This window comes from Tachypleus tridentatus, chromosome 13, assembly GCF_004210375.1.
Source record: "Tachypleus tridentatus isolate NWPU-2018 chromosome 13, ASM421037v1, whole genome shotgun sequence".
NCBI classification, from domain to species: Eukaryota; Metazoa; Arthropoda; class Merostomata; order Xiphosura; family Limulidae; genus Tachypleus; species Tachypleus tridentatus.
This window is the reverse complement of record NC_134837.1, coordinates 217,036,516-217,108,604: the sequence shown is the minus strand read 5'-3', so window position 1 is coordinate 217,108,604 and position 72,089 is coordinate 217,036,516. Positions and strand designations below refer to the sequence as shown.

The following is a 72,089-nucleotide window of genomic DNA, read 5'->3' as shown; positions in this document are numbered from 1 at the left end:
ATATTGATATCTTTTAGAATTTCACACTAACTACACCTTGTTAAAATATTGTACTAAATGAAAAACAGCAGAATTGTCGAGCATTATCGAATATTATTCATTTGGGCGTTAAACAAAGCTGTTACGTAGTTGGTACTGTTGGCTTTTCAGCACAAAACTACCATTACACTATCTCTATCATATCCACGACCAGAAATCGAATCCCAAATTTTACCTTTGTGAATCTATAAACCCACCGATGAACAGACATATTGTAAATATTATTTGAATTAAAAATCCTGTATTTGCACGAACCTATTGTCATTCACTGTGTCGTGAGCTTGTATTAGCGATGTAATTCTAGCTGTAGCAATTTGGTCAGTACTTTATTCCAGCCAAGGTGTTTCTAGTGTCGTGACTGAAACCATGCTACGATTTTAAATTATAGTAGATTGCTCAGTGGCATGATTCCGCCTCTGGTTCTCTGGTTAAATGACCAGAGGAGTATAAGTGGAATCATGCCATTAATCAAATGGACAGAGAAGTAGAAATAGAATCATGCCACTAATCAAATGACCAGAACGTTGTAATCACGACACTCGCATTTTATACTTTTCTAGTCATATGATCAGTGACAGGATTCCGTTTATTCTCTTCTGGTCATCTGATCAGTGACATGATTCCATTTATTCTCTTCTGGTCAGCTGATCAGTGACATGATTCCGTTTATTCTCTTCTGGTCATCTGATCAGTGACATGATTCCATTTATTCTCTTCTGGTCAGCTGATCAGTGACATGATTCCGTTTATTCTCTTCTGGTCATCTGATCAGTGACATGATTCCATTTATTCTCTTCTGGTCAACTGATCAGTGACATGATTCCGTTTATTCTCTTCTGGTCATCTGATCAGTGGCAGGATTCCATTTATTCTCTTCTGGTCAGCTGATCAGTGACATGATTCCGTTTATTCTCTTCTGGTCATCTGATCAGTGACATGATTCCATTTATTCTCTTCTGGTCATCTGATCAGTGACATGATTCCATTTATTCTCTTCTGGTCAGCTGATCAGTGACATGATTCCGTTTATTCTCTTCTGGTCATCTGATCAGTGACATGATTCCATTTATTCTCTTCTGGTCAGCTGATCAGTGACATGATTCCGTTTATTCTCTTCTGGTCATCTGATCAGTGACATGATTCCGTTTATTCTCTTCTGGTCATCTGATCAGTGGCAGGATTTCATTTATTCTCTTCTGGTCAGCTGATCAGTGACATGATTCCGTTTATTCTCTTCTGGTCATCTGATCAGTGACATGATTCCATTTATTCTCTTCTGGTCAGCTGATCAGTGACATGATTCCATTTATTCTCTTCTGGTCAGCTGATCAGTGACAGAATTCCATTTATTCTCTTCTGGTCAGCTGATCAGTGACATGGTTCCGTTTATTCTCTTCTGGTCATCTGATCAGTGGCAGGATTCCATTTATTCTCTTCTGGTCATCTGATCAGTGGCATGATACCATTTGTGCTGCTTTTGGTAATTTGATCAGTGGCATGATCACACGTATGCTGCTCTTGCCATCTGCACATTGTTGTGACCACAGCCCAGAAGTTCTGGTCATTTGATCAGTGATGTTATTCCATTTATGCTCATCTAGTCGTATGATCAATAGCGTTATTTCAAACTCGTTTCTCGGACCGGGGGCGTGGTTTCAGTTAAAGTTGAAACTTATAGTGTTAAGGAGAGATCCTATAATGTACAAATGGTATCAGGATTCAATGAAATTTAAGTTTCCATGGTTTCGACCAATAGCAGATGAAAAGAGCTACATCATATCTACTACTGAATAAAAACACAAGAGCCGAGTCATTTGAAAAATTTTTATGCAAGACTAGATTAAATTAATCCACGATACTTTTTAAACTTTTATTAACTATATTTTTATGCACCAGCAATACCAATCGTAAAGCGCCCGTGTATCCGATTTGATTTTATTACTCATCAGGAGGCCCGCATGGCCAAGTTGGTTAAGGCGTTCGACTCGTAATCCAAGGGTCGCGGGTTCGAATCCCGGTCGCACCAAACATGTTCGTCCTTTCAGCCGTGGGGGCGTTATAATGTGACGCTCAATTCCACTATTCGTTGGTAAAAGAGTAGCCCAAGAGTTGGCGGTGGGTGGTGATGACTAGCTGTCTTCCCTCTAGTCTTACACTGCTAAATTTGGGACAGCTAGCGCAGATAGCCCTCAAGTAGCTTTACGAGAAATTCAAAAACAAACATACTCATCAGGATCTCTACAAGCCTACCCTCAAACTGAAATTCTTTTACGCAGGATTAGAATAAATTAATCTATGAGATCTTGAACGTGGTCAAAATATGTCAATCGAAAGGGTTTAACATCCTGAGTCCAAAACTGCAATTAGATCTCAAATCGCTCAAGAGACGACGTAGCTATGAGTTAAACGTTTGTACTTTTTTTATTCTATAAGCTGTTATGCCGCGGCTAAAAAAACATTTTACTACTAACCTAAGAACGAAAATATTAGAAACATAAATAATGACAAACACATTAATTACATAAATCTACATTATAAAACTGGTCTGACATACTGCACAAGTTCACTAATAACCGAAATTCCTCTATTCATTTGTTACCATTGTCATAGTAGAAGACATGTTTGTTAAATTCTCTTTCATTTGGGTGCTCGTTAGAAAAATAGTTTTTAAAGTCTAAAAAGATTAAAAGTTTTTAAAGTTGGCTACACCATTTACACGAGGAGAAGTCGTGAAATATGTTTTGATATTAATATGAGGATGCTTCCCATACTTTGACGACAGCTAGACGTGGTGTCTCCCACAGCTGTTAGAAGCACTTTGAAAATTGTTTGTACATTTCGAGAACAAATACCTTGAACGTACTAAGAGACAGTTTGAAATTTAAATGGTAATGTCAGAAGTATATGACAGCACGCGCACATACAGACACGCACGCCCAAACACACACAATAAAAATTCATACACACTGCTCTATGCTGGAATACAGCTTTAACTACAGTAATAGATTAACTGTCTTATAGATTTAATGTAGGGTTCCAAGGAGAGCGAGAAGATACGCTACACAAGTAAGTAAAAAATTCAACAGACAAAAAAAAATCTGAAGCTATGTTGATTGTATGGGTCGTTTGTCAGTGCGCAGGAGCACCTGTTGTCACGATATCACGTGTACTACACTGGAATACAAATGACCCTTCGTCACTGAGTAGGTGAAACTTTTAAGGGTCTTTGTTGAAAAATGTGACATTTTTTTAGGTTCGTGCTAAAGGCTGGCGGCCTTATCTGTCAGCTCTTTTCCTTATACTGAAACAATTCCAGTCCCGAAAAAGATATGTATACACGCATCTAGTCATTTAAGGAACTAGTAAATAAATAAAATTGTTTTACTGAAAACAAACGATTTTGAAGACGAAGAGTCCCGAATTCAATTGAGTAAATAGAGTGAGATAAAAATTCTTTGATACATTGTTTAGGCAGAGTATTCATGATGTAGAATGGACGGCAACTGCCTGTTAGGGAGTGTAGAGGACGACGTTTCGAAAGTCTTTCTCCTTACAAAGTTTCATCAGAGGTAAAAATTATTGGTACGACAGTAAACCAAAGGATTAGAGCAGCCAGTTAAGTTACAGGAAATAGCTTCAAGCTGCGAAAGGAACCAAAATAAAAAAAAAACAATATATTCCAATGTTTCTGTCAGCTTTCGGTGTCTGTGAAACACTTTATATAAAGCTAATTTTGTTATGTTGATAAAATAACACTGAAACTTGCTTTTTTTGTATAAGATATGGTATTTGACATGCTAAATGTACGACTTACTTTTGTATAAGATATAGTTTTTACATGCTAAATGTACGATTAAGTTCTACAAATATGCAACCTGTAGTATTTAGAAAAGAAACATGTAATAAACAACTTAAAGATATTTCGTGTTTTGTAAAATAATAATATTGTTAGTATCTTACGAAAACATAATCAATCAATTTAAAATATTTCATGGACTTTAAAAAGCTACTTATATCGCCCACCACGAAAATTAATTGTTGAGCGTTACAGTCATGCTAAGAGCAACTCAATACTAACACATGTAAATCTACATTTTTATTCTTTAAATTGCACCACATTTTGAAATATGAATCATACTCTGATTAATTCCTAACAATTTAGTGTAAAATATCCTGTTTGTGAAATAAAGTTCAGTATTAATATTATTCATACCTGTTCTCCCGTCATCTCAAAAGTTTTGTCTGCGTGCGCAGCTTTTCAAGTTCAGCACAGGAAGCGGCCACCGTAAACGAGAAACAGACGATCACTCGGACAGACACCAAGGTTTGCAGTATGTACAAGACACATCTTGTCCAAAGACTAATTTTGACGTTCCAGAAGAGCTAATCTTTTCATATCACGTACAAACGTATCCTCGTAACACCTAAGAAAAAAATCATTGTATCTAGTGATGGGTAGTTTCTGTATTGTATTTAAAACCTAGTATTTGAGTTTCGAGAAAATAATCTTAAAATACTCTAAACAAGAATCCTCACACCTTAGAGAAGATAGTTTTTGTACCATGTTATAGTTAATTTTCTAAACAATTATTCTAATACTTATCTATAATTACTATTTCTTTCTTTTTTATTCCTATTTATTGTTAATAATTTAAAAACTAATTACCTAACTTGAGGTTAGGCTTAGATGATTGCATGAATTGCTAACAATCATGACAGTGATATCCGATCGCCACAACTTTACTTTAAGTATCTCGTCCTTATATTATGTCAAAAATGTTCATCCTTACATACTGCAGAATATCAATCCTTGTCATGTGAGAAATTAATCTTTGTATTCTATATTCTATATAGATACCTCATGCTTCAAAGGAGAAAATGACGTTGATGCGCATCTTGTAATAAACCTTATATTCGAGACAAAAATTAGTCTTAACGTATCATGGAATACTGGTTCTGACACCACATAAAAATTACACCTTCTTGCTTATAAAAGCAATTCAGGTTTATTTTAAAAACTAATAATTTTTTACCGTGAAAAACGCTAAATATTTCTATCCTGGTAACATATATGTATGTATTCTGTAGAGAAATAAAACTAATACTTAAATATTGTAAAATATTATATTAGACTCTATATCATGTTAAACTAACCTTTGTATCCTATAAAAGTAACTTCTCTATCGTATGAAAAGTTAATCTTTGTAGCCTAAAAGACAATTCCTGTATCATATGAAGAGTAAACTCCTGTATCCTGTGAAGGTGACCCTTTATCACAAGGAGAGTTAATTCTTGTCTTATAAAGGTAACACATGTATCGTGTGAAAAGTTCATTCTTGTGCCCTATAAGGGCAACTTCTATAATATATTAAGAGTTAATTCTTCTGTCTTATAAAATGGTTCCTGTATCTTATGAGGAGTTAATTTTTCTATCCTGTAATGTTAGCTTCTGCATCATGCTAAGAGTTACTTCTTGTGTCCTATAAAGGTCTCTACTGTACCGTACGAGGAGTTAATTCTTGTGTCCTATAAAGGTCTCTACTGTACCGTACGAGGAGTTAATTCTTGTGTCCTATAAAGGTAACTCCTCTAACATACGAAGAGTTAATTCTTTTACTTAGTGCAGTTGTGAACCTCCTTCATTCACCATCAGGGTAAACTAGGCGTATAGATTAATGAAGTGATAGGACCGGTTGAATGGTTTTCTAGATCTTCAGATCTGACACCTATGTATCACTTCTTGTGAGGCCATCATTTCTTTAGGCAGCGTGTAAGCGTTACTTGTTTCAAAATCAGATTTGAAATCCTTCACGAAGGATAACGCGAAAGGAAAGAAAAATTGGAACATTACATTTTATCCTAAGGGCATACATAATTCGAAATGCTTAGCTGGAATAAATTTATCATAGTGACGTAACCATGTCCGGTTTATGTTGTATTTTGTATATGGATTTTCTGACCTCTTATGACACAGTGTGAAGTACATATGCTTACTGCATTTTCAGTTTTCTATATATATGAATACAGTTATTAAAAAGCGCCCGGGGGCATAACAATAAGTCTAAAGATTTATTACGATAAAAATGGGTTTACTTAACCACAAACAAATAGTTATTAAAGATGATTGTATAATTCAGTAAAATACAATATAAAAAAAACACTGCCAGTGTCGGTGTTCAAAATATTCTATGTTATAAAGCTGTGATGTTTTGCGTTCGCCTTGAGAACGAATTGGCAAGTTGAGATCCACTATCAGCAAACAATCTTTGTGTTTTGAACTATCATTAAAACAATTGATTTACGAAAGTTTGTGCTGGAGTTATAAATTTATAAGAACTGATCTATATATTTTTTCCTTATTTTCAGAGTGGTTTTATTTCTATTTATAATTAAATATATTTATAACGGTGTTTGGACCTGCAAATGTTTTTAAACTGATTTTCCTTAAAGTTTTGCAGAATCTTTCCTTTGTTCCATACCTCACAAAGATATTTTGCCTATTTCAATACCTATGAATCAATCTATGTGTGCTATACATGCGCCAGTACATTAAACCAAGCGCATTTGGTCTAATACACAGCATTTAGAAATCTGTTTTTATTTATTTCAAAATAAGCTTGTATCGGGTTTGATTAACGTGTCCCGTCAGCGAATATCAAATGGGACGTGTAACATAGAGTTCGGTTGCAGCCTTACCCCCCTGTCAAGTAGAACTTGGAACAAATGCTAGCTTTGACAAGTGAGCCCATTACGTTTGCCAGTGACAAGCATGAAGAATGTATCGTCTTATATCCAACCAAACATGGCTTCGAACGAAGAAGAAGTCATTTCTTTAACAGCTTTTATGGCTGTACATTTCCCAGCTTGAAGAGAAAATAATACTGGTACCTTTTAGACTCTTTAAATAATAGAAACAGATAAATAAAATGTAGTTTCGACTCCACAAAAAAGCGTATTTAGAACCTTACATATTGTAAATATAACAGTGACTACAACGACACTTTATCTTTCATAAGAAATGAATCAAATAAGAAACTGAAGATTCTTACAACAGTAGTTTAGCACTATTTACAAAACTTTATATTACAACTTTCTACGTCAACTAACCGTTTGAACAAATCTTTAGGAACATACCATCGAACATTTTATTAAGAAGTTCCAAATTTTGTCCACAACTCGTACTCATGTCATTTTTTTTGTTCTTTGTAGATATATTACAACATTATCACTCGCAAGATGATTTATTACAGCTTAATCATTTGGAAAGTTTCAGATCTGACTTCATTATTTGCAAAGCGTGTTACATCAGCACTTGATCATACACTGAACATTAAATGTGACTTGATTATAAATGAGGCGTTATATCATAGCTTGAACTCCTAAAACACATTATTTTAGACCTTGATCGTTTTCAAAACTCCATATTTCACTTAATCATTCTGAAAATGCGACATCATTCGGCAGGTGTTATATAAAGATTCGACCTTTTGATAAATACGTACTTATAAAATTTAACATTGACATATCATTTGGTCAGATTTGTAATCTAATAGATTTGATAAATGCTTTCAGTGTTCGACAGATGTGGTTAAACGAATCTCTAAAATGCGCAAGTCCTATGAGAAACTTAATATTGGTTAATTCATTCAAATCGTACACCCACGCATTCCTCACGTGAAGGCATGACATGTGCAACAGGAGGTAAGAAATATATGTAATAATTATTGTTTAAGTTTCGAATATATCCACAGTAAGGTAATTTTCACCCAAAGGTTCTAGACTCGTAATATGTGGATCATGAGTTCGAATCCCCGTCACACCAAATATGCTTCCCCTTTCAGACGTAGGGGCTATAATGTGACGGTCAATCCCGCTATTCGTTGGTAAAGGAGTAACCAAAGAGTTGGCGGTGGGTGGTGATGATTAGATGTCTTTCCTCTAGTCTTACACTGCTAAATTAGGGAAGGCTAGCGCAGATAGTCCTCATGTAGCTTTGCGCGAAATTCAAAAATAAACAAGCAAACAAACTATTAAAAGTGAAAGCCAACAATATGTTTCGTATGGGATAAGTAGCTATATCTGAAGACTTAATAAAGTAAGTATATCTTACTTTATCTAAACAGAAACTACTTGGTTACATCGCTGAACCACAGAATCTGAGAGTCCATACTTTCAGCTAAGAATGTGTCATAAGAGTGGCAGTTAAAGTTAAAGTTCAAACAAAGTCCGTCTTTTCCCTATCATCAGTTCAAAAGAAGAAACAGTTATCCTTGAGTCCTCTAGATCATTTAAAAGAAACAGTGAAGCTCATGTTGGAAATACGGATACTAAATAGCTCAGGTTTTGACACGTTCTTGTTGAATGGTAGTACTTGGTTAAAGCGTACACTATCTTAACAAACGGTTCGATTATGTAAGGAGTAAAATGAGTGCCTCATTCAAAACGACTAATCCTCTCGAGGCTTTGGTAACCCTAATTTTAATATCTAGAATAGTATTCCTTGTTGTCCTGTCAAAAGTGGTGAGTGTTGCACTGAGATTGAAATGAAGGGTTTGTTTCAGTTTAGCTGTGAGAAATTGAAGTGGTTTTCGTCGAAAATGAAACAATTCTTTGCTTTGGGTACACATAGCGTACAAAGATATTTCCATAATATGTAGATAGAAAGATATGAAGAGAACCGTGTTTACCGTCTATTACAAAATGGTCAATAGTTTATGTATTTGTTTATGAAAAGTAAAAACATAAGCTCGCAAAGTTAACCTGTAGTACAGAGTATAGTAAAAAGTAAAACGTTAACATATTGTGCTATTAGGTAGCCAATATAAATTGCTGGTTCTCTTTAGTTGCACATAAATGACCATTAAAAATTTTATGTTCTGTTATTTTTCTTAACTATTTTATGAATAATTTAAAAGAATTTTCGTAAGTCAGACAAAGATACATCCAATTTACTGTTTCAAACACCCCAAGAATTTTATTATTATGGTCATTCCGTGTATACATTGCAAGTACAATTTGTTATAAATACAAGCCCAAACAAAAATCAAAAGCGCACCAATGGAAACGATCTACTTGTTACAAGCTATAGTGTGGAATATAAAATGTATCCTGGTTTTGGAGGTGACTGATAAAGTAGGACCAACATTGCAGTGGGGATACAAGTGTTCTGTTAGAAGCGTAAATGAAACCGAGTAAATAAATACTTCCAACGTTACAGTTACATATACATATACTCACTGGGATTTTTGACATTACGTAAAAAAATTGACTTAGGGAATAACGTTCTTAAAATACAGGCACTACTGTAGAACACTAGAACTTTGAATCTGAACGTACAGTTTGAGAATGTAATCGCCCGCCGCTAGTACAGCGTTATGTCTTCGGATTTACAACGCTAAAATCGGGGGTTCGATTACCCTCAGTGGGCTTAGCAGATAGCCCGATGTGGCTTTGCTATAAGAAAACACAACACAAACACAAGAATGTAATTAGTTTTATTTTTGGCAATTTAATTTTTTTTGATAAAGTGTTAAAGTTATCAGTTCAAATTTCATTTTTTTAATATCAATAAAATTTTCTTTTGAATATTCTTCATCTCAACCTTATGCGATAAGTGGCCCAAAGTATTATGTCACATATCTTTTTTTTTTAATTTCGAGCAAAGCTACTCGAGAGCTATCTGCGCTAGCCGTCTCTAATTTTGCAGTGTAACACTAGAAGGAAGACAGCCAGACATCATCACCCACCACCAACTCTTGGGCTTCTCTTTTACCAACGAATAGTGGGATTGATAGTAACATTATAACGCCCTCACGGCTGAAAGGGCGAGCATATTTGGTGCGATCGAGATTCGAACCCGTGAAACTCGGATTACGAATCGAACGCCTTAACACACTTGGCCATGCCGGGCCAACGAATAGTGGGATTGACAGTCACATTATAACGCCCTCACGGCTGAAAGGGCGAGCATGTTTGGTACGACCGGGATTCGAACCCGCAACCCTCGGATTACGATTCGAACGCCTTAACACACTTGGCCATGCCGGGCCATATTATTATTAAAATATCCCCATTAATAACTTAGAACAGATGACCGGGATTCACTATACTCGGTATTTTAAACTTAATAATTGGATTGGTTATCACAGTAATGACAGCTTTTTCAACTGATAAACTGAAGCGTGTAGAGTGACATATCGCGTCTTGAACCTCGAACCTTGTAGTCTTACAACTGATAACGGTAATCATATCTGTCCCATTTTGTAAGTTATGTTTATGGATTCTTAAATTTCGAATACAATTACATTGATTTCTCAATTTAGCTTTGCACGTGTTTTAAACTAGTGTCTTGAATTTTTGTCATACACAGCCCACACTGAAAAGTCGCCAAATACGTCACGAGGCTGTTACGTGATTTTACCTGATTGTATCATGCAACAATGAAGATAAAATAAAACTTCACCCCCTCAACGGGTGTAATTTTGTGTTTTCTTTCTAATGGAAACCATGCATGCATGATATAAGTTTTCAAAAATCCACCTTCTCTCTACCCTCTGACAGTAAATGAAACCTTCCAGTGACATCTATTTTTCTTATGCATATCAACCAGTTACGTGGCGCCAGAACATCTTAAGATTTACGAGCATTTCACTTTTAAGCGAGCTAGTAAGTGCACTAATACTTAGATTATGTGTAAAAAATTTTAAACGTTTGATGATCCATCAGCGAAATATTTACTTCGAATGAACCTGGTGAGAGTTGCTTGACTTAATGTGATTTTCTTTATAACATTCTGAAGGAAGTTTCAATAAACTAGTCAAAAGATTAGAGCCATTTTTTTTACTAGATTCTTTCCTGCCCTTTGGTTCTTTTCGATTGTCTATTTGATGAAATATAATCATGTATTTCCTGTGTTCTTGTTATACGCCTTTGAAGATTGTTAATTAACGATCAGAAGTGATTACATTTCTACATTATATGTTTACCTAATCTTGATATTAATGGCAGTTGATGCTTTCTATTCTTCTGAGACTCCTTTTCCTTAACCATCAGGGTTCCTTCATTAACAACGAAAACTGATCATGGTTAACTTTTCACTGGACGTTGCTTGTTTATTCGACTGCAATAAGAGCAAAGCTGCATAATGTCTACCACAGGTATCGAATCATGAATTGTAACGATGTCATTTTTAAGCATACCAGAGGGAATGTCTTCTTCTATTCTCTTAAGTGCAAAGCTACACAATAAGCTACCTGAAATTTGCCCACTTCAAGGATCGAATCCCGAGCTTTATTATTACTTACTGTTACTGAGGTACCTGAGTGAGTGTGGATAAGAATCGACTGCTTCTATTCATGTCGTAGAAAATTTTTATAATCATTTTTAAAGCGAACTTACCAGTTGATATGTTTTTATGACCTATGTGACATTTAAAACAAGATTGTATTAAAGATATGCGGTCTTCCATCTCGATGTTAGACACAATGTCATAATATGTAATAGAAATCACAAACCTTTGTGATGATCATCCCTCGGCCTGGGAATTTTGTGTAACTCACAAAACCAGATTTTTGCATAACTTTTGACCATTTTACTAAGAGCCTTTTCATAACAGTACAAACTAATCGCATAAACGCCACCTATGATGACCTCACAGCTGTCTATAGCTTTTAATCCTACTAACCTTGCCTAATATTTCACACAGAATAACAGAATAATATTTTAAAGGCCTGTAAATAAAGCCTAGGTCGTTGTAATCTACGAAGCTTAACGGTTGCCTCAACAAAGAGACCAAGATAATAGACTTTAATGGATCTCTAGCTCATCAACCAAATTATAGCTCTAATCCCTCCATTGTAGTAAGAAACTGAGAGTTAACATTACAGAAAAAAGGGTTGTCATAACAGCAGACCCTGTGCAAATTGAACATTGTAATCTTGAGAGCTTTACTTTATTACTTCACAACACACTCCCTTTAATAACGCCAGACTGTGAAGGCAACTGCTTCTTTACGATAATTTTAGGCGGGCTAATATTCAGAGTTGAGAATGAAAGATTACTATATACATAAGTTTAACTGAAGCTTACAGAAAATAACACTCGGTGAACCCGAAAGTGTACTCTTACAAAAGCCAACAAAATCGAAATTAAGAGTAACAAACAATTTATTTCTTGTTTTTCAGGTTCGTGTTTTACGCTGTTTCGTAGCATACAGAGTGTGTAATACTTTGTCCCCCTTTCGGAAAAAATATTTCTCGAACAACAGGCTTGTATAGAACTCTTTATTTTTTGCGAGCTTGAGATATTTACTGTTGTTAGACCTAACTAGTTCGTAATTTTAAGCAATAGTTCAAATATTTCAAATTTACCTCTATGTTCTGCATGACGTTGCAGAATTTCTTGTTTTAAGTAACAAAACGACAACAGCTGAAATTTTTATTTCAGTTTGGTAATTCTTGAAGTTTTATTATAGTAAAAACACACCAAACACTCATTTCATGTAATTAAGCTTTGTTTAGGTTATTTTCTTAAATAAAAACAAACGCAACAAAATGACTGTTGTAAACATTGAATACACACATTATGTTTTCCACTCGAAGTGAAATTAAAAATACAGTATTCCGTTTTAGCGTTTGTATCTTCACGTACAACACTATGCAACACAAATTTTGTTCTTGGATAGTATGTGTCATTTCTTAATTGTTTATGTTGTAAAAGTACAGAAAATGGCCATTATTCCCTTCAAACTTTGCTTTTGGGACCCGGATAATGAACTTTAGAAATTAACCTATTATCTATGTAAAAACGGGCAAATTTGCACATTTTCATTTACATAAGATCTGAATAAAACAACATATGAATCAAGATTTACATGTATTTATACTAAGTTATACAAAAATGAAGAAAAATGTTTAGAAGTTAGTAGTTTTTCGACTGTAATGTAAATCACTTTCACGTAATAGCTCCCAAATATAATCTCTCATCATGTTTTCGTTATACGCTTCCAGGCCACAAAAGCAAAGTTTGAAGAGAAAAAAGATCTTTTCCATTTACTTTAAGCATAAGCGGTTGGGGAATAACACTTTCTGCCCAGGAACAAGGAAAAGTAAAAATTTTGTTACATAGCGTAATTATTTTCCAACACGTTATAATACTATACAACATAGTATCTAGTGGTTTAGCGGTAAGTCTGGAGGCTTATAGCGCAAGAAACCTAATCTCGATACCTTTGCTGGGCATAGCAAAAATAGCCCAACAAGTAGCTTTGTGCTTCTCAAATAACAAACAAAAATATGAAGTATTTTCGGTGTCCGTTTAGGTTTAGAGAATTGTTTGTTTGTATTTTGAATTTCGCGCAAAGCTACACGAGGGCTATCTTCGCTAGCCGTCCCTAATTTTGCAGTGTAAGACTACAGGGAAGGCAGCTAGTCATCACCACCCACCGCCAACTCTTGGGCTACTCTTTTACCAACGAATAGTGGGATTGGCTGTCACATTATAACATGTTGCTAACATGTTAAGTTACAAAAGTTGGAAACTGTTTTTCACTTCTGGTTAAAGAAACTTGCCTGATGAAGAAGTGGTCGAAGTAACATTTTGGGAAGTCTTAATAGAATTTAGACTTGTGATAAAAGTATTATTAAAGCTTGTAGTTCGGGTACAAATAGATATTTCATCTAGTAGCTAATACTCAGAACTCGCCTGATCAAACTTGTATCCCGCTTTGCTGTCGTCGAACAATGATATCACAGAGCTGCTGACTTAGTTTTATCACCACGGACGTGTTTCGCATGCCATATTTCTGTGTTGTAAAATAAACAAGTATGATGGGTTTTTTATTCTGTTTTCACTAAGAGAAACATGTGTATCCAGTCTAATTCCTTTTGAGTCACATTTGACCGAATTAACACCAGATAAAGATTGGTTCTATTCACCTGTTTTACAGTCTTACCTATCTCAACATATTATGCCCGAGTTCAATACTTCAATTGATAACTTGCACTTAATATGTAAGTATTTTCAATTCGTTGAGGTATTTTTTAATTTTGGGAATACTGGAGGAACAAATTGGTTCACCACTAGTCACCACTAGTGGGCCACACTAGGCAGCGGCTTTCTATCTGCAAGATCGCTTAAACCACACTCTGCTTTAAAAATTAAAAAGAAATCTTAACCCAGCTTCTTTCTTAATTGTCATCTATGTGTTTTGTTCACAATAAAGCTTAGAGAGCAATAACAAAGATTAAGCACACAGTATATCACCAAAATCCCCTTATCGGTCCATCCAAAGAAAGATTCTACAAATACGTTTAATATATATATATATGTTTGTGTGTGTGTGTTTACATATCTATATTCATGGCGGGCTTGAATTTCGCAAATTACTTCCTCTAGATCAGACGGACAGCCAGAGTGTTAAAATGAGGATGCGGTGGTTTTCATCAATAGGCACTTAGCAGAAAATAATATTGTGCAATATGAGAGGCAGGCAGCATTCAGGAAAGTTGAGAACACATTAAAAAGCAATAGGAAGCTTCTTCGTGGCCGTTATGTTCCCACTTTCTTGGCCGCATGCCGTATCACATACATATGCAATGAGATCTGCGAAGGCGCTGGTCTATCTAATACAGACAGATTGTTGGAAAGTAATAATCCCCCCCCTTCATGATATCTTTTTATGGACTGAAAGTGGAAATCTGTTAATATTCGCATGTCATGAAGCGGCCGTTTGGTCGGGTTTTAGGCTTAAGTGCTACTGGGCGATAAAAACGTTTTCAATTGTTCATTAGTGGCCGCTAGATGGAAGCTACTCCCGAAGGATTCTAACAGGAAGAAATGAACTACTATAAGAAAAATGCTTTTAGACGATCATTTAAAGGAGTAAATTTTTAGCTCCTTCTCCAGGCATTTTTATTATTATTATAAACGAGCAAGTTTTCTATGTAATGCTCTTTTAACTCAGAAAATAAATTTATGACTCTACCTTGTCCAGTACATATATTGAGATACACCGTCAAATATACAGATTATAGATAAAAATTCCAGTTTCATAGGACAAAACTTGTGATATTATTTAGATTTTCATTATTATGGTTACTGATATCAATTTTCATCATCAACCTTATCAAGAATTTTTTCAACCGTCTTTGTACACAGAATAGGTGATTTAGTACGTAATAAGTCAAGATTCAACAATATTTATCCATTCGCAGTGGATTTTTAGTTTTAACACCCAAGAATTTATGTTCAAAATGGCGGTTCTGTTTACCCCGTTGGCCAAGAGAACAGAAACAGCTGATCCAACTCGTTTTTCTTTATTAATGGGAGTCTAACTGAAAATTATTTTTGTTTTCTTTCTATATTTCTTGTCAATCGTTTTACATTGTACAGTGGCCAGTTTTGTGACAACTGTTCGTTTTTTCTGTCATTAGCCTTTTGTCTTTACTTATCTGTCCTTAATTGTGATCTGATAGGGCAACTGGTCAAGACCATCCACTGTCAACGTTCAGGCTGCTCTTTTCTGCTCGAATAGTGGGATTTTCCTATCATCTACTTACGCGCCCACTACCATAAAATGAGAAGTTTGTTTTTTGTTGTTATTGTTGGTGGTATTAAAGAGACACGAACATTTCATTCACAAACCTACAGTTCGGTACGTTAATCACACAGACACGTTTGTCTCCTTACCTTTACACAGTTACTGGCTCCCTGTTTAACGCCGAACAATGTTGGTTTGATTTCAACTTTCTTCAAGTTATACCTCACGTGACTGCATATTTAATGGTTGTATTTCATTCCGATATTTTTTTTGAAATATTTAAGGAACACAGTAGTAAAGTTATAGCATACAATAAATTGACATGTGCCCTTCACTAGGACAGGGGTACGCCTACGGAATTAAAACGCTTGAAAGTGGGTTTCGATACCCGTGGTAAGCGGAGCACTGATAGATCATTGTGTATATATTTGTGCACAACCACAAACAATATTACGTGTTTAAAATCCTAATATCCAATTCTGAACAAAATCTAAAGTGAATGGATTAAGTTGAGCGTTGTTTAGGACTTTTCTAATCTTTGTTCTCACCTTGTATTGTAAAAATAACCAAAGAAAAAACCTGGCGATCCAAAACGAATTTCATTTGTCATTCAGTCGATTTGAAAAGATCCTGTGTTAAATTTTAAGTCGATGTAGAAAGATTATTTTCTGATTGTCTTCCCACATTGAATATTGTTTTTTTTTTTATTTTTGAATTTCGCGCAAAGCTACACGAGTGCTATATTCGCTAGCCTTCTCTAATCTAGCAGTGTAAGACTAGAGGGAATGCAGCTAGTCATCACCACTTACTACCAACTCTTGGGCTACTCTTTTACCAACGAACAGTGGGATTCACCGTCACGTTATAACGCCCCCACGGCTGAAAGGGCGAGCATGTTTGGTGTGACTAGGATTCGAACCCGCAACCCTCGGATTACGAGTCGATCGCCTTAACCACCTGGCCATGCCGAGCTACTTTAATAGTGCATTACATGCAACCCGAAACTACTCTTGGTGGGTGAAAGGTTTATACATGTTAATTTATCATGCATAACTCTAGAAGTTATCATATTAAACCTCATGTGTCTTATGTTTTCGAGGTTGGTCCCTATGCAATTACCATGTTCAAATCTCGTATGCGCTTTCACCTTCTCTTCCCCTCTACACGCAACCTTTTAAGTTTATTTGGAGCAGTAATTGGCTGACTTTAGCTCAGAAGATTACTAGACATCAAAACTGAATAATTATAGAAAAAACATAAAGACATAAAACATAAAAGACATCAAGAAATACAACTTTGAATGATGAAACTTATGTGGGTCATTACATTCACACACATGTGTTCATATGATACATGTAAGTAAATATATATATAATGTAGATAGGCAAATATATACATAATGTGCATGTAATGTTGATAGATAATTACAGGTATATAGCACGTAATCATAATAAATTCATTATAAGAAAACGACGATCACTGAGCTTTTGTTTCATAAAATAATGGCGCTGACTCGTGATATGCAGAAAGAAAGAAATATCTACGTATTATTAACCTTGTCTACTTTACTTTAAGTTTTTGTGCGTTATGTATTTTCCTGACAAAATGTTTTTCGTGCCCTACCAAATGGTTTCCATGGCAACTAGAAACGTGAAATAGCGCCCCCTCCCAAAAGAAAAACAACAAGGAAATGCGCATGTGCATAAACTAGAAGTTTAACTCACACTCAGAGTTGTTTCTGAATTTTCTCATCAACAGACAATAAAAATCACATTTTGTTCAAATGGAATAATTTACTGCTGTCTCAAAAAACTTGTATTTCGTTCTACAGACTATTAACAGTTTACGTCTTTAGGGTACAATTTTATTTAGTTATCATTACAAATTATCATAACATTATTAGGGTTCTAAAAAAACGTGTTAATTAATCATTCACGAAGTGTAATTGTAATGAGCTTGTAACACCTTAGGACGATCGAAGAAAACATTTACAACTGCTAATATACCTGAGCAAAACAATGTGTAATTCGCGTATTTAAGTAACCGTTCTACTCTTATCTGATCATCTTGCTCACAGAGAAATGTCCAAAGATGTTCAGTATATTTTAAAAATTGCACCCATTAACTATCTGAAGTCCTGAAGAGCTGCATCATTTTATAATGCATTCTGTATGGTATATACATATTTGTAATATACATAAATATTATTCCATTTTACGTATATATTTATTAAAATATAACATGTGCATAGGGTGGACTAATAACACCATAACGCATATTTCAGTTCAACACTAATACGATACGTCTTCATGCAAGAGATAACTACATAGCTATGAATCTGCGAGGTACACCTTCCACCAGATGTAGCTTCTGTGCGCATGCCTCGCATGTGGAAGAAATTTACATTTAACAATTAGGAGCAGATGTGAGTCTCGACCCCACAGCGTCCCACATATAAACTATCCCAGCCAGTTACGGGGTGGTAGTTGCTCTTAAGAAAAACCGGAGAAATAGAAAAGAAATAAATTATTAAAGACGGGACTCGAGAGACAATGAGTAAAACTCATCCATATACTTTGTTTCTAGTTTTAATCCCTCGGTGATAAAGGCCTATATTGACAACTTTGGATGACAAGACATATTAATAGCTGAATAAAACTAAAACTCATTCATCTAGCTCTGACCGTAATAATGTTATTTTAAATACTTGTACATCCAACATAGTAAAATACGTATAGTTAGCCAAGGTTGAGTATTCGAACCATTGAAGAATAATCCTTATACATAAGACAACATAAGCTGAATTTCTATATAAATCTCGGTCTAGAGAGCCCAAACTTTGTCATATGATAAAAATATAAATCTTAAGCCACATGCAGTTGGCGTAGCATATGTCTTATTTAGTTGCACTAAAATCTCAAATTATTTGCCTCTTAATGTGTAGTAATAAACATCCTAAGTTACTTACATGTTCTCGACCAATAATAAACACCTCAGCTTATTTACAAATTCTTATACAATAATAAACACTTCAAGTTATTTACGTCAATGCATACCTTAAGTAACTAACATGGTTTCATCTCTTAACACACACTATAAATTATTTACAAGTTTAATGCAGTACCACGTAACTGAGATTTTTTACCTGTTCTTGTGTTATAACGCACACAACTACAAGTTTATTTTCAAGTATAAAAAGATTTATTTTAGAAACATCAGGCCAAAGGACAAATCTAAGAATTCGAATCTCAGAGGCAAAATCTTCAGTTATGTTAATACTGTATTTTCAAACAGTCACACAGCTTTCGTGAAAATTATGATCATTTTATTTGTAACACACAAGAACCAGTTGTGCACCTCAGTAACACAAAAGCCTAAGTTGTTTATTTTAGTAATTAACAAGACCTAAACTGTTTACCTCAGTAACACAAAAACCTAAGTTGTTTATTTTAGTAATTAACAAGACCTAAACTGTTTACCTCAGTAACACAAAAACCTAAGTTGTTTATCTCATTAATACACAAGGCCTAAACTGTTTACCTCAGTAACACAAAATCCTATGTTGTTTACCTCATTAATACACAAGACCTAAGTTGTTTACCTCATTAATGCACGAGACCTAAGTTGTTTACCTCATTAATACACAAGACCTAAGTTGTTGATATCAGAAATGTATAATACCTAAATATTTTATTTCAGTAATAAACAAAATCAAAGTCGGCAAACTCAGTAACACACAACTCTTAAGTTGTTTACCTCACTATCACACAAGTATTGTTTATTCTAGCAAAACACGACTTAAGTTGTTTACTGCAGTAACAGGCACGACTTAAGTTGTTTACCTCAGTAATACACATGACTCAAGCTATTTGCTTCAGACATAAACTTCACCTAAATTGTTTGCCTAATTATAACAGATTGGTGAAGTAATTGAACATCTCAAGTTCTCTACAAATCTCCTTATAGAACAAATTCACCCGTATCAGATGCTTGTGTACAACTGTAATACACAGAACCAAGTGTGTGTTTGTGTTTTTCTTATAGCAAAGTCACATCGGGCTATCTGCTCAGCCCACCGAGGGGAATCGAACCCCTGATTTTAGCGTTGTAAATCCGGAGACATACCGCTGTACTAGCGGGGGGCCACAGAACCAAACTTACCTGAAAAGGTTTAAACTTTAACACGTTCCTGTCTAACAAATTTAACTAGAGATTTTTTCAATAAAGTATTGAGTTACCTAAATATATATGTGTCTAAGTCTTGGAGTTCTTTGTTCTCGTCTGTATGGCTATATTTCTACTTCTGAGCAAAAAACAAACAATGTTTCAAAATCCCCAAAACTCAAAAAAACAAAGAGTCAGTGTAATTGTAAACAAAATTCTACAGTAATACACATGACTACCTACCTGGTTCTGTTATAAAGATTAAGATTGTGTTCAGCAATATAAACAACAAATACTTGACACGAGTTGAATACGATGTACAAATACCTCCATTTTGTTATATCATATTATCATTAGTATTTTACTTTTTTATTTAAGAAAAACTATAGTGTGCCACAGTCCCTAATCTTGAATTACTGGAGAGAGGGAACACAGCCATTCAACATCATCTAACAACCCACCATCCATTTCAAACGGTTGATTGTCACTCTTATAATGCACCCACAGCTTTAAGTGTTTTGGCTTGCTAGCTCCAAAACCCAGAACTGTTGTACAAGATCAACCCGTACCATGTCAATAGTAGGTCCGTTTTGTTGATTTATATGCTTTTGCATGGCATCCGTTTAAAGTTTTATTTTCAAAACACCCGGTGTAAAAATATTTCGTTTTCACAAAAGTTTGTTTTTTTCTTAATTTTGTATTTAACATGAAAATAAGTCGTACAAAAACATAGCTTCCAAAACACAAAAACAATTACAAGGAAATTTTGCTTTTCCTGCTTTTAAGCAAAAAGAGTAAAAAATATTTGTCTTTCAAATGTTTATGCAAAACTTAAATATTCACCAAATCATTCTACTTTGAAAAAAAATTTACTTATATAAAAAAAAATTGTTCTTTATTTCTTTGAGTAACTTATTTTATATTTCTATATGCACTCACGCTTGAGTAATTTATTTTATATTTCCATAATCAGTCACACTGTAATGTGTGTGCCTGTATGTAACATCTAGTTCTGCATTTAGGAACTATTTGTGTGCCCAAACATGATAAAAAGAGGATTGACTTGACATACTATTGAGATGTGAAATATTTTGCCCCATAAAGAAAGTTAATTCCAGATACGATTAAAGTGTAAAACGTTTAACATAAATAGTATTAAAGTGTGAAAAATTTAACACCCTAAATGCCGTTAAATCGAAATAAGATTAAAGTGTGAAATGTTTTGCGCTGTAAACATAATTTCGTTGGCATGGAACTAAAATTTGAAATGATTTGCGATGAATGACATTACTAAATTCCACGACCATTTCATTTTCCTTTAATTTTATTGGCATATAATAAAATCTCTTACAGGCATCCCAGATTCTCTTTGAAACACGTTTTATAAAGTCGTTGTCTATCAGTTAACCCTAGAAATCCCAGTTTGCTAAACATAGATCGTGATGTATCTACTTACGGTGTGGATGACCACAACGTCCAACTTATACCAAATTCTAAGGGAAGTCCATTATTTTATAGCTTCAATCTGACATTTCTATGATTTATGTAATTAGTCACTATTTCAGGGTGAAATCATTGGTACATTAACAATCAAAATCATCAAGAAGGAGGAAGAATATCATTGGTTCCAAAAGCAATAAATTAACACGCTTATTTCAATATTTTCACTCATATACCACATGCATATACAATATCAATAAAGTGACAATGGTCAACAATTTAAGGAGTATACACCACAACAACTGATACTATGGAGGGCAACGAGAACACGCCTTGTATACATACGTTTCGTGTTGTTTTGTTGTTTTTTTACATAAAACATATTTATTTGTCCTGTAACTTCTTCCTTGAAAGAGGTTTCTCCAAACTTTGCATTTCTAAACTGTTTGTGGCTAGTTTGAAAACCACCTCTTAACAAGTTCGCCAAGAAGAGTTTTATGGATACATCTTTAGAATGTCAGTAATTGTTACAATCTATGATCATTATAATGAAAGGTTAATTGATGTTTTTGTTAAAGCGAACATTCCCCTGTATTTGCGACACGCAAGTTCACATAATATATACAAGTTTAAACAAAGTGATATGGTGCATCTAAGGTCTTAACGTCCATTTACTACAGACCTGGTCACCTCAAATGAAAATGTCGAGTCCTGGTAATGGAATTGTTGACGTCTTCGTACAGAAAACTGTTTAGGCATTCTGAAACTTGTTTAATATAGTTCATATTTTACAGGTTCAGTTCATTGAAACCTTCTTTTCATTTATCAGGTTGTTTTGGCAGCTCGTCTTTGGTCATAAGAAGCACATACGTTATATGGACATTGTCCTCTACCAAGAGGACGTTCTCGCAGAGAACATCCTCTTGGTTAACGCTCGCGAATTTTACTGGCTCAAAATAAATGTTGTTTATAAAACTTCTGATTCTCACGACATCAAAGAACTCCTAGGAAGAACTGTGCCTACGGGGCTTCCAGCAGTACTGCCGGATACAGCGGCTAGAGCGGCAGCAGATCCCGCCGGATGAGGTATGGATGGAGTACGTCGAGCTCCTTGCAGAGCGAGGCTGAAAACTGAGGAAGAACTGCTTGCTCCTGCTTTGTTCAGTGCGACATCGCTGCCACTGAAGGCAGCTGCGGCTGTCCTGAGCCGATTTAAGGAAGCTGACACACTGGCAGAGTCTGATAGGACAGATGAGGAGACTAGAGTACAGTTGGAGGAGCCGGAATTCGCAGAGGTTAGTGCAGGACCAGGAGGAACAATAGGTGGACAGCTATAGACACTTGATAGAGGAAAAGAGCCGGGAATGGCTGTGCTGCCCAATGTGTTAGAGTACCAAGAGGATGGTTTAGGATATGGACTCAAGTAGTCTAAACGAACTGCTCTCTGGAGAGGATTTATCTTGTTGGATCCTGACACCAGTGGGGAAGAAGATGTGAGAAGATTCGATGAGTTTCCCACAACAGATGAAGAGGTGGACGTAGCCGTGTCCACTATTGACCAGATTCTTGGTTTACTGGGGGTTGTCCGAGGCTCAGGAGCTGGGTTTGAATCACTCAGTCTTAAAATCGGCGGCTGTGAGGGTTCGGAATCAGAACTGAGGGAAGCTTCAGACGACGGACTAGATATTGCAATCCGTTTCTGACCCATCCTGGATAGACTCGTTTCCCTGAGATCTAGTCTCAGTCGCTCAGAGGGATCGACGTCTTCGTGCTGTGATGGAGAGTGAATTGAATGGTCAACCTCAAGGATTTCACTCCTCGTATCTGGTGAGCCTGTAGAGATATAAATCTTACTATAGAACTACTTTAAAATCATGTGCATCAACAGTAAGTTAAAACACAACTATGGACACTGATGATTAATATACATATAACTTTTAAACAATTTGTGTTTTATGTAAAGAGTTTAATAGGCGAGAAAGGTTATATGAATCTCCTCCACAACGGTAGAAAATACATTAATATAAGAAACGTACAGAAAAATATATATATATCATTTCAAATTACTGTACAATTTTTATATAACCTTCAAGATTCCTTATTGTTTCTTAATATTGACTCTTACTTTCAAGAAACACTTTGAACTTTCTGATCTTGTATTTTGACCTTGTAATTACTTACTATCTCCAAGGTCATCATCATCTTTGCCACTTTCTTTATTTCTTTCCATCTTGCTGGATTCTTCATCTTCAAACTCCTTGTTTCTACTGGCTTCATCATCACCGTCCCCATCCACATCGTCATCGTCACAACGATTCCGCGGAGACCATGTCATCTTGTTTTCTTTCTTCAGCCGTCTCCGGGCATTAGCAAACCACGTGGACACCTGCGTTAATGTCATCTTTGTAATGATCGCCAGCATGATTTTTTCGCCTTTGGTTGGGTAAGGGTTCTTTCTGTGTTCGTTTAACCAGGCTTTGAGTGTACTCGTGGTTTCTCGGGTGGCGTTCTTTCTTCTTGCCCCATTTAAGTCCATTCCATACCTACATTTTTAAACAAGTAATTAGAAGACATATTTTGATATGTTTGATATTCTATTTTATTATTCGAAATTTTGGTTGTTTATAGGTTGAATAAAAAAGTCACCTTGAATACAGATGTTGAAAATGTATTCCTTAATCCCTAGAATTATCCGACCAGCTTCAAAACTGTAACTATCTAAACAAGTTTTGCACTAAAGTAAACGAGTGTCCATCATTGTTGGTTATCAGATCCATAATAACAGTCACACAGAGTAAAACTGTAAACAAAAATATTATATTTGACATCCCAGTTAATCCCACAATTTAATGTTTGTGTTTCCTGCGTATTTTACATATAAAATGAACGCTTTCACTTGTTTTCCTTTTGAGATTTACAACAGGCAGAAAGATAAAATCATTAAACACTTTACAATATACGGACTTTTCGGAAATGAACGTTATAAAACAAGACGGTTATTTAAAGGTCAAGAAGGTTAAGTTGATATTATCACTAACTTAAAATAAATAAAATACACTGATAATTAATAATAAATAAATAATTGGAAAATTGTTTCATTTCTTTAACTAAATTCTGACAATATTCTCTAAGTTTCAAAACCGTAAATATCGAATAATTCATTAAAACATAAGGTTAGAAGTATCGAAGTATTCATTGAAACATAAGGTTAGACGTATCGAAGTATTCATTGAAACATTAGGTTAAACGTATCGAAGTATTCATTGAAACATAAGGTTAGAAGTATCGATGTATTTATTGAAACATAAGGTTAAAAGTATGGAAGTATTCATTGAAACATGAGGTTATAACTTTTACAATAAAGTCAATAAACTCGTTTGCTTTGAGCGGCAACTATAAACGATCACAGTTTCATTGTTCAGTCTTGTTTATAAATCAGCACTAATAATACACTGCACGTACACAAATAGATAGTTGTGAATTTCTCCCAAGAAGTTCATGTTCAGAGTTTAGAAGTTCCAAAGTTATGTTCTCTAAAAGTGTGTATGTTTTTGTAAAAAGTTTGCTACAGCTTAAAAAACAAGACGTCTGTTGTATGAGAAAAGAAAGAAACATTAATGTATCATGAATGTTCATGAGATCCTATTCAGAAAGAAGAAGAAAAATAATACTATGAAGAAAAAGCGAGCTAGTGCTGAATAGCCCATATGCATTGATTAGGCTATCCTTGTTCTAACCAGCAGACGTTCGTGATATCGCTACATTCAATTCTCTTCTCGCACATAAATCAGGTAGTTATGCGTCGTTGCTCAGGTCTACTTTCTGTTACACACAGTGGATATAGTCTTTCTTTCAAGTGAGGACCAATGAATGATGAGCTAACAGCTACGCGCCGGAAACGTACTCTATCAGCAAGCGTCGGCGCTCCTTGAAATTGATTTAGAAATATCGCCCACTTGCGGTTGGAACCACGCTCTATCAGGCCTGAAAACTAATACATCCTTCAGCTAAGAACGTCCCTATTTTCATTCTGATGGTACTTCTGAGTGGTTAGGCGCGCTGGGCGTTGAAGCAATTCCCTCTTTCACTCTGGAGAATAAAATCACTGATATTCATTTCGACACGTTAAGCCTACTAATTTTACAGTTCAGTGCGAGCGTGAATTATGTATTTTGATAAACGCTTGCTTCCACGTAAAGATCGTTTATCATTACTTACAAGTGTTTATAAATGGATATCAGGTGAACCACTTAAGTAAAATAACACATTTATATTTTCACCTTATGTCACACAGCGTATGGCAGCGCATGAGTTACACAAAGTAAAACAATTAAGTGACTAGTTTAAATCAACTTTCTGTGCTGGTAATATAGCAAGTCGATAACAAAAAATATTTTAAGTAAATCAATTAAACTGATAAGAAAGACTTCTTGACAAAACACTAATTGTCAGTACTAATTGTTATTAAAAATTATATGTATTGTAGAAACCATTTTGTAATATTAAACATCCAATGTTGTATGGTTAAGAAATACATCTTCACTACTATAGATTCGCTACACTTAATAATTAACATAAACAAGTGTCAGTGTTACACAGTCTGTAGTAAACAATGAAATGTATCTTCAGTGCTAGACATTAAATGTAATTAACATTAAAACGCATCTTCGGTGCTAAACGCTAATTGTAACTAACACTAAATTGCAACCTCAGTGCAAAACACTAACTGTAGCTAACATTAAAACGCATCTTCGTGCTAAAATCTAATTGTAGCTAACACTAAAACGCATCTTCCGGGCTAAACACTAATTGTAGCTAGCATTAAAATGCATCTTCGGTTCTAGACACTAACTGTAGTTAACAATGAAATAAATCCTTATCACGGGTAATGGTGTCTTATTGTTTAGTAACAAGTCTTCAAGGCTAAACACTAATTCCCGCGAAAATAAAACGCGCTTTCAATGTTTGTCAGTTACTGCAATTCAAAACAAAACACATTATCATTGTGAACAATCATCAGTGGTAGTAGCTACACTACAATTACAAATGAAAGCTTCTTTAAATTTTACAATAATCGTAGTAAATTATGTCGTGTTGCTTATACTTGAGTATGCAACCACACTTGCTCAGTATGGTTAACGTGTTAAAATGGGATTACAACAATCACAATTCATTTCAACGATGTTATAGCTAATTTATCCACAAATTAAATCTTAAAATAAGTGACTAAGCCATCAAATTGTGTTATAACAATAAGTGGAACTGGAACTTATTTCGACGATGACAAATAATTTAATATAAAACTAAATTATGAAGTTTTTGTAAGCAAAAAATGTCCGCCATTGTAATTTTGATGGATATTTTTAAAATGTCTTCCTTTCATCTAAAAAAACAACAACATAAAATACGTTTATATTTTCAGTATTTCCCCTAGGGCATATGAGGGTTTCCTTAACAGTAAATCTAAGGGTTTATAACACAAAAACTGGGTTCGATCTCTGCAGTGCAAAAAAAACAAAACAAAACGAAATATGACTTGGGATGAATAAAAAAAAGTTCCATCAAGGTTTCTTGGAAATTATTTTAAAAATAAGCATGGATATGTTGAATTGTTATGAACATTAAAATTCAAAGAACAAATCCCACTGAAAAACTTTAAAGTGTACTTAAAGTTCTATAATTATAACTTCTGACGTTTCCACACGAGTTTACTTTTTAAAAAAAACACTATTAGGTACATGTTCATGAGCGTCAGCACCGTTAAGAATACAATAGTTCAAGTATTTGGACATACGTTAATTAGCATTAGCCTCAGTTAAAAACAGCCTAAGATTACGTTTACACATTTTTACTTTAACAAAACACTATTAGACGTATGTTCATTACCATCAGTTTGTTTGTTTTCAAGTTAAGGACAAAGTAATACAATGGGCTATCTGTGCTCTGCCCACCACGAGTATCGAAACCTGAATTTTAGCGATGTAAGTCTGTGTGCCACTGGGAACCATTAACATCAGCCCCAGTTAGAAATATCTTAGTTCAAGCCCTTATACATACGTTTCCCAAAGAGAAGATGAGAATGGATTCAGACTTAACGTTTAGGCTTAACATACCTGGAATGAAGGCAGGCCTGATGACCTGGAAAGCATCATTTTTGGATAACCTTGTGTTTCATAATGAATGGAATTCTTTCTAAGTGTTTTTGAAGAGTACTTAGCAATCGTCACAAGCACTTTGAAAATTGTCTACTTAGATAATAAAAAAGAAAGAGGATATTTTTGTTTTATAAGTAACGTTCACATACAGCTACGTAGAGGAACAAAGACGTCCCTAACTTTGAAATGATAGACTAGAAGGATGGCTGCCTAGTCAACAGCATCCATCATTAGCTCTTGAGCTATTATTGTCTGAACTAATAAAATTTATGAATTATCACAATTATGGTGCAGTCACGGGTACAAGGTGTGGAATAAATTTCTGTGGCAATGGAACGCGAACCGTGGATCTTCGGATTCATTGTTCTGGCATTCTAACCACTGTACCACGCACGACCAGTCAGCATCATATACAACATTAATGTCAGAGAGACAAACATATTTAAATGTTTACAAAATTAATCGCTTTTGAAAATTGTAAAAGAACATCTCGAATAAAATCATAAGTGTCATTAACAATGTCAGTACGGTTACAAATAACGTTGAAATAGTCATACGAAGTATAAATTGCCAATAACGTTCCACAGTTTTTTGTGTTTTGTGTGTGTTTTTTTCTTATAGCAAAGCCACATCGGGCTATCTGCTCAACCCACCGAGGGGAATCAAACCCCTGATTTTAGCGTTGTAAATCCGGAGACATAACGCTCTACCAGCGGGGGGCCCACAGTTTTTTAAAAAGTTATTGCAAAGTCGAACGTAGAATGTTAAAACAGTCATACATGATATACAAATTTCAATAACGTTTCGCATTCTCCAGATGTAACGAAGTGAAACTTGTAGCTAGAGTGTTAAGAAAATCACATATAATACTTTCAATAACGTTTCACACTCTTCGAACTTTACGAAGTGAAACTTGATGATGAAATGTCAGGGAAGTCACACGTGGTATAAAATTTTCAACACCGTTTCACATTCTTCAGACGTAACGAAGTTATAGTCGGTGTTAATGTGTCAAAGAAGATAAATTCGTGTTAAAATATCACATATGTTTTCAATAGTATGGAACTGTTAAAAGAACGTTTCACAGCTGTCAAAATATTAAGTATTAAAATATTACCAGGTGAGAAAATTAGGAAAAACGCAGTCACTAGACCATAACAATAGCTAATCGAAGATGAAAAAACAAACGCCGACATTTACTTACATAAACACGCATACAGATAACGTTAAAGTGTTAGGAAACAAGTAGTATCAATAACAGTAAAAACACCCCCAAATTAATACTGTCACGCAAACAATGTAGTAAAACCTAACGTCCATAATGGCTACATATCTTTGTTGCTGTGTATGACCCCTGAACAAGAACAGAACTGATCAAATATTGTCACAACTACAACAAGTAATTTCAGAGCTCAGTTCCGTGTATAAAATCGTTAACACGTAAAAGGATTCTGTGTTTTATAACTATTCTGCGATATTCATTCGGATATAAAAACGTTAACACGTAAAAAGATTCTATGTTTTATAATTATTCCGCGTTATTCTTTCGTATACAAAAACGTTAACACGTAAAAAGATTCTGTGCTTTGTAATTCTTCTGCGATATTCATTCGTATATAATAGCATTAACACGTAAAAAGATTATGTGTTTTATAAGTATTCTGAGATATTTAGCAGCCTAGCTCCTCTTTACCTATTTTAACCATTTACAGAAAAAGTTGATCGACAGTTGAAATATCGTAGAGTAACTAAAAAAGTGTATAGTTGCTGATAGCTATCACTGTATTTACACATGTACACACTCTCACATACGAACATCAATATAGTGACGTTTTACAGTTTTAACAATTCAATTCATTACGTCCGTTCTTTTAGTGTTACTCTAACACTGTTTTACGAATTTTTTACTAATTCGTTACATGTTGTTCGTATATTGTTACCTTAATAATGTTTTATAGGATTTTTAAGCAATTCGTTACATGCTGTACTTCTATTGTTAGACCAATAATGTTTTACAGCTTTTTAGCAATTCATTACGTGTTATATTGTTACCCTTATATTGTTTAACAGTTTTTTAACCGTTCATTACGTGCCGTGTTTGTATTATTAGCCCGATACTGTTTTCAGATTTTTAACAATATATCACGTGCCCTGTTTGTCTTGTTATTCTAATACTGTTTTACAGGTTCGTTTGTTTGTTTTACAACTTGTTACATGCTTTTCTTATATTATTTATTTAGTATTGATTTTTGTAAAAATATTCAACAACAAATTTAGCTAAACTCAAAATGTGTAGAGCATTCACTGAAAAAGTCTTGAGCGGTAAGTTTTCTTAATATTCTTTTAAACAATAATAAACGCTTTTACTAAAATGGTGCTGACTTTCGTAAAATGATGTTTTAATTTATGATCTCGTCTATGTACACAACAGATAGGCCTAACGAATAAAACAGGAAACACATGTTTGTTTCGCAGTCGGATTTATCGTAACTTTGAAATGGAAATTCGTGTTTTGCTCTTCGCGCGAACATTGATAACCGTAGTTTCGAACATAATAAGTGGAAAAATAACCAAAAAATAGCTATCCCTAAAATAATAGCGCAAAGGGTGCTCAACCTTAGAAAATATTACTTATTAAATTCTTTCTGCTCTGTTATCTTTTTTATTTATAAGCTGCTTTGTTCAGTAAAAGATGAAAATAAGGAAACATGTTGCTATTGTTTATTCTGTGGAAAATGAAAATGATTGAATTTCTACGGTGTAGTAGAAGCAACACAAACAGCTCATTCTTTTGCACTGTATCTGAGTAATCTAATTTTTTCCTTTGGTTTAATGTCATACGCATAACCCCAGAACATATTTCTTAAATGGATAACTCTCTTGTTCTTTGAGCATATCGGGGTTAAAATAGGCTTAAAACTTTCCTAAATTGGTTTACCTCTGTCATTCAGCAAGATTACGAAAGCTGTAATTTGTTTTCTGCAGTTCAACTGTTTGTGCATTATTTAGTAACTGTATTAGTAGAAAGGCAATTTATTCATATATTTGTCGAATATTCATGTGCAAGCGCGTTACAAAAACAAAAATTCTTGGCGATTGTTGAAGCTAATTTCGTTTGATACGGCTTCCCTCCCCCACGCTCTCAAACTTAGGCTTGTTTTAAATAAGCTTAGAAAAGACGACGACCAGTGTTATTGGAATTCATGATTTTTCTATCAAAAACTAAAGATTTTGGGCGCGCCATCATTACGCACTTCAAATTGTGCGCGAGTCATTTCCATAGTAACTACCCTAAGAACTGCCACAATTTCCAGAACGAAACTTTGTTCATGTGAACAGGAAGTAGAATTATTTCCATGTTTTGGCACGTGGTGTTTACTCTGGAACTTTCTTATACCATTGTTTCTGAACGCATTTTGAATTGGACGAAGATAACTAGCCAACAACAACCATACCAGATCCTCAGTTACTCCCGTCTCATCGAATAAGTGACATGTGACCGTTACCACGGCCCCAAACTGCGGAAGGCATTTATGCAGTAACCCAGAAATTTTCAGATTTAAACTACTGACACGCTAACCAATAGGCCACTTCCTGTCATTTTATATCGTTGAATATCAAACTCTCTCCATGTGATATCATACACACGTGGAAAGCCAGACATTTCCTTGAACCTGCCCATTTCGTTTTAAACTTCCATTTTATAGTTGAAGCATTGGGTGCAGAACTGCAAAAAGAATTTTGTCTAACAATATCTGTGAACAGATAATTATTGAATAACGTTCTAAACACTGAACACGGCTATATTATTATGCTTATTTTGCGTGCTGATGTATGTTATTAAAAACAGGAAACTCTCGAAAATGTAACATGTAAGTGATCTACCATACGTTTTTCACATGTAAATTTCAATTCACATTTCTTTCTTTTGAGTTAAATTTAAAAACTATGTTTCTGGTGTTTATATTTACACACGAAAACTGGCTCAGCTGTTTGGTCCCTTAGGTTTTCGTTTAAAGTGTTATATTTTATCAGTTAATCTAATCAAAAGCGGTTGTATGAGGTAATGCGACTGTTTGCTTTTTTTTTCAAAAGTTAAAATTTTCCCTAAGGCGAAGCGCATGTGTAAATATTCGTACATAATAACAGATGACGTGGCTGTTAACTCACTGATGCGTGGATTGATCATTAACTTGGCCTTTCGGCTTCATAGTGGAAAACAATCAGGAACTTGGATTTGAATTTATCGCACAGCTAATAAGGTTATCTCCCGCCGTCTTTAGATTTGAACTGCTAACCAGAGGAAAGAGAGTCAGTTAGCGATAACCTGCCACCTACTATTAATACCGAGTTATTTAATGTTACTCTTATAACGCACCTTTAGCTTGAAATGAGTGGAATATTTTTTGGCTTCCCATGAATTCCAACCTGTCTCGCCAGCTCCGAAATCCTTAGCCCTGCTGCAGTGTCAACCCGCACCCAAACATTCAATGACCAATCACAGAATGCGTTACTTCCTCGCTTGTCATATTAATAACTTTATATTATTTTCCAAAAGCGTTGGAACAGAACGATCAACGTGTCACTGAAGTTAAACAACTCTCTACTTAAACCTAGTGTTAGGTATATTAAGGTTCCTCTTCAGTTAAGTTAATCAAGCAAATATTATAATTGAAATATGTTGCAAGTGTTTAGAATCCATTCTGATTTTCCAGCTGCACAATGTCGATCATATAAAAATATACTAAACACAACGACAAACAAAAGGGGCCCGGCAAGGCCAGGTGGTTAAGGCACTCGACTCGTAATCCGAAGGTTGCAGGTCCGAATCTCCGTCACACCAAGCATGCTCGCCCTTTCAGCCGTGGGGGTGTTATAATATGACGGTCAATCCCACTATTCGTTGGTAAAAGAGTAGCCCACTGCTAAGTTAGGGACTGTTAGCGCAGATAGCCCTCATGTATGTAGCTTTTCTCGAAATTCAAAACAAACCAAACAAAAGACAAAATATATTCAACGCAATATGGATTACAAGTATGAAAAACATTTTCGGTGCTTAATTTACTAAGTTCATGTACGTGAAATTTACTTTGTTTAATGTACGTACATAATTACGTACTACTTCAATAGTTTCACATCTAAAACATATACAAAAATACTGAATGAGACCAAAAAACATTTAAAAGGTAGTCTATAAAATAAGCAGTTTTGTTTCCCTGAAATTCGTAGAATCGCCATAAATTTGAAGAAAATTAACCAATAAATATGACCAATTGATAATAAATTATAACAGTAATTATTACATAATCGAGATTCATAGTCACATATGATGTAATAGAAATCGAACCTGTACAAATAACAATAATAATTATTATTAAACATTAGAGAAAAAACTAGCATCCATCAGCGAGTTTCTTGTGGATATGTTCAACTTCTGCTCTAGTCGTTCATTTCGCCTTTCTTTTTGTTCTTATGTTTATCTATCTATCGACCAAGAACTAATAGTAGGACGTTAGAAAACAACGTAAGTAAAAATTATATTCTTAGCTTTCCATTTTTGAATAGCCATAATAACTTTACTTCCTTCAATGCTAGAAATAAACGACCTTGTAACACCAGAATATTGCGCATTTAATTAATTAGATACTCAACGTTTCGCGTTACAGCTTCTTCTGGTTAGTATTATAAGGTCGAATATTTCTACCATTAATATGTCTCCTATACACCAACGTGTTGTACAGAAACTAAATAACTGCACTTCCATTATTAGAATATCCGTATTAACCACTGTTTCTTTGTTTGTTTTTAATTTTTCTAATTAAATGGTGTCTAAAACCTGGGTTTAAAAAGTTAATTTTTTGAGAGAAAACGACCCAAGCTACGATCAGATTTAAAGATATCTTTTCAATAGCAAATATAAAAACAATGGATGTAATTCTACATTATCGATTATGTAGAAGGCCCCCCTTCATCTCTCGAAGGGACAAAAACATGCTTTTATAAATAACAATTTACCTGTTTAGTGATACATAATATTAATAAACTTATACAATAAATACTGTAATTTTGGTGTTACCATAAAATACAAATGCTATAACGTTGATAGATTTGCTGTCAGTAATCCAGATAGGCCAATGACTCAGAAACTTACCCATTTGCGAACGGATAACCTGCCAATCCTGCCGTATCGTATGGATAATACATAGGAGCTGCGTAGGGCAAGCTTCTCCAGGCTTCCAAGTTCTCCTTCAAGTCAAACCCATTAGCCTGAGGACCATGAAAAAAAAAACACGTTAAATATATGCATAAAAAGTCACGTGGACTTAGACTTAAGTTTCAACCAGAGGAGAAAAATAACGCGATTTATTTTTCCGATTAATTTATAGCAGTACAATTATCTTCAACGTTTCTCTGTCCTGAAAAATCCATTAGATAATATTTGAGCCCCATTCACTTGTTTTGAACGTTTTACCACTCGGTTTTGATTTTGGTTGTTTTGGATTTCGCGTAAAGCTACATGAGGGCTATCTGCACTAGCCATCCCTAATTTAACAGTGTAAGACTACAGTGAAGGCAGTTAATCAACATTACACACCACCAACACTTTTACCAACGAATAGATGAATTGACCGCACATTATAACGTCCATGGTTGAAAGGCCGATCATATTCGGTGAAGCAATTTCGAACCCGCGATCTACAGAGTGCGAGTCAAGCACCCTAATCACCGCGTCTTTCACTCGGCTTAGATATAAAACTAGCCTGTATTAATACTATTGACGGAGAATTACTTCTATATAATTGGGTTTTAAAAGCAGAAGTGAGCGCACATTCGAAATATTTATATAATAAAATAATAATTTTTATTACTTATAGAAGTACAAAGAAAAGTAAAAGCGAATCGAATACTTTATTGATTGGTCAATTTTTACGTAAATAGCAATAAAATAAAAACAATAAGAAAAATTTGAGGTAACTTGTTTTTGTTTTGTTGTTTTGCTATCTACTTATTTACTTAAAAATTAGTGTCTGAAATATCTATCGGTGACACTACATATGATGTCACACTATGAAACATAAGATTTCATCAATCATGGTTCATATGTCATCACACCGTAAAAAATAAGTTTTCACCAATCATAACACATATATCATCACACCGTAAAACACAAGATTTCACGAGGTTCGACATTCATTGTTTCAAGTACAACAGTATTTGTTTAGAAAATTCTCAGCCCAGCCAAACCACTCGTTCATTGAATCATAACTGTATAACGTAAAAAGTCTTTAATAGTATTTACTAGGACTCAAACAGAAAGCCATATATGTTTCACAGCAAAGTTCGTAGGTTAGTGTCTAAAAATAATAAAAGTAATTCACAGCTTTCATTCCAAACTATTGTTATTCCCTTATAACCAAAACTACATAAACCTGAATTCGTTGCAACATTTCTAAGTCGTAGTGGGACTTCACCATTACGAATATTTTTATAAGGCACTTCAAGTTTGTTGAAGTGATCATATACGGTACAGAAGGTGTCGTACTCTGGAGGCAAGAGAAATAAATAAAACGCTACACCAGTTTCTCATATAAGTTTTGAGTTCGATCCCTGCTACGTAAAGCCCTATAGTGGCGTCGGTGAAAAGCCTTTCCAAAGCAAGGCTTCTATTGCTCAAGGCCGTTCTATGTTTACCTTAATATGCACTTTAAGAATGGTTCTATTGACATATACGACACTGTGCAAGCAACAATCTATAACTATTTCATTTGACTTTCGTTTGTTAGGTAGGATCAAACACATCTGAGTCTGACAATTACTGGAAGGTCTATGACAGTGGAAGTGATCACATTGAAAGAAATAAAGTACCCTGTTAAACTTTCTGTTTCGAAGTTTCTTTCTGATCGTTTTAACATGAATCATATCACTACTGCTTCCACAATGTTTGTATTTCGTACAAACATCACACCTTCCAATCTTGGTGTTCAACTGATTATAAACTATTTTCCCACGTCTTCTGTGGTTAAATTATTTTGAAAAAGACAATGAACTTTCACGAAACTATTAAAGTACACGTGACGTAGAACTCATTTTGAAATGCACATCTCGCTGTAAGAGGTGAATCGATAAACACAAAAGTTATATCGTTCGATAACATTAAAATTGAAAGCGATTTTAGTCTCTATTTTTATTGTTCGGCCATTATTATGATGATCAAAACAGCCACCAAGATCTGTATGATCGACTCACAGCTTTAGATTTAAAATATAAAATCCGACCAGCTTCAAAAGTGATATCTCTTTAATTGGCACTTCTTTCAAAACAAGAACAGAAAGGTCGACTGATTAAAACGTGCATCTCCTTGTTGTACGACACATAAAACTATTTTCATTTCACATAAGTACCATAATAAATACGGATTCAACTTTTTACAGGTATTAAGGCCTGTTGAAAGTCATACACAAACAACGATTATAGCTATAGATGCAGAACTCATGACATCAGACTGCTGACGATTGATTTTTTTTATTTTTAGATACGTGTTAAACGCTTTGTTTTAGTCAAAGTAATGTGTTTCTCATTTCATCCTGCTTGATAACGTAGACGATTCGTTCCAGCTTTCAAATCTATGTTTAGATTATATTAAATTTTAATTGTTTAACTTTACACTTCACCTTAAACTTTTATTCTACAAAGTTTAGAAGAACATAAAGCATATTTTTAAATTATTCAGCCAAATTTCGTTTATCTATTTCCCAACTGTTTCTATATCATACACCAACCGGTAAGCTTCATACAAATTACTCAGCTGTCACTGAAAATGGTTTTACTTCCCAGACAGAACTTTATTAATTACCACCAAACGGTTACAGTTTATAAAACTAAACTGTATTTATCATTGAAAGTGTTTTTACTTCACACACAACGTTTGATTGCTTACAAGCAAACAATTACACTTTGAAAACCAGAAATATTTAACCATCAATAAAACGGTTTTTATTTTACACATCATTCGTTTGGTTATTTTAAACTATTTTTGTTTCTCTCTCATTGTTTCAGTAAATGACACAAATTACTATTAAATCATTTTACTTATCACATTAATATTTTGCAAAAATAATCCAACTGATCTTTGTTTCATTTACTTCAAATGATTGTGTTAAAACACAAAAAGTAAAATTTGTTTAAAGGTTAAAATTAAAAGAAGGGCTAACCTTTAGCGTGTTATACAATCCTGGCCTTGGTGAAAGTCCGCACACGAGCTTATCTGCATGCATTGTTAAATTGCAAGCTTAACCATGACTTTGAAGAAAAACATTTTGATGCGTTATAAAAGTTATATCCAAATAAGACCAGAAATATGAAAAATCAATTCCTCTAAGTCCAGAAGTATGAGAAATCAGCTGCTATAAGAAAAGTAGTATGTATATATATATATCTAAGAAACCAATTCCTGTTAGCCTAGTAGTAAACATATAAGAACCCAACTCTTATAAGCACATTAGTGTGCGAAATTATTTTTTATAAGTCCATTAGCATGATAAATAGATTGCTAAAACCCAGTAGTATGATAAATAGATTGCTAAAATCCAGTAATATGAGAAATCAGCTATTAAAAACCAAAAGTATGAGAAATCAACAACATAAAGCACGCAGCTTTAGCTGATTTTGTTGTTTAGGTTCAAGAATTAGCACTGTGTATCAAACGGTTTCAAGAAAAGAATTATCAAGACATTCTGAAGATCGTATTTCATCTTCCTCATTCAGCATGCAGATACTAACTACGTCTGGCAGACATCATGATGGCCAAAATAATCTGTATGATAAAATCGATAGCTAAAGGTTCCACTTCAAACAATTTGGTCTATAACGACACATTTTTAGTGGATTCGGTGAGCAAGCATTTTATAAGACATGGTGTTTCGTGGTCTGTACACGCAACATTTTCTCACACAAACCCCTAATTGCAGGTTATTTGCCAATTTTAACCACGCGAGGTTTCAACTTCCTCTTCAACGCTTCAAGCCAATAATTACACAAATTGGAAAATGAAAATTAAATTATATCAGCGATACAATTTGTTCTATGAGAAAAACATAAAAGTGTTAGTACAAAGTTTCGGTATCTATCTTTTGATCGATCCATCCACCTATCTATCTTTAAATTGTTTCATTTCGTTTCTTTAACTGTTTGTAAAGTGATTTTATCGTCATTATACGGTGTGTAAAATTCAGTATATTGTTTTCCTTTCTTTCATTGTGTAATTTTTATATATCAATTAAAAAACTGGTTTGTTTTCCTTTCTCGTGCTTAGACGTAACTATCTTTAATATGTCCTTCTATACCTGCATGAACCCATATACGCTTAGCATTGTACATCAATTTAAGAAATCACCTAAGTGCTTTCAGGTTATAAATCTGGCTTCATCAGGGGAGATGTTTGTGTTTTTAAACAGTCCTTAAAAAATTCTTGCTACCAAGAGATCACACTTTGAACGGGAAAACTTAATGATAATAACTGAATTAATGTAAGTGTTCAGAGAACTTCATTTAACGGCACTATCATAAAGTTACCTATCGTAATGAAATTTCTGTCTACAACTTAGACATCAGAGAAGAGCTTTACTTTTAGCGAAGCAAGACGAGGGAAAAGACGATGATGTACAGCGAAAATCATGTTGTTTGTTCTTGTTTAAACAAAGACATCTAACTTCAGATCATGCGGGAAGTTTAACTCTTGTTGTGGAAAAAAAAAAGATTTTTCGATCTGTTGTTAACACCTGCGACACAGCACATGATGTATCGAAAATCGTCCACTCTGTTGTTAACACCTGCGACACATCACATGATGTATCGAAAATCGTCCACATATCAGAGAATTATCGAATATAAGATGTGACACTCGTTCTTGCTTGGTACTTGAAAAGATATTTAATCTATGCAGTATGATGATCATGTGGGACTGTGCCCATTTAATCGCTAAAGCCACCAAAGTCATGATTTAGTTTCTTCCTTTAGAACATTGAACACTTCTCAACAGGAAGTGAAACGGTTTGCTAAAACTACTGTAACCCGAAACGTGAAACAGTACGATTACGTGAAGGAAAACGGTTTGCTAAAACTACTGTAACCCGAAACGTGAAACAGTACGATTACGTGAAGGAAAACGGTTTGCTAAAACTACTGTAACCCGAAACGTGAAACAGTACGATTACGTGAAGGATGATACAATGAAACATTTACCAGTACTAACATTTCGTTTATATGTATATACTTAATGGTACTTTGGTGTATATATATATACTTAATGGTACTTTGGTGTATATATATATACTTAATGGTACTTTGGTGTATATATATATACTTAATGGTACTTTGGTGTATATATATACTTAATGGTACTTTGGTGTATATATATACTTAATGGTACTTTGGTGTATATATATATACTTAATGGTACTTTGGTGTATATATATACTTAATGGTACTTTGGTGTATATATATATACTTAATGGTACTTTGGTGTATATATATATACTTAATGGTACTTTGGTGTATATATATATACTTAATGGTACTTTGGTGTATATATATATACTTAATGGTACTTTGGTGTATATATATACTTAATGGTACTTTGGTGTATATATATACTTAATGGTACTTTGGTGTATATATATACTTAATGGTACTTTGGTGTATATATATACTTAATGGTACTTTGGTGTATATATATATACTTAATGGTACTTTGGTGTATATATATACTTAATGGTACTTTGGTGTATATATATACTTAATGGTACTTTGGTGTATATATATAATTAATGGTAAGGGTACCTTCCAGGATCAACGTCTGTTGTGTACATATATTTATATATACACACATTCATTTCACAGCAAGAGATGAAATGATTTGCTAGGACTATCACAAGCTGACATTCACGGCAACGTGGAAACACAGTTATCACGGCTCTATTATGTCATCGCGATCTCTAGGCGTAAACTAATAAACAATAAAATTATTGAGGGCAAACAGTTACTTCGTCACGATAAACGGATCTTTTACTGTGCGTTGGAAATGTTTTCAATATTAAAATCAGTGTTTTATCAAAAGTCACTAAATCTAATGTAGGTTACAGAGAACGACGTTCACGCTCTCACAGAAGGCAAAAACCGTGACATTTAGAACTTTGAATATTTCAAAAATTAGTGTACAATCACCTTTTATACGTTACTTAGATAGTTTAAATACATTTATGTAAGACTTCTAATTGTATCATATACTAATAACTTTCACTGGATTTATGTAACAAAACCTTGTAATTATTCGTTTTTTGATTGGTTGTCCTTCTAGTTGAAGCTCATGTCATGTGGACCAAAATAAGAGAAAAACTAATTTAGTAACAATGTGAATAGAATGTAGGAAACACTCAGATTTACCAAACAGTGTGGAGAAATTAGTTGATAATTATACTGCTGTATTTCATCTGAATTTCTACAGGTTATGTATAGCGTGTGGTTAACACGAACGTCAGGATTTCTTTCAGGTGTAATCTTAATAAGAATTTGCTGTCATTTTCGTGAGATTTGAAGTAGAGACTTTATAGTACGTGGAGCTGGAAGAATGTAACACGGCAACGCTGTTACCACAGCAACCATAAAGTTTATATACCGTCATTTAAAAAAATTTCGGCGATTGCTTTGACAACCAAAACGTAGCGATACGTTAAATATTATTTTTAATGATGTGTATATCGGCTCACAGTATACCGTTAGTTACTACTAACAAATACTTGGATTATCTTGACAGGAAAAATCTTATTTTCAACACTTTCGGTTCTGGCGCTTAAGGATTTGGGATCTAGAAGGGTCACAAAGTTTTCTCAGGGATGGTGCGGTACTGGCGTAATCATTTGGGTCGCCCATTACCTATGTATCGAGATAGTTTTTTGCTTGACTCCAAATCTCGAACACTAATTAAGTTGTTGAAACATAGGAGTCACAATGGTCGAGTTTCAATATTGATTGTAGTACATAGAGTACTTCTGGAGGTCTGTGCCATTTCTACTGGTTTTACAAGACCAAATCTAATTTCGGCTAAGGACACGTATGAGAGTAAAGGTGAGATATTGAACTATCTTTAATTTTAGTTTTGATTCTGGCGTGTAATCGTAGAGCTAATGGTGGTTTGATTTGGTGTTTTATGGTGCAAAGCACGAGTTAATGGTAAGTTGTGAAATAAGGATACACAATATGTACCAGTTAACGACACCAGTATTATTTTTGCCATATAAAATATATAGAGAAGAAAATAGCATTATGAGTAGACAATAAATATTACCATCAAATGTGGTAACAAAGGGTATTTCTGATTTTTGAAATATCATAAAACATTGTGGGATACGTGCGAAATTGGAAGCTCTTCACCACCCGTAACGCAAACTGACAACCTTTCATCGCCTTCCTATTCATAAAAGCTTATATGACTTAAATGAAGCGAAACTGCTGAGTAATATATGCTTTACTTTAATAGCATAGTTTTGTTGACTGATAATTGGAGTCCTTCTTCTTATCTCGTGACTTACTCATGCAAAATATTTATGTGTTGAACAGTAACGTAACACTTTAGTTTGTAAAGAACTAGTTTGATGGTCCATGATTTGAGAAGGAAGCGTCTAATATCTGAATGATATAACAGAGTTCTTAAGTAACCAAACACCATAAGATAATTTTTCTTTCTGTATACTTGTTTCTATAGCAGTTTAATTGTGGTAAGACTGATTTATTGCCCACACAAAATCTATCCTGTTCAACTCACCGTCGGGGAGTAGAATGCCGACTGATCGGGTGTTAGCGGAAGAAAAGGCTGGTCGCCCGCGTAGGCTGCTGCCGTTCCGTACATGTTCAGTGGTAAGCCCGAGGCTGCTAGCCGTTGGTAGTTGAGTATCTGAGCGTCGTATTGGCAGGAACACACAGTTTGTCCCGTAAGGGGATCTGTAAGGACTGGTCGACCGGATTCACAGCAGTTCTGTCCGGCGGTGGCTGAGTGGAGTGTCTGAGCCGCCGGTTGTCCTGGCATGAAAATCTACAATGGTAACAACAAAAACAGGCGTTGCTATAAAACCATTGTCTACGTCGATAGTATAAATAATTAATCATAACCAATACATTTATAATGAACTTGTCTCTGTAAACTGTACAGCACAAGCTGAATTAGGCTTGGCATCTAAACGACCCTACATTTAGATGTATTCATTGGACAAAGAAGATTTACAAAATACTTGGTAAGAGATATTTACCCCTCCTTTAAACCCAAATTAAGTACATTTTCAGCCATGATGACAGATTTTCTAGCAGTTGTATGTAGAGACTGAACTACAGTAACTGTCAAATGTCGTAGCATTCTGTTTTCTTATTCAGTTTATTTCCAGTTTGTTGGAAAATAACTTGATTGTTAGAAGGTTCTGTATCAGTTGTGTTGTTCCTACGCTTAGTATGTGTTGTACCATCGTATTTATAGGTGTTAATTCAGTCGTTGTACTTCATTATTATTACTGCTGTTGTGTTGTTTTATGTTTTATGAATATATTATTGTGTCTGTTTTCAAAACTGGTGATCTGCTTTGCCGCTATGGTTGTATTGTTTTATGACTGTATTATTGTGTTTCTGGTTTTAATACCGAGGTTCTGCTTTATTAGTGTTCTTGTGTTGTTTTATGAGTGAATCATTGTATCTATGGTTTTAATACCGAGGTTCTGCTTTATTATTGTTCTTGTGTTGTTTTATGAGTGAATCATTGTATCTATGGTTTTAATACCGAGGTTCTGCTTTATTAGTGTTCTTGTGTTGTTTTATGAGTGAATCATTGTATCTATGGTTTTAATACCGAGGTTCTGCTTTATTATTGTTCTTGTGTTGCTTTATGAATCATTGTATGAATCATTGTATCTATGGTTTTAATACCGACGTTCTGCTTTGTTATTGTTGTGTGCTGTTTTATTAATGTACCATTATGTTTGTGGCTTTAATATTTTTGTTCTGGTTTGCTAGTATTGTTGTGTTATTTTAAGAATGTTTCTGTTTCGTTTTTATTGTTATACTGTTTGTGAATCAAATGTTTTTGCTGGTTCCTCCTTCCTACTTACAGTAAGTTTTTTTGTTTTTTTTATCTTATGACTGTTTATAATTTCAAAATTGCTCCATAATACCGTAGTGTCACTTTACAAACATTTTGTATTACTATCAATGTTGCATCATTTTTACAGGTGTTAAATTATTTGTTCTAATTGTATTTTGTTTTATTATATTATGTATCTCATGCTTTTCTTTTATTGGTTGATGTTAGAAATATCGTGATTTGATATTATTGAATTGTTACAAATACACTGACTTTGTTATTGTTATGTCGCAAACATTCTGCTTCAATAATAGTGGGTCCGGCATGGCCAGGTGGTTAAGGCGCTCGACTCGTAATCTGAGGGTAGAGGGTTCGAATCCCCGTCACACCAAACATGCTCGCCCTTTCAGCAGTGGGGGCGTTATAATATACAGTCAATCCTAGTATCCGTTGGTAAAAGAGTAGCCCAAAAGTTGTCAGTGGGTGGTGATGACTAGCTGCCTTCCCTCTAGTCTTATACTGCTAAATTAGGGACGGCTAGCGCAGATAGCTCTCGTGTAGCTTTGCTCGAAATTCAAAACAAACCAATTAATAATAGTGTTAATGTCATGGATAGTTTACTGTGATATTTTTATGTCACAAATATTCTGTTACATTGTTATGGTGTGAATCATTTTCTAAGCTAACGAGCAATGATTATAATTTATAACAAGTATAATTAATTGTGTTACATTATTGTTCTTATGATATTATAAAATTATCTCCGTTTTGTGTCTCCTTCGTCTTACAATGTCAAGCGTGAAGTTATTTGTGTTATAATACCATTTATTTAATATTATTCGCTATAGTATTATTACTATTTTTGCTTTTCAGTTGTGTTGTTTGGTTGTCATTCTAGTAGCATATTTTAACAGATGCTCTGTCTTCGTTTCGTTGTTAATTCCTTTTGCAGATGCTTCAGTTGTGTGCAGTTGTTATTTTATTTTACAGATGCACTAGTTCAGTGTCGTTCCTTCACTTTATGGATGTTCAGTCCTGTAAGCTGTTTCTTTATTATACAGGCATTTTATTCAGTCCTTATGTCAATGTTATGTCATTGTATATATATAATATGTGTCGTTGTTGGTTCATTTTACGATGGATTTGCTCTACTTTCTATGTTTAATGTTACTAATCTTTAATTTCTATGTAATTTTATTGAAGTATTAACATTTCCCAGTAAATCACAGACAAAAAAGAAACAAATGAAATAATCCCCCCTCCGTTAAACTGTTTATTTGAAGCCCTCGATAAACGGGATGAAATTTAAAACTCACAACATATATAGGAACTGTCGTCAAAAAACAAAACCTATTTGTAAATAGGAGTAAAACAGAGTTGCGATTTAAAAGTCACAGCGACGATTATAGAAGAGACATATTTTAATAGGCCATATTATAAACTGTTCATCAATACAGTGTTGTTCTGGTACAACGTAGAGAGATAGACAGTCTTTTGGCCGAAGTAGTTAGTTCAATAAGTCTACCTGTTCCTATCTAAGTATTATTATATTATTAATTATGCTTTATCACAGTTTCATAAGTAAACGAGAAGTTGTTAAATAAAGAAACAATTACATTTTATATGGTAGCAAAATACATACCACGTATGGGTGAGATTCGAGTAACATCAGTTTTAATAAACCTAGCCAGTTAATCAATGTAAGAAAGTAAATAAGAAATACGCGATTTCATTCCAGCCAATAGGTTGGGGGGCTAATAGAGGGTTATGCCCAACCAGTCTTCGGTCACGTGATGTGAGAAATAATGGACAGATAATATTAGACAGATGGTTGTCACCCAAACGAACTTTTATATGGCTTTAAACGTATAAACTGACCAGGTGTAGTGTTTTAGAAATGCATATACGTTTCTTTCCTTCTTTCTCTTTTCTACTTCTGCTAACTAGAAGGCTATTCAGCTGTTCAGAGAAATCTAATACTAAAGTATTTGTAAGTTTAAGCTTTGTAAATTGTATATTAAAAACATTTAAGCACAAGTTAGGTAATAATAAACTTAAAATTTCTTCTGCAAGAATGTAAATTACCAAATGTATTTATGGAAACAACCTAGAAAAAAAACACCAGTATAGTAGTGTTTGGTAGAGGAAACCTAGTGTTTGGTAAAGGAAACCTAGTGTTTGGTAGAGGAAACCTAGTGTTTGGTAAAGGAAACCTAGTGTTTGGTAGAGGAAACCTAGTGTTTGGTAGAGGAAACCTAGTGTTTGGTAGAGGAAACCTAGTGTTTGGTAGAGGAAACCTAGTGTTTGGTAAAGGAAACCTAGTGTTTGGTAGAGGAAACCTAGTGTTTGGTAGAGGAAACCTAGTGTTTGGTAGAGGAAACCTAGTGTTTGGTAAAGGAAACCTAGTGTTTGGTAGAGGAAACCTAGTGTTTGGTAGAGGAAACCTAGTGTTTGGTAAAGGAAACCTAGTGTTTGGTAGAGAAACCTAGTGTTTGGTAGAGGAAACCTAGTGTTTGGTAGAGGAAACCTAGTGTTTGGTAAAGGAAACCTAGTGTTTGGTAGAGGAAACCTAGTGTTTGGTAGAGGAAACCTAGTGTTTGGTAGAGGAAACCTAGTGTTTGGTAGAGGAAACCTAGTGTTTGGTAAAGGAAACCTAGTGTTTGGTAGAGGAAACCTAGTGTTTGGTAGAGGAAACCTAGTGTTTGTTATTTAATAAGTTTCATTCTTTACCAAAACTGCTAAATTTAATAATGTTCATTTTCTTTACTAAAACCCTAAATTTAATAATGTTCATTTTCTTTACTGAAACCCCTAAATTTAGTAACATTCAATTTTTGCTAAAATCCCTAAATTTAATAGTTTTCATTTTTTTACCAAAACCCCTAGAAATCTCGTGCTCTGCGATCCCGTAGAGTTTCTTCACGAATTTCAATGAAACTACATTGATGTTTAAAACAACACTCCCCATGATGCATCAGGGATAGACAGATAACCCACAGACAGGCTGATGACCCATCACCACCTAGATTCAGGTACAAGGTCGCCCGCCTCCGGTACCAATCCTACGCTGATCTCGCAATTATTCAGTGGATAGGTTTAAACAAAGAAACGTTTCACGTATTAACAAGTGGCCAGCCCATCAGTGAGTGGCCACAGGCCGCAATCCTGACGTATGTTCAGCAGGACATCTCAGTATAGTCACTAAGTCTGTTGGCTAATGAAGAAAGCTAGTTGCAAAGGGTTAAGAATCGCCCTTGGCTCGGGACCGCAACGGAAAAATATGGTGCATACAAATATATATATATATAATTCTTTAATTTAACCTTTTGTAACTTTTTGTAACGCCAAGTATGTTTAAAATCTAAAACGAAAATACTCCATTACAAAAAACATACATTTCGAAAACGACCCCAGTTTCGAAGATGCTGCACTGGAAAAAATTGTCAAGTGTTTGTTTTTATATTCCACGCAAAGCTGCACGAGGGCTATCTGTGCTAGCCGTCCGTAATTTAGTAGTATAAGACTAGAGGGAAGGCAGCTAGTCATCACCACCCACCGTGAACTCTTGGGCTATTCTTTTACCAACGAATAGTGGGATTGACCGTCCATTATAATGTCCCCACGGTTGAAAGAGCGAGTATGTTTGGTGTGACCGGGATTTGAACCTATGACCCTCGGATTACAAGTCGGTCGCCTTAACCACCTAGCCATGCCGAGCCCAATTTGTCAAATGGGCAAGGTGGTGTCTTTATTAAGTACCCCCACCCCACCCAAAAAAAACAACAAGTAATGTTTTAGGTTAATGATATTTCGCTGCAGTCTTGTTTTAAAACTTCAAAAAACGCACCAGTGAAGAACTGTGACTGATTTTTCATATAGGCATCTTAATTACTATGGCTATGCACACAACATAGATATATATATAACTTTGGCCGTATACATTCTATATAATTCTTATATATATGGCATAAACACCATATGCGTCTTTATATATGCTCATACAAACAATATGTGTCCTTGCATATAATCATACCATAAGCTATATATGCATCATCATATATGGCCACACAACCCATCTTAAATTAATTTTCACACCTACTTTCTATGCAACTATAACATTTCTAACAACGTGATTAAGAACTAGAAATCACGAACTCTGAACTTTCCCTCCTGCGTAGTACAACAACACGTAGATCCATAAACAATAGCTCAAAACAGTGCAGTTGTTTGTGGACATATTTTACAGAATTCGAAACAATCCCAACTGATCAAACTGACCAATCAGTCCCAACACCATGGTGTTTAGCGTTTAATAAGCAACTCAGTTTTATGGACTGATAATTTAGAATGAACATTCGGTGAACATAAAAACCGTAATGTCATAGGCTTCATGAACAATATCTCAATATCTGCTTCAGTGTAAAAAAAGCCATCAAAAATGATGTATTCATAAGGGTTTTCTACTTCAGAAGCAGCCTTATAAACTAATGTATAACGTAAACCTAAAGTAAGTATTGCATGTCTTTGTAAAAGATTTGTCACACAAACTTAATTCAGAAATACCTTTTGAACATAATCCAAACCACAAATGTACCAGAAGTGACTTTTGAACGCAATATTTAACGCACACTTAACTAAGAAGTAATTACCGAACAAAAACGTGTAACACAAATGTAACTCAGAGGTGATTCTAGGACAGTATGTAACACAAACTAGGACCTGAAATGACACTCAAACGTAATCTGTAATACATACTTAGATCTAAAGTAAATCTTGAAAAACGCTAAAATCAAGTAGTAACGATATCTAGAACCCCTAAATGAAGTAAATCCTGAACACAATCTTTAACTTAAATCTGAAATAACACACTCGAATAAAATCTGTAACACAAACTTAGATCTGGAATAACACTCGAAGACAATATGTAATACAAACCTCAATAAGAGATAACTTTTGAAAGCAATGTGTAACACAAACACAGCTCCCACAAACAATCAGTAACAGAAATCTACATGAGAGGTAGCCTTTAAAATGAATCTGTAATACACTTTTACGTGTAAGTCATAAAATAATCCTCAAAAATTATCTATAAGCCAAATAATGTTACTATACTTCCGCTATAGTGATATTAGAAAAATACTGTTAAATAGGAACACGTGCAAGACGTTTGAGGATGATATAGCACGGTATTAGTTCTCCAAAGTGCTGCATGTCATGGTACCTAACTGTTTTTAGAAGCACAATAAATGTGAGGCCTGTATGACACAGATCTATAAATGCTGCCATTAAAGTTTACATCAAGTACTGGTTAAGGCACTCGACTGGTAATCCGAGGGTCGAGGGTTCGAATCCCCGTCGCCCCAAACATGTTCGCCCTTTCAGCCGTGGAGGCGTTATAATGCGACGGTCAATCTCACTATTCGTTGGTAAAAGAGTAGCCCAAGAGTTGGCGGTGGGTGGTGATGACTAGCTGCCTTCCCTCTAATCTTACACTGATAAATTAGGGATGGCTGGCGCAGATAGCCCTCGTGTAGCTTTTTGCGAAATTCCAAACAAACTAGATTCCCCTCAGGCACAAGAACACCAGCTAAGATTTGTCACGGAAGCAGTAATTAACAATTTGATAACGTACTGAATTCTCGGGAACAACAACAGTTGTTCAAATGTGTAACTTTAAAAATAACTGAACATTTTATACACTAGTTCTTCTTCAAGTACGACAATAACGGATGGACAATAAATAACAATCTAATACAGTAGCACGTCCTTAGGCATAATGATAGTAGCAGACATCTGTCATTGAAATAATAAAAGACTAACTGATACACTAGTTACTCGCCAAGTACAACAATAGTTGGTATATTATGAAAATAATAACTGACTCTGATGTAATGTTTCCTCAGCAGTCACAGTAATCAAGATACTAAGCATATATATATATATCAATGTTTCCCCTTAAAATAATACATATTAAATTATATACATTCTAGATATTTTAAAAGTCCATATAAAACATGCAGATTACAGATATAGTCATTCGAAACGATCACTTCCATCCATATACATGGAAAAACTTCGTACGGTGACTAAAACTAGCTCTCCGCTTCTCTCTCTTTATATAACGATTATTTTGTGCAAAGCAGAAATCAAACAGAGGTTACTTTAAAACCAATGGTCTTTTTTAAGCCTTGTAACATTCTATATAAATGAGGTTGCAGAGGTATACTGTAAGCCATTCCATATGAAAACTTACCTGAGTGTTAGCTGATGCACTATTAAAACTAAACTGCGAACATGACATGTTTCACAGTCCCTGGAAGATCATGAAGTGGCCAGTCCCCTGTGCCACACTAGAACAAGAAGTCACAAGTCAATTCTACACTGGACTGTGGTCAGACACTATAATCAACGGCGGACAGGTAGTAAGTAGGCTTGCACGCGCCTTGTTTCGGCCGCCTCCCGTGCTTCGTGACAATGTTTGGTACAAGTATGCGCGGTCGTGTGAACAGCTCACAACACAGTGTACTGATGTGTCATTCCGTATCGAGTCCTAGTTCTCGTCTGTTCAGGCCCGCCCGTCCTCTAAGCTTATGGTGTTCAGCGAAACCGTCCACTTGTAGCGGGCAAGTGTAACAGCGAAGATCGCCGGCCGTCTGCTTCGGTTGTGTGCTCGCACTCTCGGGGGATGGTCGCGAGGAGTATCAGCCTAGGCCAATCATATTAATTCCTCGCCACAAAAACATTGGCTGTTCGGCGTTGAGCGATAGCTGAGCATAGAATGAGAATGTTTCGTCATAACCATCGAAACAAGCTCCGCCTCCCGTCTTAAATCATAAGCAGTCGGCTAAGACAAATTAGCATTAATATACAGCGACTGACGCACTCTTTGCTTACACTACTTCGCTGTAGATGTCAAAAATCAAAACCGCTGTTGCAGAGAGAGAGAAGTAGTAGGGGAGGGAAGGGAAGCAAGTCAGTCTAGAGCGACATACAAAGTAAACCGTGTCAACGGGCCCTGGTACAAAGCCAGTAGACATGCGAACCTTGCCAGAAGTCCTGTATTACCACGAAGCAATAACATAGGGTCGGTCGTCTCAGAGAAGTAGTTAACGTTTTGATATTTTTTTCTTTCTCTCTCTGCTGTAACGCAGAAAGGCGCGCGTTTTTACTTCTTTTACATCATATCAGTTCGCAAAAACAAGAGAAAGAATTCTGGCAAACAAAAACTGTTTTTATATTTTTATTACGTCACAACTGTTATATGTAGGTATAAGAGGAAAACTCGTTCAATTCTTATGTAATATAAATATGTAAAAGTATATAGTGACATCTAAGTGTTATTTCAGAAGTAAAATGTTAATAATTAACTTTTGATTGGTGTTTTCATCCACTCTCACACTGCACTATTGTCAATTGATCATTTACCATCCCATAGCTGTGGCTCTAATTACAACAGTGTCCTAAACATTAAGAACCATCTATATTATGTAACAATACTTTCAAAACTTAAGATTATAATCAAGTAAGAAATAACTTGAAATGTGCAATTATTTTAATGAATATAAACGTGTAGTACTAATTACCTAGGTCTAGTATCAACTGGTTATGGTATTTATAGCTTGCATGTGTAAACGGTGCAGATGAAAACACGAGGTGTAAGTATCTTGGTGTTATATAAAAGTACAATTAGAATAGAGAGACGACTGCAATGAATTCTGATTTTAATTTAGATATATTTTTATCACACTGTATCAATATAATTGTTGTATGTATTTTAATTATCTTGAACCGTCTTATTGGTTCTTGTAAGTTCTCGTCAAGCTCTTATGTAAGCGATGCAAGGAGAATACGGAAACAGATGACTAAAACACTTGTGGACAATGAATTTCTTTGCTTCTGTACTGTAGACTTTATACTTAAAAAAAACTCAATTTTTAGGCCCCAAGATGACGATGGAATCTTTAAGAGTAAAGTGAACTTCACAGTAAAACAAAAAACAAAAAACGTTGCTCTCATCGGCATGATGTTGGACAAAACTTATATCCAAAGTTATGTACCAGAAGAGCCTCCAGTTACTTGGTAGAGGGCGCCTATTTATTATTTGAAGTTAGAGTTTAAAAAAAATCTCTCCGCGTATAAACTAAAATCATTTTATCCTAGATCTTACCAACATTAACTTTTTTTTACTTGTTTTTTGTCTTATAAATGCTTATTTCTTTAGTTCAAAGCTTTCTTATAATATGAATGTGACGCAGGGAAGATAACATTCGAAAAGCATTTCTTTTTAACCCGATTAAATGAGAGGACTACAGCGTTAATAACAACAACTTTAAATATAGTTCTTCACTCACAAATCAATCGAAGTTAATTCATAAAATTTCGCGTATGTGTTTCATCTAGAAGTACGGCACTTCAGAACTGTTAAATTTTGTGTATTTTATTAGTGGATTACAGATTACAAAGAAAGTACAGATAACTAAATCAACTTAAACTTTATATCCTATTTTTACCAGAAATCTGTTAAAAGTTCATTCTTGAGTTGTGGATTTAACTAGACTTTTGTCCAAACATATAAATTTATCTGCATACATGTAATATTAATACAGTGCAGACTGCGTGGCTATCGCGACCTCTCTTGGAAAATATTGTAAATTCCAATACTTACTCCTCAAGATGGCGCCACTTAACGGCATAAGTCAAGGTTTTTTTTATTTTGTTTTGTTTTGTTTTTAGTAAAACGCTACGCAGTTATCTACGCTTTGCCCACTGCATGGAATCGAACTCCGGATCTTAGCATTGTAAGTTCGTAAGCACAGTACTGATACACAAGAGGTATATATTACTTAATTGTTTACTTAGCGATTTATTTAACGTGGCTTCTTCAGAGTTAATATATCTACCTGTTTGATATTAAAATATTCGCTAATAATAAAACCTAGAAAAAGGAACAACAAGAATGATAAATATAAAGTAATTAATATAATCTAATGTAATTTAATTAATTAATAATACAATGTTGTACTATATAGATTACATTAATAATGATAGGTGAAACTGAAGGATGTCTCGTTACTTTAGTGGTTTGTAATTACAGTAAAATAATTTTAAGATATTAAACAATTTCTATTGTACATAATATGCTACGAATAGTAAGCTATTGTTGTTGTTTTGAGTTAAGCACAAAGCTGCACAATGGAATATGTGCCCACTACACGTATCGAAACCCGATTTTAGCCTTATAAGTCCGCAGACATACCGCTGAGCCATTGGGGGAATGCCGAAGAGTAAGCATTCTGACAAATGTTATTCAGAATATTTGTGCTGGATTATAAAAAGTTTATGAACTAAAAATAATTGTTTTATATACGACTTTGATCGTAATAGTTTAATTAAGAATATTAATATCTAATTACAGGTATTGTAGTTTGTGAACTGTGGTGGGGAATTTATTACCTTTGCCAGAAGAACTTTGACATATTATAGGTAAAAAAAAAATCCAACATGTATTTAAAGGACGAATGATTTAAACAAAGCTTTATTATAGTCTTCCTTCCTGTGTAAGAAGGCAGTAAGTTTACGAACTTACAATGCTAAAATCCAAGGTTTGATTTCCGCGGCGGACATAGCTGAAATCTAATCTAGTCTTTGCTCTACAAAACAAACCTTTCTTATGAATAAAATGATTAAAGTTCGAATAAATATAAATCTGTAACTTGTCAGTTACCGTTATCTATCGTATAGATATATCTTACACGGTGGACTAATCACAGAAACGTGTTACCTGAAAAGACTGCCTTGTAAGAATTCTATTAATATAAATAACGATCATTTTTCTGGGCAACATTGTGGTAGAAACGTCTGTATTAACTTTTTGAGCTCAAAAATCTTTATTTAATTTTCCTTTCACAATCAGTCGAATTATTGGTACTAATGAACAGATATGGGATTTCTTTTTAATTATGTTATAATATTTGTTTCATTGCTCTTTAAAGTATTACAGCTACCAGAACTTAGAAATATCTCGTAGTACATCTTTACTACCACCCCCACCCAATAGCTAACAGAAATAAATAAACTTTGCGAAATCGAGATTGACCAATAAAGAGGCAGAAAAGTACAGTCGAGATAGTTAAACATTGGGAAATTTCATTGTGAACCAATCAAAATTAAAATCAGTCATGAAATGAATTCGTGGCGTATTTATAGAACAATTATTAGTGAAAATAAGTTAGATCAAAACTTCTAATATATCTACAGAAAAACCACTGCGTTTTTTTAAACGATGTTTTAAAATTACATTGCTTAGCAACAAAGTATAACTTAATATTGTTGTTGGTATATGTACTGAAAGTATAAAATGAAGTGTAAAGACAACAATTTCTTAATTTAGATTATCCATTGATTAAATAGGTAGAAACGTTGGTGACACAAGATAGAATAACCTAAATTTAAAACAATTTAAGTTTAAAATTGAATCGATATTTTTACTTTCATTAGAAGTTTTATGCACTTGACTATAAGTTAGGTGATTCCATACTACGTTTTTACTTTAGACTTATTTTACCAACCTTCATTACTCTTATAAGGTTTCACGGTACCCATCCTCTCTCATGATCCTTTTGCAATCCTGTCACTAAACTCTTAATGGACAGACAGTAAGTAATCGAACTATTTTATCTGAATAAATGTATACCAGCTCTTTTGTCTCCTAATGTTTCGAGTAACCAAAGAAATCAAGCGTAATGTGACATGATATACAATGTGTTTTTTTAATATAAATAGGTTATATTTTATAAAGTTTGGGAATTCATAATGACAAGAGCTCACTGAAAGTACATCAAAGTCTGATAAAACTAATGTGTTTACGTATGAGACTTTATCAGTTTTAACTTATTTATTTACCTCATTACACAAAGAGTTTTAAAATTTTAAAATTAAACCTCAGTTATTTACTTAAGATTATGATGTAGAAAAATATATAAAAACAGTTTAGTAATTACTTTTTGGGTGGAAGTGATGATGTATCTATTGTATAAATAATTTTAATAATTAACAACATGATCATTGTTATTAATAGTGAATTTCTTTAAGTATACCATGGATGTACGTGTTACGTCTTCAACTATTTTACCCATTTTTTAAAAGGCTTATTTTAAGTTTTCATGTTTTTTACGTAATTTCCATAAAATTTACTTAATGATATACTAATTACTTGTTTAATGCATTTCTAATTACCTTTGAGTTGGTCCCCCGCTGGGACAGCGGTAAGCCTACGGATTTACAATGCTAAAATCAGGGATTCTATTCTCCTCGGTAGACACAGCAGACAGCCCGATAAGGCTTTGTTACAAGAAAAAACACAGATTCCCGTTACTTAGAACATTTTCAATTAGAATGTTCCCATTATTCAGGACATTACCAACTACTTTTAGAATATTCCCAGAATTAAGACATTTTCAATTACTTTTAAGACGATCCTAGTATTAATGACATTTTCAATTACGTTTAGGACATGCCCATAAATTAGAATATTTTCTGACATTTAGAAAAGATTCTATTGCTTTTAGGACATTTCCTATTATTTTTAGGACATTTCCAGTCTATAGGAGCTCTCCTCATTAACTGTCATAAATTATCGTTAGTTATGATACCAAGGTTACCAGTATGTGATCAATACGAGTATAAACGAAGTAGACAAAATACATTTGCAACGACAGGAGAAAATATCGTGTGTGTCCTCAATAGTCATGTTATGGAACACTTTATTATAATGAAAGATGTTACTGTGAAAACTCTCTTTGGAAAATACCTAACAGTTGGATATTTAACTTTGCAAGCGTTGGGTAATAACTGTTGTACCGAAGTGTCTCTTACTATATATTACAATTTAGTTAAATCTGTAAGTTTGTCAATAAACGGAGCTGTAAGTTAAACCCCACATCCACGTACTCTAACCGCTACTATTTTAGTTTTAAATGATGAGTAATAGAAGTAGCAATTAGTGTACATATCTCATCAAACATAACGACCTTCATACTTACATGTTGAATAACACGGCAAGTTCGTTAACCGACAATCTATGCAACTTTTAGGTTGATAAACGTCTGGAAAGCGTCCTTTGACTTGTGTTTTACTCAACTCAACTAAGCATTTGCTTCTTAAAAACAAGCCACTTACCACGAGCATCCCCGCTCATCCAGTGGTACAGCTTGCACACTTATAATGTTTATAATCGGGTTTCAATACCCTTGATGGGCTCAGCACAGATAGCCCATTGCATATCTCTCAGCTTAACTACAAGTGAACGAATAATACTACGACTTGACAGCAATGAAATAAATGAAAACAAATGTTTTAGAAAATGGAACATTCTTCTCTTATACAGAACATTATGTACGCATGAAGAATGTGCCTGCTATAATATAAAAGAGAAGGAAAAATTCAGACCAGAAGCAACGCTGAACGGGTAAGAACTATTTCCACTCCTCATGCAACTTAAACCAGTAAGAAACATTTCGCACAACCTTGTGGTTAACATGTTTCTCTGTTTCTTGTCTCGTTGAAACGTTTCCAAAAACATTCCAAAACTTCGGAACATATTTTTATTATAGAAAAAGACCAGCCAAACCAGTACGAACACGTTTGTTTACTCTCTAGTTCATCAGTCTGATATATTCTTAAAAAAAAAACACAATTTTGAAGTGTTTGATGTTATAAAACTGCACTGAAATAATATATATGTATATCACAAATATAAGTTAAATCAATCTACAAAGAAATGTATAATATTATAGACACAAAAGGTTTTCTTCTAATATGAACTTTATTGAGAATGTCTTACTGAAATATTGTACTTCTAGTAACCGGTTTCGTGAGGCAAACATACCTAGGAAGAAACCAAATTAAAAATTATCAACCTGAAACACAGAGATGAAGTGCCTAAATAATTAATGTGCAAAAATAAAATTAAAGTTATAGCTAATAAGAGATGAACTAGTAATTGAAACTTGAAAACTAAGCTGAAACACACATTGTTTTTTTTAATTTCGCGCAAAGCTACTCGAGGGCTATCTGAGCTAGCCGTCCCTAATTTAGCAGTGTAAGACAAGAGTCATCACCACCCATTGCCAACTCTTGGGCTACTCGTTTATCAACGAATAGTTGGATTGACCGTCATATTATAACGCCCCCACGGCTGGGAGGGCGATCATGTTTGGTGCGATTGGGATTTGAACCCGCGATCCTTGGAGTACGAATCGAACGCCTTAACACGCTTGGCCATGCCGAGCTCACACACACATCCCAGTACGTCTATATTTGTATGTAGTATAGTCCTGGCGTTCTCTAATTTAATTACATTTAAAAAAAAACTGGATTGAAAATCATTCAAGTAACACGCACTATTTACTGCATGTATACGTCCTATGATTAGAGACAAAAGTATGGAATTACTTTTTTTTTTGACGTGAGAAGTGTATAATGTGGGTAACATTTATTAATGTATTTGTAATTTTATTTCTGTCAAGGGATAAATACACAGTATTTAAAGTGGAAAGTACTCTTTTGAGGGTGCTTAGATACGTTATTACTTTGTGAAAAAATACGCTATACTAAACTAATGTGTGTTTTTTCAACTTCTAGTATGATAATGATACACTTACAGTCAGAACGGACCTTTTCTTTTTAACTAGTGTTGGAACTGATGCGTGAAGTCTCTGGAGGGTATATAATCCGAACATACAACAGCTATTTAAACTATGTGTTTCATTACTGTTATTCCTCTAATATCGAGTAGAACTTTGAAAGTATATTCTCTGAGGTTTATAACGTGAAAAAAGTTAATAGATACCCAATAAACTGATAAGCTCCACGTATTTTATTTTTAATTTTTGAGATTTTCTGATACCGTGCTGTGGCCTTTATTTGGATAAAAAAATTGCTGTATTAAATGGTCGTTCAATAATTGAATTTCTAACAACCAACGTTAGGCATGTTAAAACTTCAAAAGTCTTACACTGTTGTGTATGGATATGCAACAAGAGACAAATTGTTCACATATACGTGATAACTTATATACTTCACACATGCATTACACTGGGGAACACTCATTTTGTTGCATTTAAAAAAAGACCTTTCTATAGTCAATTTGAGTGTGTTGAAATCTGAAGTCGGTTTTTGTCTGCAAGCTACAGATTTTATGCAATTTGACATTTTTATTTATTTTTTAATTTTTCGTTATTATATGAAATTATAGGAATAGCTTATCAATTTGGGGACGGGGAAAGGTTCAGTGTCTGAAGAACAGTTCTCCGATTGTGTACACTTTCTGACAATTCACTGTCACAACTGTCTTGTTCGCTTGTATCATGTCCAATGTCTTTATCGTCCAATGAAGGCAAGCCTTTGAAAACTGGAACAGGAACTTCTTCAGAGTGCGGAGCAGGCCGAATAGCTGAGGGAATGTTCGGATACGTAATCTTATGTCGGTTTTTTTTCCCAACTTCCGTTGTGTTTACCATGCAGAAATAACAGTCAGTTACATGGTTGGTGGGTTCGCGCCAAATCATTGGAACACCAAAAGGCAGACCATTGCGTTTTCCTTTGGTCCAGTCTCGAAGCATTTCCTCACAATTGTGGCACACAACATGAGGAGCCCATTGCTTGTCTTGATCACCAAGATGAACTTCAAAATATGCCTTGTAGGCACGCTTGACGAACGAGGATATGTTACGTCTCTGACGATTGAGTGTGTAGCATCCACATATGTAGCAGAAGGCATCAGGCTTGTTTCTGCAATGATATCTATTTTTGGAAGCCATGTTTGATCTGAAACAAAAGAAGAATGATCAAAATATTACAAGCTATGTATATATATGGACGTGAAAATGCTTATACATGGTTTACGCAAGTTCACATTTGTACAATTTCATTAACCTCAAATTGCATACAAACTAGAGCTTGTAGAGAAAAGCTAATTTCAGATTTGAAATCAGCGCCTAAAACTCCTTCAGAATCAGTTAAAATATCCAATGCAATTCAAAGTTACTGAAAAAGTGTTCCCCAGTGTTATCATTGGGCTTATTGTATTTTTAAAACTACATTTTTTATTCATTCCCTTCGTGATTTTCAAGAAGAGGCAGAACATATAATAATGCTTTCACCTAATTAACTATGCTCGTCGTATCCACTGCTGGAGACGCGTTTTGCTCGATACAGAGCTCATCATATTATATGAGAACAAACAGAGTTGTGGTAGCAACACTATCTGTTACAACACAGTTGTTATAGCGTGAACGTGTTTTCTAAGATGACGAAACATGACTATAATTAATTAGTTATCATAAGACAATGGATGTAGCGAATATAAGGTGGTTAAGGAAACAAGGATAATATCATACTTTCTTCTTTTATGAATAATCCCAAAGGGATTTAATAAATAATGTAATGTAAGAAATATAATAGGCCTATTATTAATGTCTTATGACAAATATAATTAATTATAATTATGCTTCGCCAGCTTAGAAAGTACTTCATACAGTAACAGTTATAATGCATGCTATTTTATACCTACATATAAACGCAGATAACCGTACAATGAAATGCAACACGTAATGAAGTAGGTTAAACTGGTAACAGTGAAAGCTTGCAGTAAGTGTCATGTAACGTCAAAACATAATGGAATCAGGTTGCGATTTCTCCAGTCTCATAATCTAAATTAGGGACTACTAACTCATATAGTCCTCGAGTAGATTTGGGCGAAATTCAAACAGTTCTCTAGTTTTTATTAATGCATATACCCTACACTTTTTCGTTTTTTTCTTTATCACCAATTTCTATTCCAGTTTCAGAACAACTGTTTTGTGCGAGAGAATATAAATATTGTTCAAAAAGAAAATTCGAGGATATATTTTTACGTGTATGATGTCATAACTGTACCCCCCTTCTTCAGCAGTACGTTAACAAATATAGTTCGCTAACAATCAGAATCCGATATCTGTGGTGGGAAGAATACGAAGAGCCCATTTTGTAGTTTGTTGTTCATAAAAATCAAACCAAATAATTCTACTAGTCACAGACTGAATAGTTTCTCCAAAATTATCAGTCTATATTATATACAGTTTTTGTTTCTTTGTTTTAGAATTTCGTGCAAAGCTACACGAGGGCTATCTACGCTTGCCGTCCTAATTTAGCAGTGTAAAACTAGAGGGAAGGAAACTAGTAATACGCCACCCACCTCCAACTTTTGGGCTGCTCTTTTACATTACGAGACGAGTGCCTTAATCACCTGGCTATGCCGGGTGAGTTTGTTGTCATTCGAGGGAAAATGGGGCTCTTCATGTTGATTAACATGGTTATTTCGCAAAGTTATTGATCGGGATTCCACCGTATACGTATTCTTCCAAATATTTCTTTCCGCTTTCCGCTCGTGTCTTGTATTTATGTTTGTGTGGTTAATTTTTTAAAGACTGAGTTATCTGCTCTGTCCACCGCGTGGAATCGAATCCTGTATTTTGGCGTTGTAGGTCCGTCAGCTTACTACAGCCTCACCGGGGGAAGAGGGATATAAACGTGGACATTGAACATAAGTCAGGTCTCGTATTTTACTGTTTTATTGACTATGCATGGTTGGACCAGATGTTTTGTTTAATTATTATTTCTACGGTACTCACTGGTTATAAATACTTGTTCTAGGTTTTATAGTTCTTTCTCCAAGTTGTCATTAGATTTTAGTTTTCTGTACTGTATGCCAAACATTTTTAAAGCGCCAACAGGTAGCCTAAAATATTTAAGTAGCATATGTCTTTCAACATATTTCGTGCTCGCCATATTTTCATAATTCCGCCCTCCTTCCAGTTGACTAGAGTGACCTCTATTCCCTCAGTTTACATGCTATTTCATTGATGGCATCATCCTGAGATCTTACCAGGTTGCCAACGAGCCGTGCCTTACACGCTAGGTGGCCGACTACCTCGTCGAATGATATGCGGTTGTGGCATGAAACATGGATCGTTATCAGATGAACCTTCAAGTTCGTAAAAGTGCTTTACCCATGTTCTTTGTACATAACCTATCTTCAGGTTTGTGATGAAGCATTAGGGAGTTTGTCAGAAATATGATCCTGTCATGATATTCACTGTTAATGGTCAAACAGATAAAGCACCAGGACCAAACAAGGTTTTAGGAAGTTCAAAGGACAAACATGGAGCCTCTCTCTCTTAACTTTTGGTAGGTCAATAGATGCCTGAAGGCGAGAGATTGCTAATGTTAGTCCTAATTTTAAAAGGCAGAATTATGGGAGTTGTTGTGGAAACTTTAAGCCACTTATTCTTATTGGTTCATTTGGTCTGGTTTGTTTTGGATTTCGCGCAAAGCTACTCGAGGGTTATCTGCACTAGTCGTCCCCAGTTTAGCAGAGTAATACTAGAGGAAAGGCAGCTAATCATTACCACCTACCGCCAACTCTTGGGCTACTCTTTTACCAAGTAATAGTGGGATTGACCGTTATATTATAACATCCCCACGGCTGAAAGGACGAGCACGTTTGATGTGGCAGGGATTCGAACCCGCGACCCTCGGATTACGAGTCGAATGCCTTAATCATCTAACCATGCCGGGCCCTTATTCTTATTCGTGCAATGTTTATGTCTAGTAGGTACAACATTACACAATGAGGTCTCTGCTGTGCCCACAGCAAGTATCGAAACCCGGTTTCTAGTGTTATAAGTCCGTACACTTACCATTTTACCATGAGTGAGAGCATTTTGTAGTATAAAAAATCTAGAGTCTAATAAAAGAAGCTTTATGAAGGAGAATAGTAAACTATTCGAAATCTTTCATGTTTCTGGGTCTTCTGAAATCTACTTAGTGAAATGTAATATTCTAGAAACAGCCAAGATGAAATCACTAAGGGCTTGTCTCACTATTCGTTTATCTTTTTTTTTTCAGAATCAATTTATTATCTAACCAATGGAAAGTGTGTTTACAAATCCTTTGATAAGGTACCACGCAGAAAGACAAAATACCATTTTCTGGATGATAGGATAGCTTGGTAGATGTTGTTGTTCACAGCAACCAGCTTCACAATGTTCTATTTGCATTCTGTCAGTCATGAGGAATCAAACCCCGAATTTTGACAATGTATGTCCGTACACTTGCTACTGACCAATTGCGAGACAGACTAGGTAATTTAAAAGCCAAATGTTCTTAATGATGTCCAGATAAACTAGAGCTTTAGTTAAGTAGAGTGTTTCAGGAGTTAATGAGCGGAACCCTGCTTTTTCTTGCTTATGTTAATGATATTTGTAGAAATATAATTTCTACATTAATACTTTACTGATTACCTAAAACTCTTTGGTATCTCAATTTGTATTGAGGATAGCATTACAGGATGCTGTGCATCAGTTGATAAATTAGACAAATATTTGCAAACGACCTTTCATTACAGTACGAATAAGGCTTTCATAATTTTGATCAAGTGTATAATATAGATGTGAGTTTCCTCATTAGCATGACTGAAGTGAAGGATCTTGGCCTAACAGCTGAAACTTCACTAACAACATCGAAGCAGTGTTTTGTTGGAAGTACGGAAGGTAATAGAATTTCATGATGCGTTAATCAAATGTAGGAGACGAGAGAGTCGAAAGAGAAAATTATCTCTTTACACAAATTAATTTGTAAAAAAAATTACATGGAATATTGTAAAAGATACTGACTCACTGGAAATGGTTCAAAGAGTTGCTGCTAGGATGGTTCCGGAGAAGGCTTACCTTACGAGGGTAGAATAAAATACATTAATTATTTTTCTTTTGAGAAAAAAAAAGACAAACGTCTATCTTACTGGAACTTTTCAGACTGCCTTTGAGGTGGAGAAGAAAAAGGCATCTGATTTCTCCTTTTGTTGAAAATGGCTGCCAAATTAAAAGCCCTTTTTTTGCAATGGACAAAATACTGGTGATATTGACACGCCAGGTGCTTTATATCCGGTAGAATTGCAAAATAACAATAAATTCTTATTGATGTATAAAACGTACGTAAGTGCCAAGGGAAAATAGGTCCTCCCGCATGAAAAGTATTTGAGCCTCTTCGTTTATTTTCCTTGTCAGTAATTCTTAATTTTGTCAGATCTTCACGTCCTCCACAGCTAAGAAGACTGAGAAATATACACGCACCACTGGTTATAAAGTTGTATAATGTCCGATCTGGAAACACATGAAAATTAGCTGTGTGTGAATGCATCTGTGTTGCTACCAGCTTCATCAGGGTTTTCAAGAAACGAGATGAGCTACATTAAAGATCACTGCTAGACAGAACTTTTCTCATACTCATCAAGGCAGTATTTGAAACTGGAAAACTTTCAGCCTATTCTAAACCATTAGAAGTATGCAGACCACAAAAGCAGCGTAGTTAATGTTGAGATTATTTATAGTCCAACAATATTTGTAAAATATTTTTGTTATTAATGTTTGGTCTAGCCAAAAATCAAATTAGTATATTCATAGGTATGATACAACATATTTAATAAAGGTAAAATAAAAGAACAATCCAGATTGTTAACACTTTGTATTTTCTGTATAACCAAGTAAACACTTAAATATTTTGACGGTTTATGTTCATTTGGTTCATACCATATATTCACTTTTTCAACCAATAAATAATTGTCACGTTACCATTTGAACGCCTTAAAATAAACATTGTAGTATTTTTGAAATAGTTCACGTCACCTAGTTCAAACGTATATATCATGTCTTCTTACTTCATATCCCAAACAATGCACCATTGAAAATAATAATCAGTTGAAAATGAATACCAAAGAATGCTGGGCTGTCGTTGCAATCAATGTTTACCTCAAGTGATGTTAGTTAGTAAATGCGGTCTTCAAATATCTACATAATCCTTTAATAATTCATTAATTTATTATTTCATACAATTACTGCCCTTTCCAACTGCTTCGTTTTAATCTTTCTACAAAGTACTGATAAAAACTTTATTGTAGTAAAACACATCATTGAAATGTACAAATTACCCAACAAATTGCAGCAAATGGAGGAATTACAAAGATTAGCTCGAAAACGATCTTTGTTGAAAGAGATGGAAACTTATTCTACAGTTTTATACTTTCCAAAAGTGTCCTAAGATGGTCTTTGTTCCCTCCTACTTTGGTATCAGCTTAAAACAGCAGTATCTCACGTGCGTTAACATGTGTCTTGAGATAGATTATTTGGTATTTGGGTAAGAAAGGAAAGTGATGACCTGTTAAAAATTACCAGTTAAAATAATAGTCTAACAAAAAGTGTTTATTCACTGTAAATGGAGTATCTATCTAATCTAATGTACTGTTTCAATAAGGAAATGTCGCAAAAGATGTAGTTAAAGAGCGTCTGTCACTTGTTACCTTGGACATTCCTCTCATGAAAAAAACATCATCCTTTCCTGCAGGTCGACATGCTGTAGCAGAATATGCAGATGACGCCTCTTGTGATTGAAACTGTAGACATAGATATAAAATGTATAACTACGATGGAACGGGTTATTTCTCAACATCTGGAACTAATATGGTCTAACAGGATAAAAATTGGTGAGATGACTGTCATCCTTACAATCACTATACTCCCAAGTTACCATACAAGAACCCACCATAATTCTGTATTGATGACGTCCCACACGGCAACTTCTCTAAGAATTCTATGAGTTAGTATGAAACATCAACTTCTTTATAAGCTCCAAAATTTAATTTCTTGAGTCACGTGGAAAATGCGTAAATTCAGTACTAGCTCTGTTTGTATCTGCAACTTGCTCCCCGCTAATACAGCGGTATATCTACGGATGTACAACGCTAAAATCAGGGGTTCGATTCCTCTCGGTGTGCTCAGCAGATATCTCGATGTGGCTTTGCTGTAAAAAACACAAACTGTCTGCAACTTTATACAGTTCCTGATAAAATGGTGTAAGGAAACAATTTTATCAAAACTATACACACCTTCGTCTGGTGCTGAACCGTAATACAACAGCACCTGGCCTTGGAGTAAATCTGCTTTTCGATCTCCTCCAATAAAAGGATATACTAGAGAAGTAATATCATCTAGCGTCGTGCTATTACTGTATATTTTGCGGCCTTCGTTTTAAGTTGTCTTCTTCGAGGCAATATATAAATTATACACAGTAGCGTATTCTGTACAGATAACGTTAAGTAAGATGTATGGTAATGGGATTGTTGAGTTTATAGTTCAGGAAATATGTACAACTTTTCTTCATACCTTTCTGTTTCTAACAACCATATCTTTTCCACTTTTATCAGGAATCCATTCATCTAATGGAATTTGGATGCTTCCAACTAATTCTCTGCACTTCTTTCCATCATTTTATCGACTTCTCCAAATAAAAATTACCAACACCTTCTGTGCCTTCTTACAGACACATTTCTGTTTACAGAACCTTTTACTCTTTTTTTGTTTTTACTTCTTCCTTTTGAGACTGTGACATTCATGTTTATGGGTTTTAATTCCCAGAATACTGGAATCTTCCACAGTAATCGAAGATGGAAAGAGCATGCTGGTAAAATGAAATCAAAGAAGAGAATAGGAGATTGAACTAAACACGATACGTATAGCATAATGAAAGACAACTCTTTGCTATGTTGAAAGCTATTATTAAACTGAAATATTTACTGGGAACTGTTTTAATTTGAACTTGCTACATCTATTTGGAGTAGCTATGATACAAACAAAATTTGGAACTGAACTAAAGATAACGCAAAATCATACATTCTGGTAACTGGATGAGAGAGTGGAGAACTGAACTGAACGAGAACCAAGAGCTGTAGTATTAGATCCGCAAACAATAAAACAATCACTACGGAAGTGAAATCCAATATTTCAAGATAAGCAATTCCAGAGTTATAAAGAGTAAAGGAGAAATTAGTAGGAAAGGCTAAAGAGGTATAGAAAATATACAATATGGGAAACAACTTCCTGTTGATAAAAAAGTTAAGTTCTTCCATAAAAATGTAGGGACAAAGCAAATTATAATATAATTTAATACACGTGATTACAACAAAAGTATTGAAAAATAACTAATTTCAATATTAACGAAAATAATTTCGTGTAGCCAATTAACCAGAAATGTTTAATATTATTAAAGATTGAGAAATCAAAAGACTAAAACATACAATGATTAGAATGTGTTAAATCGCCAATTCGGTCACGTAGTTTTTAAAACCATTGTCATATAATATCACGGTAATATCACTTGAAAGATTTAGCTTAGTTCTAAATCCACTAACTAAACCATCAATCCGAAGAAATATTTACAAATGTAAATATTAAGAAGAGTGTATGTATGCGGGTTTTTTTTATAACAAAGCCACATAGGGCTATCTGCCCCTAGCCCACCGAGGGGAATCGAAACCCTAATTTAAAAGAATATTTTAAAATTTTGTAAGGATTATAATAAATAAGATTTAAAGGAATTAATTATTTAGAAATAAAAAGTAGTTTTACTTACAAAATACACAAATACATCATTCATTTATTATAGAAGTCTACAGAAGGAACATAACAAGTTTACTCATAAGTTGGTATACACTCCATAACGACCAAAATACATTGTATTTTGATAAATAGGACAGCAAAAGTAACATTTATGTTGTATATGCTATTTTGACACACCTTTGTACATTATTACTTATTAAAACTATTCGAAGTAGTTCAATCAAATTTAATCAAAACGCATTAGAGAATTAGAAACAAAAGCGTATCAGACGGAGTGATTACCCAGTTAAAGTATATTTAATGGTCTTTGTATTAAGATAAATTTTCTAAAATAATTCATTAAAAGGAATCACTTTGGATGACTAGATTAACTGGCATGTTTCAAGTTATATAGATTAAAGTAGAAAGTAGAAAGGTTAAATACTGCTTTAAGATTGTTGAATAAAACCCATTTAGAACCATTTAAAACCTCGTAACAGGTTTTTTTGAAGGACAGACTTCAGACCCACTTCTTGAAATATCTTCTGTTGGCCTCGCACTGTATGTGCATTTTGGATATCAATACCACATTTACCCAGAAACAAACCAGTTTTATTGGAGCTGCCCTGAGGGGACTTAGCACATTTAGGTCAAATATGATTGGCGTGATTTTCAATTTTCTGTATGAACACAATAGTTCACGTCGAATTAAAACAACAGTTCATGTCGAAGTAAAGCAACAGTTCATGTTGAAGTAAAACAACAATTCGTGTTAAAGTATCGTTTAGGCTTTGTAAGTCTTCATCAACTTTCAGTCCTGTTTGTTACTTTGTTAACAGTTCAGTTTCATCACAATCATCTGTTAGGTCGATAGGTTTTCATCTGTCACCACAATTTTCAGAACAGGATTGTTACGTATTATAATTTATCCCGGATGAGATTCTGATTTATTGTGTTACGTATTATAATTCATCTCGAACAAGGCTCCGATTTATTATGTTATATAGTATAATTTATCTCGGACAAGTCTCCAATTTTATGTTACGTGTATTAATTACGATTTCCAACAGCCATAAATTTTAATTTGAAATTTAATTGAATGTCGATATATATAAAATTTATGATATTCACCAACAAGACTGATACACACAATTTTAATTTTAAAACAAATATATTTTAATATAGAAACAACAATACAGTTTAGAGTAATGGTTATTACAAATAATAATTTATATACAAAAGTTTTACTTACAAACAGTATTGAGTTTTATATCTGGTCTGGAACTGAATATGTTATGGACGGCTCATGGTGAACGAATTTATTCTATGTTGACAACGGTGCAGTTCACTTAATGGGTAAGCTATCTCTCGCTGCTCATACATAGGTTTTTCACATGTGAAAATACCTGAAGTTAAGCGATTTGTAATTTTCAAAATCTATAAACATTCATGGTCATATATCTCTAGTTTTCTGATTAAAAAGTGCTTATCACAGTTATGGCCTCCGAAGTTTATGGTATACTGGCTGTAGCAAACAACAATATTAAACTGCCTTCTCGCACGTCGATTTATAAACTTTGAGGCGAAGTTCTTGAAAATGCAGTTCGCAATAGTACTGGTAATCACTAGTAGTTTACATACATTGTACATTGTACATTTTACACCCGAGAAACTACAAATTTAGAAAGTAGGCAGGAATTTCGCAATAAAGATTTAACACTATAAGTTACACGCTTTTCTAAATATATATTTAACTAAAACAAACATCAATATTAAAATAAATATATATTGATAAATCAGTTAGACCTCCCTTCTTAGAGAATTAAAAATTTGTGTCAGACAATTTTGAACTAAGATATATATCATACATTGATAACAATACATTAACTATAATACATCATCAAAGAATTGCACAACTTCAATAATCATGACAGTATATAACACAATCAATGCATATAACCTTATGATCATAAAATTATATAGCACATGAAAATGCATCAACACTTATGTTATCTTTTTGGGTCAACAACATCAATAATCACATGACTAAGGTGTTCTTAAAAAGAGGGGATAGGTTTGAAAGGAACGACGGGAATTTTTTAGTCATGGCTTCCAATCAGTTGACATGCATGACAAGTTTTACAAAACTGAAAAACATTTTGCTTAATAAATATCTCATGATTTTATCACATGTCTTGTTAACACCTAAATGACCTCCTATGGAGAGTTCATGGACAACTTTCAATATTTTCGACTGATATGCTTCTAAAACAATGATTTCATAAATTACAGCCCAGTCCTCTGAAGCTAGTACATCTGGTAGTCTCTATTTCGTAATAAACACACCATTTTTGAAAAAATAACTATTTGAAACTTTCTCTAATTCATCTTTTTGAAGTGTATATTTAAATAGTAAAAGGTCTATGGATATATTTCTTGGATATATTTCTTGAATACATTTCTTGGATATATTTCTTGGATACATTTCTTGGATATATTTCTTGGATATATTTCTTGCTCAGATACATTTCTCAAACGGTACTTCATCAGGTGAATCAAATCCCTCAAGTTCATGTCACTTACCAAAGAATTGCCAGTTGGACAACTATTAAGAACAAGAACCCTGTTGGATCCTAAAATTGTCTGAGACAACTTTATAATTTCCTCCTCTGAGTATGTGTCTATTATTTGGATTTGGTTCCATTTTTTAGCCTAAGCATGAGTCACAGCATACAGTGGAAACACATTCAGATTTTCCTCAGCAAAAACATCATCCTCAGATGAAACAGTGATAGCCTCGCTAACCATTTTGAGTTCAACAAAAGCTTTTCCCCAAATTGTTTTCCAACAATAATGAAACACCCTTAATTGGCAGAGTAGGTCTTACTTCAACAAAAACTGGTCCAAAAACTAAGTTTGATGATAAAAAAGTTATGAAAAGAAACATTAACAAAATCACTCTCATTACCCTGAAAAATAACAGACTCACCACTGGTGGAACTGGAATGAAAAGGCAATATACTTTTTGATAACAATGACTGAGTTGTCCCAGTACCACATACTCTGTATAATACTATGGGTATGAAATTAGCAGTGTCATTGTCAAAGACGATGAACCCATAGACATAAAAAGTCTAAATATTTCCCTAACTACATCAGCCTTCTTATTAGTGGCCGATTAACAACATCAGGTGATCTCGTAAAACTATATTTATATGTAAATACGAACGCACTGGATGTTGCTTTCTTTAAATTTTCTTTTACAAATATCAATAATCAGACATAATATGACCAAGCTTTTTCAAAAATGACAAACACATTTTGATTATCTTAATGGAGTTTTATCATGACTATCAGAAGATTTCTAACTAGACGATTTGGATTTTGTAAAAAACTTATTTTATGTGTTAAATTGTAATCACCCAGAAGAGCAGCTCATTCCTGTAGAGTTTCAACTTTCTTTGCATCCAAGCAATTAAACATAATTATTCTAGTTTGTCGAAACTGCTGCCAATATGTATAGAATCCCACCGTCGATCGAAATGAGTTACAATTACGACAGAAAGCGTTCGTACCCCTGCGTCGTGAGTAATATTTTCCTCATAATTTAAAAAGTATCATGATTAGGATAATTAAAGTAAAGTATATTATAAATATTATACTAACACATATCTACATAAATTTTTTATGTAAATTCAACGACAAATAAACTGTTTATAAACAAATAATCAAACATAGGAGGGGCAGAAGTGTTCGTGCGTCTACTTTAATGGTCAGTTGTGTAGCCTGTAATTCACCTGAATTACTTGGCGCAATCTCTTCTCATAGCCCTCCATGATCGTTTGACAGTACCTGACTGGTATTTTCTTCCATCCTTCTTTACAGAGGGCTTCCAACTCTTGCAAGTTTTTCGGATGACGCTGATGAACCCTGGACTTCAACTCATGCCAAACGTTTTCATTTGGGTTGAGATTGGGTGACTGCGATGGCCACTCCAGAACGCTTATATGGTTCCTTTGCAACCAGGATTGCACATATTTCGATGTGTGTTTGGGGTCATTATCGTGCTGGAAGATCCAACGACGCCCAAGCCGCAAGTTCCGAGCATCATTTTTGATATAAGCGCCTAATATATCAATGTACTCTTCTTTTTTCGTGATTCCGTTGACGCGGTGAAAGCTGCCTACACTAGAAGAGCTGAAGGATCCCCATAGCATAATCGAGTTACCTCCGTGTTTAACTGTAGGGATGGTGTTCTTTGGAAGATTTCGTTCTCCCTTCTTATGGAAAATATAGCGAACATCATTGTGGCCGAAAAGCTCGATTTTAGTCTCGTCTGACCAAAGAATACTCTTCCAATAGGTAAAGGGTTTATCTACATGCTTTCTTGCATATCCCAATCGTGCTTCTGAATGAACAGGCTTTAAATATGGAGTTCTACAAGGACGGCATGCTTTGAACCCAGAAGAGCGTAACATGTTCGTAACTGTAGAGGTGCTTACTTCAACCCCAGTTTCCTAAACCAGTTTCTGTATGTCATTACATGTTAAACGAGGATTCCTACTAACTTCTCTGAGAACCTTTCTCTTGGTTCTCTCTGGAATTTTTGTGGGGCGTCCGGAACGAGGGAGGTTAGCAGTTGATCCTGTAAGCTTAAACTTGGCAATTATGCTTTGAACAGTAAATTTCGGCACATTAAGTTGTGTAGCAATACCGGAGAGAGACGCACGAGACTTGTATTTTACAATAATTTGTTTTTTTTAAATTACTGAACAGTTGTTTCCTGTTCGCCATGATGACCAAACAGACAATGACGGAGACGGCGCTAAATTGCCGGAAATACATTTTTTTGCTGGCTAAATTCTAATAATCATGAACCCCGTGTCTAGTTCTGGAATGGAATAATGTGGTTTATTCGCCAAACTAAACAAAATTTTTACGGGAATATCAGTTTTTTCACAGGTTCTGAAATGTTTGAACACTTTCTGCTCCTCTTATGTTTGATTATTTGTTTATAAACAGTTTATTTGCCGTTTACTTTGCATAAAAATTTATGTAGATGTGTGTTAGTATAATATTTATAAGAAACCATACGTCTATTAACCTAATCGTGATAATTTTTAAGTTATGAGCAAAAAACTACTCGAGACACAGGGGTACGAACACTTTCTGTCGTAACTGTAGGTGTTTTTCTCCTTGTAAATGTTTTGTTTTTTTCAAAATAGTCAGTAATGTAAGCACCATTGGATTCTGACATACTGTATTTCAGCATCTGTGTTTGAATTTGAGAGGTTAAGCAGAATTCCATTTGTCTTTTTGCTTTATGGACATATAAATAATTATTTTTCTCTTTTTGTAATCTACGGACATGTCATATGTAAAAAACCTGTCACCTAAACATTCAGTGAGAACCAAATGTTAAACGAAAGCATGTCAATAAATTAAAAGCTTATGCAACAGATTAATATGAATAATGATTTATTTTGTTTTATTAGTTCAACAATGTTTGATTTTGTTCTTTACTGACCGTGTTTAATTTATTCGCTGCATCAAATTTCCGGAATTTTCGTTTTGTGGATATTTTAGCTTACTTGCTATATATCTGTTAATTTGCACACCACATGGCCAGGTGGTCAAGACACTCTACTCGTAATCTGAGGGTCGCAGGTTCGAATCCCTGGCACATCAAACATGCTTGCCCGTTCAGCCGTGGAGGCGTCACTATCATACTATTCGTTGGTAAAAGAGTAGCCCAAGAGTTGGTGATGGATGGTGATGACTAGCTACCTTCCCTCTAGTCTTACACTGTTAAACTAGGGACGACTAGCGCAGATAACCACGGTGTAGCTTTGGCCGAAATTGAAAATGAACAAATTAAACAAATAAATTCCACCTAAAATAATTTCCATTGTGCTTATAAATCGCTTTCTGTCGATATACTATTACAGTTAGGACTAACCTGAGAATTTATTACAGTTAGGACTAACCTGAGAATTTATAAAGAGGACTGCTAACTTACTGATTCCCCTCTGGTATTACACTGCGAAACTATGGACAGCTGACGCGTGAGAACATTTGAAACAAACTATCTAACAATCCAGTTGCATACATTCTATTTTGACAACTAAAGTACTCGACTCGCAACCTGTGGGTCACTGATTCGAGCCCCGTCAGTGAATATCCTCTCTCTATCAGTTGTGGGGGCGTTATAATGTGTCTGTTAAATCTACTATTCGGTTACTCGATTACAGTAGCCCAAGAACTGGTGCTTTGATGATGACTTCCCTCCAGATTGGCTCGGACATATAATTCAACAAACAAATAATGTCAGAGATTGCATTTCTTAACAACTTCTCGAATCATTCACCTTGTTTTTTACCTGTAAACTTTTACAGCTTTAACTCAAAACTCTCCATTTTCTGAAGCTGTGATTAATTAGAGACAAAGCTGCAGAATGAGCTATTTTGACGCGAAATTCAAAAACAAACAAATCCTACACAATATGTTTTTATTATATCTATCCATGAAATAATAACTTGTGAAAAGTTCGCTATACAATACAATTTTCTTGTATTTCTGCATTGAAATAACAACTGGTAAAAAATTCACTGCTTTAAAAACAGAAAAATAATCGAGTTTATTTTTTACTGTCGCAATTCAGTCGTTAGACTAGATTTTGATATAAGATTATATGTAAAGGCTATTTTAAATGTGTATTGTTGAGTATATTATGAAAACAAGGTAACGGCACCTGTAGTAGTCCAAGTCATACACAAAAAACTCACGAGGTTAAAATGGCCTTTTCTGCCTGTCAGTAGGCTGGTATTTTTTTTCTCCAAGCTACTTACGGAGAACACGACCTATACTTAAGTGTTACAGTTTCTCTCATGGATTTACTGTTCAGCTACTCCGCCGTTGACAGATTAAAGACAACCGTAGTACAACGTACTAAAATAACTTCCCTGTCTCATAATGCCCGTATTAAATGTCGCCTTCTCACTGCCATAATGCTGATCGTTTCAAGATCAGCAGACTTCCCTTAGCTCCAACGAGTAAGTTTCCAATAAAATTTTAAGGAGAGTCTATCGAAGGGTATGATAGCCGAAAGAAATAACTGTCCCCGCCTACCTCCGCCACTGTAAGCCGATATCACCTAATATCTTTCTTCC

At 34.5% G+C, this 72,089-nt stretch overlaps 1 protein-coding gene across 1 annotated transcript; it reads right to left on the bottom strand.

Moving 5' to 3' along the window:
• Positions 1-21,047: 21,047 nt before the first annotated feature.
• LOC143238340 (uncharacterized) lies at positions 21,048-49,234 on the bottom strand. The gene is made up of 5 exons (XM_076478487.1): positions 48,708-49,234; positions 41,156-41,422; positions 33,488-33,603; positions 23,363-23,724; positions 21,048-23,014 (listed from the first exon to the last, which is right to left on the bottom strand). The coding sequence occupies exons 1-5, from the start codon at positions 48,753-48,755 to the stop codon at positions 22,167-22,169; spliced, it is 1,641 nt and encodes a 546-aa protein (XP_076334602.1). The 5' UTR covers positions 48,756-49,234; the 3' UTR covers positions 21,048-22,166.
• Positions 49,235-72,089: the final 22,855 nt, after the last annotated feature.

What these genes read in the sequence shown, in the direction of transcription:
- LOC143238340 (XM_076478487.1), bottom strand. Translation starts at nt 48,755, where the DNA reads ATGTCATGTTCGCAGTTTAGTTTTAATAGTGCATCAGCTAACACTCAG. An exon ending in GTGCATCAGCTAACACTCAG is followed by an intron (nt 41,423 to 48,707) that starts GTAAGTTTTCAT and finishes TTACCATTGTAG; the next exon opens with ATTTTCATGCCAGGACAACC. An exon ending in GGTTATCCGTTCGCAAATGG is followed by an intron (nt 23,725 to 33,487) that starts GTAAGTTTCTGA and finishes TTAAAAATGTAG; the next exon opens with GTATGGAATGGACTTAAATG.